At 35.1% G+C, this 68,638-nt stretch overlaps 1 protein-coding gene across 1 annotated transcript; it reads right to left on the bottom strand.

Moving 5' to 3' along the window:
- Positions 1-52,895: 52,895 nt before the first annotated feature.
- On the bottom strand, positions 52,896-65,903 carry LOC110453578 (opsin-5-like). The gene is made up of 5 exons (XM_021502557.1): positions 65,711-65,903; positions 57,369-57,551; positions 55,412-55,519; positions 54,007-54,332; positions 52,896-53,162 (listed from the first exon to the last, which is right to left on the bottom strand). The coding sequence occupies exons 1-5, from the start codon at positions 65,901-65,903 to the stop codon at positions 52,896-52,898; spliced, it is 1,077 nt and encodes a 358-aa protein (XP_021358232.1).
- Between the last annotated feature and the right edge of the window lie 2,735 nt (positions 65,904-68,638).

Raw genomic sequence — 68,638 nt, 5'->3', positions numbered from 1 at the left:
TCACATGTGTCTATACTAATCTTTTTATTACCATGTGAGACTGGGGTGATTGATATATTGGTATTTGGATACGTTATATCTGAGTACAGAATGGTACAACGGTCTAGTAACGTAATATCTAGATCATACATATTCTGTAAATAAATGGAATATGCATCAAGAATGAAAAAAAAATCATTTATTTATAATTCTTCCTACTATATATATACGGTAAGGATCAGAGTCAAAGGCACTTCTAAAATGTATTTTGGTGTTTTGGCACTGTGGTATATATTTAATTTAATTTGATTGATGGTTCGACATTCGGATCATATTACGTTAGAATGACATATATTGTCTGTGCCATACACAAATCATTGTGCCATTTAGGTTGCATATGCTAACAAAAACTGTAGATCGAGTATACTTTGACAAACAAAGAAAATACCGAGATATTCTCATTTATAATTCAGATCAGGGATCGTATGTTACGGCAGAATGTCTCACCCCAAATTCGCAACACAATTTCTCACCTATGCACGGTTTCTCACACTGGTGAGAAATCGTGTTAGGAGTAGGCATATTGCCCGTTGCCATGGGTTCCCTTTAAAATGCCACTTGTCCTGAACGACACAGTAGATTTTGACTTAATTTGGCCTGGAGCATCCTTAGGGAAAGGGACTCAATTTTGTATAAATGATTGGTGTGGGATTTCGTCACAATTTGGTATGAGCATCCATGGGCCAAGGGGACTCAATCTTGTTAAAATGGTGGGTTTGGATCCCCTGGGCGGAGAGGGGCGTGCCCCAATAGGGGGAATAGAGGTAAAATCTTTAAAACCCTGCTTCTTCTGTAGGGATAAGGGGGTTTTATCCTTATTTGGTCTGGAGCATTTTTAGGCAAAAAGGACTTGATCTTGTATAAACGGTGGGTGTGGCCCTTTGGGTGAAGAGGGGCGGGGCTCAAAAGGAAAATTGAGGTTTGAATCTTTAAAATCCTTCTCCTAATGTACCATTTGAGGGATTTTATCCGAATTTGACCTGGAGTATCCTTAGGCAAAGGGGTCTGAATTGTGTATAGATGATAGGTGTGGCCCCTATGGGTGCAGAGTTGTGGGGCTCAATGGGGGAATTTGAAGTTTAATTCTTTAAAATACTTCTCCGTCTGTACCATTGGAGGGATTGTTTGCAATAAGAATAATTTTCCATGGTTGCTTTATTATCCATGTGAGCGATACAGGCCCCCTGTGCCTCTTGTTTTATTTTATCTCAACACATTTGACTTTGACTATACAAAGATATGTAACATACATAAATTTAATGTATAAGCATGGGTGGTTGTACAGAGGGATACAAGTATCATAGTAATAGAGGTGTACTGTAGTTACATATAATTGTAGTTTGACGAGGAAAAGCCATAAAGATGGTGCCATCGCTGGGGATTCAACCCTCAACCCTTGGCCCTTGAGACAACCCAATTAATCCACTCCTTAACACGCATACACTACATACATTCATCTTGCATACAGGGGAGGCATTCCTTAAATGACCGTAGCTATTGATAGGACGTTAAACAATACTAAACCAAACCAAACCAACACTATTCCCCTCTTTTTCAAACACCAACCTAAGTTCTTTGACTCCGCGACAAGGGTTCTCCTACCTTCAACGGCGAGGGTCAACGGCACCAATTTGTAGTAGGACGAGGAAAAGTAATACAGATAGTGCCGTCGCTGGGACTCGAACCCACGACCTATGGCTCTCCAGTCCGATGCTCTATCGCTAAGCTGAAGGGAAATTCCCTACAGCTGACGCTTGTAAGGCAACCTAATAAATCCACTCTTTTACATAATACATGTAGTCACTGTCGATATTCGATGTTAAGTTTCCGAACAGATCTAAATCATGGCCTATCATTCCAGGCTTTAATAATTTCTGTTCTGATTTTTTGACAACAATAAAAGTTGTTTATTTGAATATTTTAATCGTGTTCTTCAAGATTGGGAAACAGGCCAACATCTTCCGCAAAACGGCTGCTGCAGACTGGGATCTGATTTGTCGAAATGTCCAATATCGCTATGTAAAAGTGTGCAGTGTCACTACAAACACTACTGCGATCTGTTTTGATTTTTTTTAATTTGACAATGTGTCCGTGTTAGGTCGGGTCCTGATTTGTCGACATTTGGTATGTAGATGTATTCTGTAGGGTTGCCAATTTTTAGCCGGTTAACCAAAATCTTTAATCGAAAAGTCGGACATTTACTTACCCCTTTTGGGAGCCCCAAATGTCTATTGCTTAGAACTACAATCTATCTGCATTTGTATAGATGCGACCAAAATTGAAAGGTTTTGTAAAAAACATGTTCATGGATTACATGTAAGTGTTATTTTGTACTCTAATTAGAATATTGACAACGAGATGTCGCCAACACCATACAAATCTGAACAGATTTTAAAAGGAAGCCAGAATACAAATCTGTGGTATATCAACTTTCTGAGATAGAACGCATGAGAGATGTATAGATAATCTGAAGAGTACACACTTGAATGAGCAAGTATTTCTTAAAACGTTTGTCAAGCAAACTTTGTTCTAAAGAATAATATTTCCGCATATGGTTTCTAGTACAGATAACTGTAATTGAATCTGTCTTACTGCATTCCGACATTCGTTGTCCATGACATATAATTACTGAGGTTACATGCAATTATTTCCTGTGTAAACCTTAAAGTACACGAGTAAAATATCATGCTGATTAATATATACATGTATGTTTGTGGTGTAAATACGTTTTAGATAGAACATTTTCCAAACATATAATGTATGTATTGCTGTTTATCTTTTGACTACCAAATTGACCGATTAACCAGTTACTCGATCGGTAGAAGAGTAACTGGTTACAAAAATAGGACCGGTTGCACAACCCTAGTATTATGGCATTGTGATCATTTTCTGATCCATCACTTGTGAATACTTGGCTAGCTTATGGTGTAACGGTTCCTGTTACGAGTAGATATTGTCATACTTTATAATAAAAAAGGAAAAGTGTGTACCCTTCCAAAGCAATGATTTCACATCTGCTTTAGTAAGTTTTTGTTGTGTAAAAAATCGTGTCCTTTGTTCCTTTGGCCAAAGAAAGGTGTCCTGTGTTAGATATGACTTGCATATTATTTTATATACGGCATATCTCGCGCAAAATGTTTTTTGAAAACGTCTCTATGTTTAGGATATTTAGTGGAATGAAAAGTATATGAATAATAGATAAATAGATAGATACAGGTACTGCCATCGATAGAAGTGGTAGCATATGTGTTAAATCTCTAATACGGGGTCCTCGATCTCGCCTGTTCTTGCCCATTAAGCAGGGTCAACAGGATGTCCCCTCTCAGTCAGTGTCTAGATGGATCTGTCAGGTCATCAAGTACGGTTACGACCACTCAGATGATCAGGTTCGGGCGTTGTATAAGGTAAGAGCTCATGAGATCAGGGCCTTTGCTGCGTCATGGGCCCTCCTCAATAGGTCCTCCTTACAGGAGGTCATGTCCGCGGCTTTCTGGCGCGGACAGACTACCTTCACGGATTTTTATCTCCGGTCATTGGCTTCTCATTACGATGGATTGTATTCCCTTGGACCGGTGGTGGTTGCACAGTCTGTGGCTGTTCCTCCACAGTAATTCCGTGATTTCTTATATACTACTATGCTATCACCTACTCGTTTCACATGGAGGTTTTCCATTTTGAATTACTTTCGGGGCTTTTTTGGGGGGTTTCCTTGAACCTTTTCCCCACATTGAGCATGTCTCGAGTTTGTTCCGTCAGCCTGGGATGTCTGGATTCGAATTCTCCACTACGGTAAGACGAATTCGCATACTAAACTTATGGTAATTATTACTGAAATGAAATTGAGGTTTTTGAAGTAAAATCAATATTCATGATGTAAAACTTGCCATAACTTGATGGAGTCCCACCCTGTATTCCTCCCCTTGCCTCCTCATCCCGGCTGCATTTAGGCTCCATAAAAGGAGTTTGAGATGGGAGATCACTCCGTTGCTCTGTCGTCGAGATATGGGTTAGGTCACGGTAGGGAGGTCGGGCTTTGTTTTTGGGCTACAAAGATGGGTGTAGGTATTGTGTATGTATACTACTGTAACGCTATGGTAAGTATTACATCATGATAATTGGTTTTATTTTTTAGTTTTTTTGTGTTTTTTTAAAGAAATTGCACTCGATTTTGATAATGATGATTTCCATTTCAATATTCTTCAACTGATCTGATAAATAAACGTTGGTTCAAAATCAAAAAGTGTATCATTGAATAGATGTTTCACGCAGGACATATATTGAACAAATGATAACAGGTTTAACAGCTAAGGCACTTGTCGATGTCAATACTCATAACTAGGTAAGCAAGAGATTGTCAGCGCTTCTTTAAAAACGAAAGCCGTATTCACAAGAAATCATCTCAAAAGTAGCTTTGCACATTGTCATGTCTGTTAAAAGCAGTTCAGCTTACCATATCAACTTTAAACGTACTTATCCCTGTGCTACAAAATGTAGTTAGTAATGCACGCATTTATGTAAAATAATGAAAACACTGCTGTGCCGATCTACAAAAGCATTTCAGATACCCTGGATATTTCTGTAAATTCATTCAAGTACTGGACAACCAGACATATAACACCGAGGAAGATATACCGGAGATATTACCAAGAGTGTTTAAATATAAATGCTACCTGATTCGGACTGCGTAAAGAACTCATAAATCATAAAATTTGCATTTAACCAACAGGAAGTTCTGAACGAACATACGATAGCAATATGGCGACTTAGTTGACAGGGTTTATGTTTATCAGCTCAGGTTCAATTGTTGTACTTACCACAGCTATATCCTTCGTGCCGAATCTGATCAGCTACAAGATATGTGTCAGGAATTGCAGATTTTTTACGAGTAAAACGGCTGTCTCATCATCGACACAGTTAGAGTTTTATACAACAAATGAACGAAGTGGATTCACATGCGAATTTGTAGAGCGTCCGCAACAATTGTCGAGTTTTGTAGACATAAGTGCAGCGATGAAAATACATTGTAACCGATCAACGCTACGGAATTCTGGTGATGAGGTTACTTATACAAAGTTTCCTTGATATGTTGCGATATATTGGTTTTTCTATGGTCGAAAGCCATTTATCACCCTGTACCTTGAGACAGAAAAAGGGATATCTTCAATTCCTTGGGCGATTATTTGGTTGTCTTACCAATGACTCGAGGGTTAGACGACCAAAAAAATACCTACTGGGTTGGAAACGCCTTTGTTCCGCTTTAAAGTTATGGCATGCACCTTTTTTTTTTTTTTTGCTCTCCAGTTTCTTAGTCACAACTCCATCGAGAGTGGTCTGGCAGATTTCATTCGCATGCCCATGTCTGTTATACGATTGAGTATGACACAGACATTATACCGAAGGGAGAGACGGAGAAATAGTCAACACGTTCAACGGCACACGTATGAAGCTGAATCGTTTTGGCGACTCAATTGTCATCTTGTATTTTTTCAAGAGTGTACTGTACATAAAAGTTCCCGTAGATTTACCGAGTGTCTTTTACAATTTGAAAATCAAATAATACAAGTTAGATAATCATGATGACAAACAATCACGACTTTGGGGACATTTTTTCTACAATATCGTTTATATTTCATGTAGAAAATCCCACGTTTCTATTGGGAAATATACACTATGAAAGAAGCAATTGCCGTGAAACAGGATATGACGTCGCAGAGCATTTTTACTTGAAGTCATAATTATTAGATTTATCAAAGAAATAGCGTCCAGGGTGTTACACACCAACAAAACTAGCTCCTAGAAGGTTTATCCAATGAGTCAGGAGTCAAGAAAAATATAGTGGTCGAAAGAGAAATACGGTTTACTGTTAATTTATGTGATGCAAATGAGAGAGTATGTATTCATATCTATACATATGTATTCATTTGAGCATTTGTAATATGCTCCGTTTCTTTTTCCATATATTGCATTGACACATTTAATACAAGTACATTCATGTAATCGTTTTAAGACGTCGCAATTTCTAAACATCCGCATTATGTCAACTTTGTTTATGACGTCATTAGTTTTGACGTTTTAAGTATGTGTACTCCATTTATGACGTCACAAATAAGTTAAAATTGCCTGAAGAGCCCCAAGGTGGGCCAAAGCGCTTGCCGATTATAGTCTTCGTGTTTTGTTTTATTTATATGATATACGTATAGAAGAAAAGACGAAATTACGAACATAAAACCCCATAATCGTTCATTGACAAATTATGTATTATTTTTGTGTTTATTGTACTTGTAGCGCATTTGGTCACGGCTGAATTAAACTGCATCGGGCTGCCGACAAGTGTTTGGCTAGCCAAAACCATAACACATGGTTCATCAAGTACAAACACTTTAAAAGTACAGTTTAAAGACACATGTTCAAGTTCACTAATTCAAGGTCACAAAGTTAATTAGGTGCACAACACATTTAACCCTGGGTACACCGAGTGTCAGCAGTCATAGTTCAATCATTAATTTCACAAAGTGTTTAACCCTGGGCAAAGCAGACAGATGCATGTAAGTGACAAGTGACAACAGATTTCTATAGTTGTGCGATGCGCAAACACAAAATGGCCAAACAAGCGCGTGTCCTCACTATTACAATGCCGACAGTATCTCCCAGAAGATCTCAACGTAGAACGAGCGTTGTAATTACCAGGTCTTGTATCACCAAAACTGAAAAATAAAGAAATTGATGTACAGATAATATCATATATTTATTCGCCCGAGGTTAATGTTTCAATGTCGCTGACGTTATTAGTATTGGAAAAGGATTGTAAGAACTTGTTCGAAACCTTTTTTCATATGTATTTTTACACAAATATGCGACCTTCAACATTACGCAAAACTATGGTGTAAACAAATAATTAAGTTTTGATTGTAAGGTACTGATTATAACTAAGCTTTGAAAATTGTTTGATTAATTAGGAAAGCACCAGTATTACTCGTTTAAATGTCAACATTTCATGTTTTTTTGTACATGTAGTCTCTAAAGTAAACTTTTTTATAATACCAGTAGATATGAAGCTTTGAAAATACTACACATTATATGATAAAATGCTAAGAAAGTGCGAACGTCGTAGTTAACTCTGTTTCCGAGATATTACGATTTTTCTAAAAAAACACACATTTGGCTGTACGTATATAAACAAATATATCATTTTTTAATCCAGAAGCGTAAATATTATACCTTTTACTATTCAATTGATCTCTAGAAAATATTATGAGCCCCTACATACAACACAAGGCAATCAATAAAAAATTGAGTCAAACGTAAGCGCATCTCATCTCTTATCTTACAATAGTGATATATACGATTGCTATTGACAAAAAATGCATCCGTAGAATAAGTTATACACAAAATGAGCAGCCACCCGTGCACTATATTCCCAGTAATAGAAAATGAAAACTTCTGAATAAGAATGACATAAGTTGTCTTCTCTTGTTCCTTTATTAAATATAGAGGTTGGGGATTTTATAATTTCCATAGTTTTATATTTTATGCAATCGAGTGAATTTAGAACATTTACAAATACACGTCTTGTATTTGTTATACATAATAACTGTACACACCAATTTTAAGAATCTTGCAAAAGAACCTGGACATTTTACTTATCCAGTGAATCGGCATGTATAGGTCTCACAAATACCAGTTATATATAATTGAACAATCTGATCAGATAAAAAATGTGCACCGCAAGGTTCAGCCTAATTAGCGTTGTTCCTTGCTCTCTTCCCTCGTGTGACGCAGTTGATAATACCGGTTATCAGTTATGTTTTTATCATCTGAAAATAAAAAAGGAATTGTGACAATTGTGTCCGTCAGGCAAACATATTACAAGCAAATTATTTAGTAGATAATGAATTGTTCTTTTAATTGAATTGTAATACTTGTTGTAGATAAGTTTAATGTACATATTATATCTATGAAGTATAATAGTTAATGATCAAACAATAAAATCCTTTATAAAACACATACATTTGCATAAAAAATAATAACGATAAAATAAACAAAACATAATCAACAACGGTGTTCCGGATGTAAACAATCAACAAGGCTAGACCGGGAGTCGAACCCTATAGCCAACTGATCGATGAGGGGATTGTGAGTGTAAAGGTCAAATTGACCAGTGTTACACCATCTAGATATTTCACTTCCTGCAAATAGATAATATGATGTCTGGCATTTTGTTAAAATGTTAGCTTATACCGATATAAATCGTGTCAACCCTATTCTACTGTAACGCGTTTTGTAAACGTTATTGTATTTATTTTATCTGTTTACATTATAGTGCGACCTTCGTTGGTTGGTTGTGTGGATTGACCCCAAACGTCTCTAACGTACAAAAGCTCTGGTGTGAGAAGAAAAGAAAACGTAATACAATGTACCACATCTGGATTACACCAGAAATTAAATGCCCAGGATACTTCGACACACAAACCAGCTTTTTATCTATTCTGTTGTACTTTTTATTGCTTTCCTGTTTACAGACTGATCAATGACGGTATATAATTTAATGAAATCCAACTCCACTTGAAATACAGAGCATTGTTAGCTTAGCTAGTTGTCGTGACCTCAAATCGGCTATATATTGCTGTTGTTTTTTATTCATCACTTGCTTGATTTATATTATTCTCTAAAATGTTGTTATCGTATGAGCTTTGATAATGCCAATGAGTACATGTCTATTATGAGGTGTTTTTTTTAGATAAAAAATATGCAATGTTTGCATTCGCTATCAAGGATTTTGTTTACTACTCAGCTTAATCTCATTTCAATTCAAATCTTAATCTCAATTCAAATCCTTTCGTCATGTCACAGTGATATAACAAAGCTTGCTTTGTCATGTACACGAGAATCCTTGCGTTGGTTCACCTGTATTGTGACTCAATGTTTTTAAAATATCTGTTACGCAAGGGAAAACTGTTGTAAGACACACTTGATAGGTACATGCACATACAGATACATGCAACTAGTGAAAGTTTAATATAAATGTGACTATTAATAGATTTATTAATTAAAAAGAAAATCATTACAACAACGATAGTTTATGATTAGAATAAACACAATTAATTCTGAATCTTGAACTAAATACGACATTATATTGACTAATTTATTGTTAGCGTTATTATGATAGTGTTCCTTCGTGAATTGTGAACAATGTTAATCTGCGTCACTTGTTCATACACCTGTGACCATCTGACATCATATAAGTAACAGCTATTTGTAAATACCGGGTCTCATATTTAGTCTTGTTTTGAATTGTTTTCGATAAGGCCATTTAGTGTTATATCCAAGCAAAGACAGGCAGAATAATGTATGCATGCACAATAATTAATAATGTATTTCACTTAGCACTTCATCAAAGAAAGCAATGTTTTTGTCAACTTACAACAAACACGTCCAAGAAATATGAACGTGATCTCTCATTTAAGGAAATGAAAAAGCGAGATACGTTTTATCTCATTTCTCTTCAAACTATGAATGTGTAATCTTCAAAAAAAAACATGATAGCACTATAAATGTATGATCTTACATCAAATGCACAATTGCACTATGAATATATGATCTTAGATCAAAAAGATGATAACACTATGAATGTGTGAACTTACATCAAAAACATGATAACACTATGAATGTATGAACTTACATCAAACACATGATAACACTATGAATGTATGATATTACTACAAAGACATGATAATAATATGAATGTATAATCTTACATCAAAGATATGAAAATACTATAAATATGTGAACTTACATCAAAGATATGATAGTTCTTGATCGCTGTAGCGTGTGCACCGGTTTAATTTCCAACAATGGCCACCAGAGGCGTTATAGCATGCCGCCCTGACACAATTGTCCTAAAACACGATACTCTCTGGACTGGTAGTCACTACTGCACAAGTGGAACAAATACTAGTCTTCGAACATGATACACACAGTACAAAATAGATATTATTTAGGCGTGACAAGTAAGGCACGATCTTAAAAGCTGTTAAAACTATATACAATGAAACCTTGATATAATATACATAGTCACATTTGACACCTCACTTACAGCCAACATAGTTCAAGGTCCCTTTTTTCCTCTTTTTTCTTCTTAAGAATCCTTTAAAATTATGCTTTCCTTAATTTATTGCATATCCCAATTATGATGCTAACATTTCTCCGAAAAAATGGTGGCAGTATAACTAAGTTTTACAGTATATGTATACGCCTCAGCAATGAATTATAGGGGGGATGGGATAAAATTATTTTAGGTGCGTAATGTGTAATTGACACAATCTATTAGACTATTGTTACTTAAAATATTGTCAGATAACACGTCCAGTCATTGTAAAATAAGGTAACGTCCTTTCTCCCAACAATATTATTTTAACGGTAAAAAATATATATTGGAAAACGTTTTGTGCATGCGTAATCGCTTTCAAAACCCACTGAAATCTGCCTTTTAGTCTGTGCACTGTGTCTTTTCAACTTTGAATTACAGATGCACACCTACAAATACAAATTAATAATGCTATTCCCGAATAAGGTGAGCATGGTCAATATGCCCCGGGACTACTTAACACAGGTTTAACAGCAGATAAAACTGCAAAAACCCTAAATGTTTTCGTTTGAAAACAGTTTCAAAAACGTAGCTTTCAATTATCCCAACTCAGAACATGTAACTACAATTACGGAAACAGCCCACAATAACAACAACAAGAATAGCATGTAAGGATTTCCCTATCTCGTTAACTAATAGCCCTACCTCCATCAGCCTGTTTACTCACCTTGACGTGTCAAAATGCAATTAACGCAAGTACTTTTTTTTTACATTCAGCCTTTTTTTCTTTGAAACCAAATACAGTTAAGACGCTGGACCTATTCCCAACGCGTTTCTATCGAAATGGGCTGTGTTTTGTACTTCCTGTAGTGTGCTCTCCAATGCCTTTCAGTTGACGTCCACGTTACAAACTTTTCAATATCAGTAGAACTGGTTGTTCCTCTGAATGTAATTGGAATGTTGCCGTCAGTATCAGAAACCAATTTGCACAGTATACAATTATTGACCTATTTTCAGGTGAATACGAGGATTTATTACCCGAGAAGTGGATATTTCCCGAGGCCGGAGACCGAGGGAAATATCTTCTTCAAGGGTTAATAAATCCTCGTATTTACCTGAAAACAGGTCAATAACTTTTTTATCATATGACATTTTTATAAACTTAACCATGTGTAGCACCGATCCATACTTAGCATATTTCGCCATGATTATGACACCTGCAATGAAATTCTGCCTATACAGAATATGTGTCTCTGTGCAATTAAAACGATCTAATATGAGCTGTTAATAAGATCAGAAACACGATATTGTGTAATGTGAGTAAAAGTGAGAAACTCAACAAAATTACTATTTATTTAATTTAACAATTTATATGCATTGAAAGTAAACTTTCAAGGGTAAAAATACAGTATCGTGTAACGGTAAGGCTCGAGCTGTTTCGTTGCAGCATCAAACACTTTGTTGCATTCAGTAAATTCAGCGTCATGCACTATATCCATGTTACAACCGACACTCGAAAGGTATTGGTTGATACCATGCCGGATACTAAAGAGAGAACTACGTTGATATTTCTCACCGTCTTTCCTACTCATTTCCACATAAAAAGTCCGAAGAACATTGCAGAGTTTGAGCGCCTGCATGTCAACAAAGTCCGTGTCTATTGTTTTTTCTTTCAAACATTGCAGTACAGGTTACTGGATTGTAATATCCACCTGTGAGGCGCCCGACGGGGTTTTGGACTGTTATATTCACCTCGCGTGCACGGATTCTGTAGGTTTCTGGGTAACATCGCAATCTATTTAGACCTATAAGAAGTGTTTTGGTCAATCAGCGTGTGGGAAAAATGACAGTTATATAATGTGTTTACCCCAGCAAAAAGCAACTATACACTGGAATGATTCACCGCCATAAATGACGACTTAAATCAATCATTTCTAAAAACAGCTAATCTTTAAGACATTGTATGACCAACAATAAATAAAGTGTTCTGAGAGTAAACTTGCAATGGAACTAGGCCTTACTTCGAAACTTTGACGTCCGATCTGTTCACCATTGCTTTAACTGTTTGGCCAAGTTGCTCGAATGTTGGTTGACTTTAACCAATTGTTTATGAAAAATTCAAATTATTGCCATTGCTAAACATAGGGTTCAAATCAAGATAAATACTGAAAACATCAATATGATCTGTCTAAACAAATGTAAAGCTGTATGGGAATTGATGTCAAATGTTCTTTGATTTGTTGTATTCAAATTTTAAAGTTTCCCTAACCATTAGTTACTGTAACGACCTAATCAACATCAGCAGTACCCATACCACGGCCGATATTCATGAAACCGTTCTATTGCTCAAGCATGTGCTCAAACCAACTTTCTTGTAACTCTCTTAAATCATGTGACACGATCAAAAAGCCAGGTGTAACTAATGAAAACGTTATCTGGCTGTAAGTCTCAGTAAATGTCTTCCGCATCGGTGACAGATGGTGATTTTTCTTTTTAATGTATCACCGAAACATTGAATTCGGCTTGAGCACAGAATCTGAGTTTGACCATGAGAACAGTTTCATAAATACGAGTCCTTGTCCTGCTACAGTTATTTCCAAAATGAAACATAGAAAGAAAACTGCAGGTATCCTTATAACTGATATCATTGTCATAACATATAAACAGTTGTTGCATTATACTACTTTTATCTTTCTCTGGTACGCATGCTGTATGAATACTAATAGTACTAACGTAGGAAATGATATTCAAAAGGAAAGATATACTTGTCCGAAGTTCAAAGTAAAGAGATCACAAAGCATATTTTGTTAACAACAAAAAAAAAATCGACAGTATTCGACGATAAATATTATGCTGAAATTCCTGAAAAATTAAGCAAGTTGTATAAAGGTTAGTTAGTAGTATGAACGTACATTAATCCTGAACAATACCAAAGTGATAACATATCCGTATGTCCAACTCATCAACTCTTAAACTATGGTAAGCTATGGGAAAAGGAAAAAAATACATATAAACCTCGGACAAAATACAAAAAAAAAGGTCATGTGTTTCGAAAGAAACGTTTGTTGCTACACCGACGACACTCACCGTATCAAAATCTTAGTCAAATGCAGGTAAAGTAAAATAAATCAACAAAGCAAGAACCTAAAGACCATTGTTAAACATTATCTTACTCCACATCACACAAGGAAATAACATAATATGAAAAAGCAAAGCCTTAAAAGAGCGTAGCTTGTGTTAATCTCTGATACTTAATGATTCAGAAAAAGATAAGAATAGCTTTTTTAAAGTTGTCAAGTAGGGGAATAACAACAAAACACAAGCTCGAATGAGATTTTAAGACCGACATAAAGATTAGGGGAGACTGGGTCAAATTCGGTCCATTTTCATTTAAGTCGTTCTAAGCAGTATGACATTTGTTTCTGGAAAATACGTCTGCATTGGAAGAATTATTTAACTTTTTCTGTCGGAAGATTAGAAGGCCGAATGAGCCCCGCCTTGGGGGTAAGTTCGTATAAGCAGTCGGGTAAGTTCGGCCAACGTTGGAATTAGCTTAAGTATGACGTCATGAAGCATGCAACGTCAGATGATCCTGCCAATTTCACGACTGTTCATGTATTGCATGGCCCGGGCTTGCCCGGAATCATGGACTGAACCTATCCTGGCTTAAATTGATGTCTTCGCCATTTTTTCGTGTGAATGCCAAACCAACTAAACTGCCAAGATCCTCAAAGTTGTAAATATTACCTAAAGACCAAACATAACAGGGGTGGCTGAACCTGCCATGGTCTCCCATGTGTAGAATTTGTGTATCACAGATGATTAGTAAAATATATTCACAATATCATCTTTGCATCAATGACACCATTTTATTCCAGTCAAAACTAAAGTAAATATTTTGTCTTGTGTGTAACTTAAGTGGTTGGTCGGATGGCGCAGTCTGGATAACGAGCTCGTCTTCACCAAGATTGCCGGGATTCGATCCCTATCACATGCACGACTACGTTGGGTTTTTGTACCGGATACTCCAGTTTCTTACCTCATTAATAATTAAACCCTTTGCGTTTCCGTCAGGGCACGAAAGAAATGATTTAAATTAGTCGGGGTAAAATGTTTGTTTATTGCTATAAAATAAATTCATATCAGATATTTCACATTGTAATATTTTGATGTAACTGAGATGTTCGTTATATCGTTATATATAGACCAAATTCCTGTTCCTGGATCCTGAAACATTGGGTCGAATTTCAAATCTTGTTAGTCACCGAAAGGTGTGAGAGGTAAGTATAACATTTTTTTTTTAACAATATCTGTCTGTAACTGGTCAAATATCGGCACGCGGTGTAAAAAAGAAATACGTTGCTGAAAAGGTCGTTAAAAGCTGTTTTGTTGGTCTCAAAAAATCTGTGTTAATTTCGACATGAATGCATTGGTAATTGTTTCTGTTATGAGTAGTAATAAGACTCCAAAAATGTTAATTATTTCGTTCCTATTCTCAACAAATTGTACTCAAAAGCTCATGAATTTTAAGCTGTGAAAAAATAGACGTATAAATAGACTCATTATCATAATGCCGGGTCATTTGGAACGAATCTCCCGGTAGAGATATCAACATAAGCTGATTAAGGACAAAATCTGAGCCTGTTGCAAAAACAGATTAAGAAATAAAAGGTAGTCCTGATGACTGGCAAAAAGATAACGCAACGGACATCAGATCGAGGATTTTCCGGTTATTTCCGGAAGGATGAATATTAACCGGACAATCCTGGAGCCGATGTCCGTTGCGTTATCTTTTTGAGGGTGCATTAGAACTAATTGTTTAATTTTTAATGATGAAGGCTGATTGAGTATGACGTTTTTGTGACGTCATAGAAAGATAATGTTTCATATGAATGTCGGTATAGCATTTTACTTAATGGACTTATTTTCACTTAATTTTTACTTAAATAAACGTTTATCTTCGATTTCTTATACTTTCTTAGCAAAGGATGATTAAGTTGCATCTCACTGTCGTAAGAGTACGTCACAGGAGAAAAACAACTTCGTGTTTCCAATTGAAATTTTCTCTGAATAAAAAAGTAATAAAAAACCTTGAAGATTGTTTTCAGTTTATGTAGATGTCGGTGTATGTATTGAAAATTATTTGTATTTGGTTCAAAGATACACTCCCGGTTTCCCCACTGAAACTAAGGGCAATGTGTAGCAAGGAAGCAACTCTGTTTACGCACCCATGTGTTACCATTAAAGAGTTTCGCTCTGGCGCCTTCGGCGCATGAGAGCTACTCTTTTATTAATATTTCCGAATGAGGTCATGATAGCGACCTTTTAAATTGTCAACAGTCCGAATCAAAATGCATATATGTAAAACCTGTGTTTTAAGCTAGCCCGTTAGAAGTCATTTTTTTGTCACAGAAATTGTGATACTGTACCAAATACAACTGTACTACATGTATCACTGTACCCAAAACGGGACCCTTGCGGGTGGCAAAACAGCCCAAGCAACTGTCATGTGCTATGAAGAAGCTATTCTAATTATGCAGCGTTACACTTGGTGATACTTTTATGGCAATGTACCTGCATGTAAGCTTTTCTTATTGTCATTACATGGACATTTAAAGGTAGGAACAATTACCAAAACAAAACCTTCGTGATTTACGTGCCGTGCAACGCTATTTATTTGGATATAATATTCAAAAGTATATTTTATCAAAACTAACTCTAGTTTGGAGTAGACATTTAATTATAACTCCCCTTGACTCTTAAATATTTGAAATATGTATACATTTCTGATGGTATTGATTGTTTTTCCACCAATATTAGCTAAAAAACCAAAGTGTCCCTTTCAGGGTACAGCAACACCTGTTCAAGGGACTACATGTCACTTATAGAATTTCGCGTTCTATTTCTATAACCACACGCCAGAAATACCAACCTGTAGTAGAAATGAAAAGTGGATTGCATCTATTTATGCAAAAAGAAACAAACATTTTTGGAATTGATAGTATTGTATTAAACTTGTACTTTGATATTTCTCTAAAACAAAAGGGTCCCGTTTTGGGTACAGTGACAATTTTTTTGTTTTATTTTTTCATAATTATTTATTTAATATTATTGATACATGTAATTGAAATCCATGAATATAACATTCTGAAAGGGTACAGTGACATTAGTATTCAGAGCAAGTTAATTAATACCGACTCGACTGCGATACGTAAACATCTTAGCGTATATACCAAGAGAAAACGTTCATGATCGTACGACTTTGTGATAATATCTTATGACAAGAAAAGATTGACAAAGGTGGCTTAAATAGAAGAGTTGGTAATATCCTTGATTTCACGTTCATGAAGGTATTCTTGTAACGTAAAGACCGTTGATATATATCTGAAAGTGAAAGTTATGGACTTGGTAAATAAGCCTCATGTAAAAACAAATGCAAACCGGCAGAAAAGAGGCACAGTTTGTTCCAAGAGAAATGCTAACAGTTTTCTGAAAGTCGTACCACCGAACTCAGATATTGTCAACTAAGGCTGAATCATTCTTAAAATTACCACTGCTGTGTGTTTTATCATTTGACTTTTTTTTTATATCTTACAAGATACATAATAAATGATATAACTTTATAGGACATTTTCATAATATATTATATACGTAAATCCTAAGTAGTTTATTAGATGACTAATATAAAAAAAAAATCAATAGAGAACAATATACAGGTGGTTCAATTGACGCATTTATTATTGAGCGCTATTTCATAGGCGAAAACAAAATGCTAAAATAAGACTTCCGCTAAAAATATGTAACAGTAAATCAATAATCTCAAATACTGAATTTAAAGGATACCTTATCTAATTTTTCCGAAAATTACTTTAAAAAATCAACAAATTTTATGACTTGAATTATAACTTATTTCATACATTCAATAGCTATCCCACGCACTTTTGTAAAGAAAGAAATGTTTTAAGATATTTAACACGATAGCGAATGAAATAATAGTGGTATCTGCCTATGTTAAACCAATCAAAGTCGAGAGGGTCATTATAAAGATTTACAGACACTCATCTAAAAAAAGGTTAATTGTATTGCTTCTTGGGACCAACTATGATTTCTTTGAAGATAAGGATCAGCAGAATAAATTGTTAAGTCGATATCAAATCCGAAATAATTGTGGATGCTTCCTACGGAGACGGTTCGAGTTTCCTCAGGAGAGTTCCGGAGCTTTATACTCAGACACCAATCACACAAACGACTGTGGTCAAGGTCGTTATTATATTGATGTATCTTTGACTGATAGTCTGCTCTTTTTATCACCAATATACGATGTCTGCTTTAATTACCTATACAGGTGCATCCTTTATTATAGTGTTAAAGTGTAGGCGTGAAGGGTATACTAACCTAATGGAACGTGTTGCATACCGCCATACATGTAAGGGTGTATTTCTATCCATATATATGCAAGACCACACACAAAGTTTTAAAGTCTTTGTATCGATCTCTACCTAATACGGAAGGTATGTGATAAAAGCAAGACCACACACATGTGTTTTTCTAACGAATCAGAAAGCACGAGTTTATTGCGCGGACGAATATATTCACGAGTGCGCGGAGCGCAACAAGTGAATATATACTTCCGCGCAATCAATTTGATTTGTTTTGCAATTACCGGGAACTTTTCTGCTCGCCATGACAAGGGATTCCCATAAAATGTAGTTTCGGCTAGTAGGTAAATACAACATTCCGTATTGCACATGTTCAATACAGAACGTTGTAATTCATGGTCTGAAAATTGCTTGTATTACTATAACAAAATTCAACAGGTATGTGATAAAAAGCCATATTAAAACCTAATGCTTAATGTTGGCTTAATATACAATGTACGACATTCCACATTAATATTTTGAATGTTGAGTAGCTTGACATACGATATTTGACCTTAAAAGTTCGCAGGTAGAATGTCGTATGTCGTACGTTACGCCAACTTCATTCAACTAAAATATTCGATTTAAATGAGAATGGAGATGGATTGTCGAACATAACGAGGTTGTTTACAGTATGAAAGTTGAGGGAAAGCCTTGTTTTTCTCCTTACATAGTAGAAATGTACTTTATAGGGATACTTAATATAATGTTTGGTTCATACCAAGGACAGTCGGAGGTCATGAATAGGCCAACCGTATTACGTATTAGCTGTTCGCCTGGAATCCGCCCTAATGATACCGTAATCACCATTGAGTTGATTTACAGGAACAGTCATTACCCCACTTTTGATTGGTATTGATGTATGGAAAAACTGTTAACGTAAACGCGTTCAAAGGACTAGGAGCGCCAATGGTCATTTGTTGGCCTCATCGGGAGTTTTGAAATAGTTGTTATATTCGTAATCCGAAATAAATGAAGTTCGCCAATACTGGTTTAGGATACAGGGCATCACAAAGAGAGAAATAAACCCGCATTGTCATTATCAAATGCATGCATATCGTCTGCTGTGCGCTATTTGGTCGAAAATCGGCAATTTAGAAGCAAATTTACTAAACACTCTTCCTCCGCTAGCCACAAACAAATACATATTTGACATGCTTAAACATTTCCATACCATTGTTCATTCGTAGAAAGGAATTTTTGTTTGTCACATAAAAAGGCCATTGGTTTTTACATGCGTACTGGCCAAATACATGTTATTTTGACTATTTATGCATAGCAACGCAATTGTGTTGCTATGGTAGGGCATTTACGCATGCGCATTGAAAAAAAAATGCCCCGACACGCCCAAAATCCTTAAAGTACATTCTCAATCTTAATGGATTTGCGTGTTGTTGATTTAGCGCCCCCACAATATATGCAATAAGCGATAACTTACAGATTAATCGATGAGATTAAGCGCGATGGTTAAATAACCAGTAAGATGGATAAACCGCTGTGGTATATTTATTTAGATTATATTGACATTGAACCTAGTTAGCTTTCCTAGGTTTCCTTAAGAATGGCGCACTGATCTTTGTATGGAAACTGTTTTGATTTAATTATCCTTAGGATCAAATAGAAAAAAAAAGTATTTTATTCATCATTTTCAAATTTGCATATACGTGCCTGAAACAACATACTGCTTTTGCGAAGAAAAGGTCACGTAATTTTGTTGGTCACGTTTTACATTTAGTGGCATGCATATTTCCGGTATGAACGTAAATCAGTAGTAAGCCGAATTCGTACAATGTAACAGCATAAGGTTGGTAAATTTTCATGAAAATGACTAAAATTTCACATGCATAAACGGATATCTTTTTAATCTATTCTGATATGCAGGCGTGGACCGCACGTCAGTGTTTCTGCATATTGTTTGAACTGCTGTCAGAGTATCGCTGTTTACCGTACATAAGGCACATATGGTGCACATGTCTCCCTATTACGTGAAAAGCATATCATTAACCAGCGTATTGATGTAAGATAGAAAAAACAACAGCAATTTAAAAGCATTGTTAGAGAATTGTATGCAAGCAAATAGTGACCAGAGAACCAGTAAGATTTTGAACATGATGAAATAAATCTGGATGCACAATTTGATCGCACAGACCGATTATAAATCAACCAGCAGTTAATCGATAGTCAGGAAAGTCCCCTGGCAATGGTTACAATTACCGACATCCCGTTAAGTTAACCGATTGGTATCGCCGTCCTTGGCTTTGTAACACTTCCATGAATACAAATGTGTGAAGGTCTAATAATGCACTAGCAAGAGCTTAGCATCCCTAATTGTGTTTAACTTACATGTATGATGACAGTGTAATGACATGGTCTAGCTCGTAACCGTGTAGTTGAGAATTATTTCGGCACTGTTCACAGCCGACAGATGTTTAGTTTATCGGGAGTTTTGCATATCTATACTGTTTTTGGAACACTTTTTCTTCCACAACCACTATTGGTTTCCTCATTCCCGACCCATGCTAGGAGTTGGTAAACATTGTTTGGTAACTCACTTGTAGGCCACACTCAATATATTTCACTGCTAAATCTTCGTATGATGACGTCGGATAAAAAATGCTTTTATACGCCATTTTACATTGTGACGTCATAGAACATTAAAATTGTTTTCCCGATCGGAAACAGCAAACATGCGACAGTAATTTTTTTTTTTTTTATAACCCCGATGCTAATTGGCTTCTAAAGTCGACAAACCCAATCAGCGTTGAGGTCACAAAATTTTGAGAAGATGGCTGTCTCCGTTCAGATTTCCGTCAGTCTGACCAGTTTGAAAACTGGATTCGGATTTTCGATGTTTCCTGAAGTCTACTGAAAATTATACAGCATGATATATGATAAAGTATACATGAAATAAAAGAAAAAAAAATCCAGAATATGGGTCTGTAGCGGGGTTTAAGTCTTGGTTTAATAATGATTCACGTAGCCTCTTACCTTACATGTCTGGAGTTGAAACCACAAAGGAAACTAATACAATATATACAATACAATATATACAATACAGTATACAATAGTTGAAATAGTAATAATAATTCGAGTTTCTTCTATACCGCTTTATCGCAACTTAGTTTGTAGGTCGTCTCAAAGCGGTTCACAAATTATTATCCGTGGTTATAGGGTCTTTTCAACCAGCCAATATTTTTTTCACTCCCTTTGGACATACATGCTATGTGCTTCCATTTAGGCGCTCACGGCTAGCATTCAACAAATCCAGCACTGCCCAACCACGTACTTATTTACAGCCGAGAAGACTGGAGCAAGCGGAGTTAAGTACGTGTATGTTGTTCAAAGATACAACATAGTGCCGTGACTCGACTCGAACCCGCTTCCCCCTCGTTCACGAGCCCGGCGTTTTATTACTTGCCTGCCGTGTCTCTAAACAAATGATGTGTTTTCCATTGAATAAATATATTTGTCCAATTAACTTGGATTTCACACATAAAAGCATGTGATTACACAGTCCAAGGCCACGGGACTTATTACTTTTTACTCACAAAAACAGTAAAAACAAATCTCAAGTCGTGAGAGATAGTTAATGCGATTGAAACATTTTCCTTGACCTTAATGTAAAATTAATTAGGCCATGATGTAAACATTAAAGACATAGGTGCTATTTCTGAACTTACGGAAAATCATTTTTAATCGTTTTCACCCAATGGAACCAGTAGTAGAAACGTTGTTGCATAGCTTTCGTTCTTAAGTCTGAACTTGTGTCATGCTTTTTTCAGCTCGCACATTCAGACCAAAGTGTTTAAATGCAGTATGTGTACGTACATATTAGCTTAAGATTTTTTTAATTTTTTTTTCAAATGGTTATTCATTTGTATGACACTGTTTGCTCGGCATTTAACACTAAAACATAAATCAGGGCCCGTATCCACGAAACCGTTCTCATGCTTCAGAAAATATTCTTAGGTACTGAAGCCCGATTTCTTATTCTAGTAATAAAAATTCAAATTTTGTCGATGATATTGATGAATTTTGGGGAGACCTATGGCCAAAAACCATTGTCAATGCCACATGATCTTCAAGCTCATAAGCTACCAGGAAATCGGTTTGGGCACATAATCCATATTTGAACAAGAGAACGGTATCATGAATGTGAGTCCAGTGCCAGTATTTATGAAACTGTTCTCAAACTCAAACTCCGAATCTGTGCTCAAGGTCATTTTCTGGTTCCTTTAATAAATGAATAAAAAAACCACAATTTGTCTATTTTCAATGTTAACAACTCCCTTTTTTGCCGTGTCAATTAATTCAAGAGAGAAACAAGAAAGATGGTTTTACCTGAGAATCCATACTTGAACATAACAATGGTTTCGTGAATACGGACCCATGTCACTTACCTCTAAGGCAGTGATCAGGTGCTAAAGTTTAAACACGAGTCCGTGGTCTTAGTTATACAAAATTGTTGCTATTGCACATGTCACATACTGATGTTATGAAAATCAGTTTCCGTCTCTTGGATCAGGTGTTAATTCGCCGTTGTCGACGTCAAACCATTAGTCTACGACTACTATTGAAAATATTTGAAAGGTTAACGGCATATCACGTCTTTTCTTACATAGACTCCTACTGTATATGTATCATTTACATGTATTTCTATACAAGACCTACTGTTCCCTGGCATACAACTAACTATTGGTGTCTTATTATGGATTTAATTAAAGCATAAGTTCAACAGTCTAGAGATATATTTATAGCATACATTGTATAAACACAATACACAACGTCACATCTGGGAATGTTCGTTAACACTTATACAATAGGAGGACATGCAATTTGTTTCAAAATGGTGGTAGTTCTCCTCATTTATAAAATCACTATATGTGTAAAGGTCTCATATCTATTCGTAAATATCAATTCAGTTCTCATTACACTGAAAAGTTCCCAATAAAATTATTCAAATCGCCATAAGCTTCCTTTCGTGGTAACAAGGTCATTATTGCGAATAAAATGTACGATCTGTATACAATGATAACCCCAAAAACAAATAATAAAACAACAATAAAAATGATAAAGCACGACATTTTTAGCAACTTCTTCGTGGATATTGCTGGATTAGCAAGAACTCAATCTGTTTATAATCTTGTATTGTCTTTCATGTGCTCTTACACATAAAGTGGTTCGAGGTAAACTAGAAAATAATAGAATGTATTTGGTTGATTTTCCTGTTTATGTCTGTAAGATACGTGCGCATATATTTATATATACAAAGGAAGACACTATCTCTCCTTTTTAGGTTTTTCAGGATTGTTCTTTAAATCTGATAAACATTTAGCATATGTCAAATAAACTAGTTTTTCTATTGCCTTTTCCGTACGGATTCCTGACAAACACATCACAGGATATTTCAGGCTACAACTGTTAGGTGTGACTTATATGCCAGTCAGTTCAATTACCGAAATTCATTTCTATAACTATCGGCATGACACCAAGGTTTCCGAAGTAGATAAACAGTCGGAAGCAGACTCACTCAAATTAATTGATACCTATTAAGACATGTTACGTGTTTTCGTATTTCCACTGATGTATTATAAATGAATAAAATGGCCGTACATTGAAAAACGAAAAACAAAAGTTATCTTGGGTTGAGTTTCTTCATTGTCTAACTACATCTTCAAATGAAAACTTACTTAACACAATTTAAATATAAGCAGAACACCAACCGATTGACAAATTATGACAATTTAGAGTAAATTTAACAGATAACAATTAGGAACAGCGTCACGAGAATAGAGGAAATCTGATATCAAAGGAATGGGGGATTAAAAGTAAAATAAAGACGTAAAAGCAAGCGTCATCAGGAAAGATAGACAATGGAACTCGATGCAAAAAGTGCAATCACAATTTTATTAGGGGACAATAGACCAAAAAGGAAGCACAGAACGAATCCCAACCAATGCCAAAGAAGGCGAAATCCCATTCCAATGAAAGGTACGCAGGTAAAGAAAATACTTCACATATGTACTCTTTCCGTTTCTTAAGGAATGTTAAATATATTTAGTAAAATGATGAAAGCACAAAGCATAAATGCATCACTTAGCAATTGTTGATTAGCTCGACAATGATTAACTTGAGGTATGTGGTGACATAGAATGAGGGAGGCACAACTGCATTGATGTACGTAGTGATTAAGACCACACAGCTGTATATATGTTGGTAAGGGAGCGCAACTTGATAAATAATATCATAGTGGTGATTAGGGAGACAGAACATGATATCTGAAAATAAGGTAGACATGCTTTGATATGTGCTGATACAGGAAACACAACTTGTCGTGCTATAGATGTGGTGACTTAAGAAACATTTGACTTATAGTAGAACGTAGTAAGACACGAAGTTGGCTACGAACACATTCTATTAAACGCCTTAGCTTAATATGTGGCGATGTGTGAACGCAACTTGCTCTGTTTTGATTAAAGAAGCACAATATAATATGTAAAGATACGGGAAATATAACTTGCTATGTGCAGGTGATTAAGGAGACTCATCTCGATATGTCATGATTAAGGAGACTCATCTTGATATGTCGTGATTAGGGAGACACACCTTGTTGTGTGGTAATTAGTGAGACACAACTTGATATGTGGTAATTAGTGGGACACAACTTGATATGTTATGATTAATTAGACATATCTTGATATGTGGTCATCAGGAGACTCAACTTGATATGTGGTGATTAGTTCCACACAACTTGCTATGTTGTGATTAAGTAGACATATCTTGATATGTGGTGATTAGGGAGAACAACATGATATAATGTGACTAGGTAGATTCAATTTAATATGTGGTGATTAAGGAGACACAACTTGATATATGGTGATTAGGGAGACACAACTTAAATGTTGTGATTAGGGAGACAAAACTTATATGTGGTGATTAATGAGACACAACTTGATACTTTCTGACTAGGGAGACTCAACTTTATATTTGGTGATTAGGGTGACACAACTATATATATGGTGATTAGGGATACAAAACTTGATATGTGGTGATTAAGGAGACACAACTTGATACTTTCTGACTAGGGAGACTCAACTTTATATGTGGTGATTAAGGAGACACAACTTGATATGTGGTGATTAGGGAGACACGTCTTGATATGTGGTGATTAGGAAGACATAACTTGATATGTTGTAATTAGGGAGACGCTACTTGATATGTGGTGATTAGGGAGACATATATTGATATGTAGTGATTAGGGAGACACAGCTAAATATGTGGTGATTAGGAAGACAGAACTTGATAAGTGGTGACTGTTGAGACACAACTCGAGATGTTATGATTATGGAGACACAACATGATGTGTTGGTTTATGAGTGAGACACATCGTTATATTTTCGAAAAGGAAAAAGGTTTATATCTGTTGCCTAGGAACATATAACTTGATACGTTCATTTGGGTTTCATTTAAGGTTCATGCTCTGGGATTGGTTAGGAAGCATAACTTCATGGGTTCGTTGACTGGTTTTATGTATTTTCTTTTGATATCGCACCTTTTCATTTCCTTAAGAGTTCTTTCATATTGGAATTGGAATGTAGTTGACAAAAAATGTATATTTAATATCGTACGGTGACCTATGGAAACCGGTGCTTTGAGAGGGTTTCTGCCACGTGGTGGAATATCTTACAATCTGCTATTAGAAAGTCAAATACCCTGGCCAAATTCGAGAAAGACATAAATATTCACCTCTTCACTTCTGCATTTTAGGCACTTTGCAAAGACGTCATGTAAATACCACCCTTTGTTATTCATTTATGTACCCATTATGATGATAACGACATTCTTACTGTATAAAGGTGATTGTAACCCCCCCCCCCCCCCCCCCCNATTATCATTCACTTTTGCTGAACGTCAATCTTCTAATTAAGTTCTGATAAGTTCGTATACTATTGTCTCTCCTCGCATTCAACCCTATGACATGATAGCATCAATTGTGTTTTGTTTTCGTTAGAATGTTGTTACCTGAGGTATGCACTGCCTGCATGCCCTGAACGTTGCTCTTCATAAGCATTTGACACATATTCCGTTGAACGTTGGTGTAAGGTATCTTCGGCATACTTTACCGGGTACATCCACACAAACACTGTAGATTTGGGATTTGGTAAGCCTATCAGATAACGGACTCTTGCCGTGGCATGGTTTGGTAGCCCACGGTTAGAGTAATGATTTAGCATTCCATAACTTAACACTTTGAAACGGCTCAACGAACACCTGTCTTTATCTTCACAAATAGCATAATTCTTTGACTTGTGGTCGAGTCCGTCTTTATTCATTTTTTTCTTGTCTTTCGTTTATTTCAAGCATTTCTAGACTAATGTGTATTAGCAAAGTGTAATCCTCACACAGTGATTAATAGAAACGTCCCTTTCCTTGAGGGTGTGGCCAACATTTCATAAAGGAGTTAATTAAAGGGTATTTCAATTTATATTCTTGGTGCACTCGGTGCAATTATCAAGTCTTGTCTGTTTCATTCATAAAATTGACCAGATTTAGATTTCTGTGTGTATGTATACACGTTTTGAGATTTTGCAATAAAACAATGAAATACGATTAAATATGATATTCAAAAGTTGTTTTTGTATTATATCATAATATTTTTTTAATGAAATATCAGCTTACGCTTCATCCCTGATTAATTGCTTTTTAATAAATGACTTTATTTTTTACATAACATCAGCACGAAAGTTGCACAGGGTTCAGTATCAGCGACAAACTATATAGAATTTCACTGGTTCATGTTACTGAAAAACACGTGTTAATTGAAATGCAATCCTTAAAAAAAACGATAAACGTAAATATTAGATAGTGTTTGATCCAGTACATGCATTGATAAGATAGTAAAAGTCTACATCTGATAAAGAATTATCTTGCATTGGAGTAGCAATTCTGAAAATGATTAATTAAAAAACGGTTTTCATAGAAGTAATACGATCTAAGTATGTCAATAGCATGTTCAATGATGATTAAACACCTCATTTAGATCTTGGAACTGGATTTTGAAATTGTTTTTAGATTCGAACGTGATTGTTTCCGGGCTTGATTTCATGACCAATCGCCAATTTGCTGATGGTCATGTTTCAATTAAATGTTATTGACGTGAAATGGTTTCGCCATTATAATTAAAAAGAAATAGGAAAGAGAAAACATATCAACAGCGCTCGAACGTCGTAGGCGTTTAATAATTGATTTTTTGTAACATTAATACATAACCTTCTTTACGAATCATTCTGGGCCAAATAGCAAGAAAATGTTAAACGCGGTTAGAGTGCAAGCGGAGAAACAGAAATCAAATATGTAAATAAGGCTAGGTAAATATCTGAAGTAAATATAAAGGGTTAAACCATTTTAATATTACAAAAGCGAAACATCCCAGAATATGCAAGAGGCTCATCATAACGTATTGCTAGTTAAAAGTTAGTTTATGAGCCATAAAACGGTCACGTGATTGAGTTCATTTTAGATAAACCTTTGCAGACAGAAAATCGCTTCCCTGGAGACTACACGTTGTAGGCGGATTTCCTGCTGACCTCCAGTATTCTGTTCCTGATAGCCAAACATTGTTTTTCTCTCGTCCGTCGAAGATAGAATTCTTAAAGTATTCACTGAAGAACATTCGCTTAAATGGAAAGCATGCATATGTTTCTAATCATTCCGGATCTAGCCTATATTCAAAAAGTCAACAACCATTCTGGTAAATGTCTTTAAAGGATAGCTAAATTTTAAATATTCTCTTTTCCATACAGCCATTTCTTCGTACTCCTCTTCCACCTCGGGATGGTCGTCTTCCTTTGGATTGTTTACCTTATCAATAATCGTTTTATTATTTATAAAGTCACGTGCGGGGTATTATCGTTAGAGTAAGATTACTGTCTGTAATTTCAAATACTGTCGCAAGTGGTTTGCTAAACGAAGGCTGTGTACTATGCCGGTCTTGATTTCCCCGAGTAGTGAATAATTTCAATTTGTGAAACAACTTATTTCGAAAAGATACCTAAACAGATCCATGTTCATCTGTTCCTGGCATAAAGTATCCGCGAGAAAGCCCTTGCGAGCATTGATAAGTATAACGCGATAACGCACATGTTTGTTTTACTGATGATTATAATATGATACTTGCTTTATCCTGTGAATATCCTTAGTTCGAGTACGCCCTTACACAGCAGTATATAGATGTTATGTAATCCATATTTATTATCATTGTTTTTCAATTTAAACAAAAATAAATTGTTACAGTGTTTTAATAAAATATGTCCAATATATACAATATATTAACAGCCGCCTTTGTACAAAATACACTTAATATCGGTGCGATGACATTGAAACTCTCAACAGATTTCGATTGGACATTCATTCATCAATGCCACTGTCATAGAAAACGCGGTATGGTGACGTACCAGGACAGAAGGCTGCAGGAATGTGGGCAAAGCTGTTAAAAATCATAAAGTTAAAGGCTCTAAATATGTTTTAGGTTAATAAAATATGGATAGCGTCACTATTTTTTTTCCGGATCAGCAAGCATAACGCTGTATTTGATCATGTTGTTGCTGCTGTGTTTGGATGTTGTGTGTCCCAAAATATCGTACTGTGACATACTGGGAGAGTTTCGGCCACGTGATGGACTAGCTTACCATATGTTATCAGAAAGTCAAATACCCTGGCCAAATTCAAGAAGGACATCAACACTCATCTCTTCACATCTGCATTTTTGGCTCTTTACAAAGACGTCATGTGAATAACAGCCTTTATTTATTCATTTATGTGCACATTGTATTGATAACCGACTTGCTTACTGTATATATCATATTATTATCAATTTGTTGTAAAGCGCTGTAGAGTAATTTTACAAATTATATAGGGCGCTATATAAAAGTTGTATATTATAATTATTATTATTATGTAATTATAAATTAGAATAGACTACTGCTGTACGTCAATCTTCTTATTAAGTTCCGATAAGCTCGTATACTACTGTCTCATCATCGCAATCAACCCTGTGACATGATAGTTTCGTTGGATGATCGAACAGACGCTATTTTCTGCTTTTTGATAAATCTTAAATGATGTTTTGTTTTCGTTTCCAATTCCTTTTCCCCGTTTAATATTTTTTTAGTGACGTTAATAATATACCTGGGTTCAAAATATTGCCCCGAATGTGTATCTTTTTATCGTTTGCTTCACATGCAGACTATGTTTGTATGTAAAATAGTTTAAGTTTTTACGGACCTAACTGTTGTCAGCCTGTATGTCTGCTCATAATTCATGAACATCTGGTAGAGTTGACAAAGAAACGAAACTTTGCATCCTTTCAAATCAGTCCTTCCAAATTATTTGACAAAAGTTCATACCAATGTTCATGTATTATATACTGTGATAAGTATAGAATACAATCTCGTATTTTCGTCATAGGTATTTCGTGAATGATAATTATCACGTAACTAAGACATGGTTATCTTTTAAGGATGTACTCTTCTGAGGTTTCAGTCACGTTCAAGTCTCGTTTTGATCTGGTGTAACGGGTTTTTGTAATATTTAACAAATTATCATCGGTATAATAGCAAACACACATCTGAAAAACATGTAAAAAAACTAGATGTCTGTTGTGTGTAGAACATTTTTTACAAGAATTTTTAAAAAATGACCAATTTGGCGGCCATTTTGAAAAAGTGTATTTATGTGAATTTCTTGCGCTTCACAAAGGGCCAAAATTCACCTTTTTTGACACTAGATTGATCACTTAAATTGTCATTGTGTCACCATTTTTAATTGTAGCAGGTTCAATTTTGCTGTACAACTTTATAATGTTCAATATGATTAAAATAATATGCAAAAAAGTGGAAAGTTATATATTATTGATATTTTTTTTTACATATTAGGGTAACTGAAGCACTTTTGATTTTTGACCCCGAAAAAGGTGAAAAATAACACAAATAATAATGGGACAAAAAAAGAAGCACACCGACCCCCCATTTTTGTGGCTGTTTTAGAAAGAGAAACACATTTTCTTTTGATTCATTGAATACTAAAAAAAGTTTATTACAGGATTTTTTTATATCAAGCGTTTAATCGGCAAAAAATGGTGAAAAATGTGCATTTTTTCATTAAAAAATAAGGGGTAGGGGTAACTAAAATCGCATTTCTGAGTAAAATGAATAAGTTTAAGACATTTTACTTCCAAAGTTTCAAAGAAAATAATATTTTTATCAATTCTACAAACATTCGTACATATCTGATAACACACTTGGAAGAAATTGTATGAATTTGTTCTGCAAATGGTCAAAACCCGAAAATTCACCTAAAATCACATATTGTGTTAAATTGGTATCTTTGACCGATCATAGCATAAAAACGAACGCACCGACATATATTTTTTTTTTGCATTTTCTACTATGCCATTAACTCCTTTTTCCAAAAAACAATATGAGAACAAAAGTTTAATACGGGAATTTTTTGACTTCTCAGAGGTGTACATCCTTAATAACGACACGGTTAATTCGTAATTCTGACATAGTCACATGTATTTCGTTATAACGATATATTTAGTGCGTAATTAAGACATAGTTATCTTGTAATTATATTGTTAGACACCTGTAATTACGATATAGATTTCTCTCTATTAGTTACAATCTTCGTATTTCGTAATTATGGCATACATAGATATGTTGTTACTCTGACACAGTTTTCTCGTAGATTTAACAGTTTTCTTGACGATAATTACAAGTAATTGTACTCAATATCAATTATGCATTGAATACAAGTTATTATGATTTACCAACTATGTCATGGTATTATCAACCACCCGCATGCCTAGGAGGGAAATCACATTGTTATGGAGCTGCTCGTTACATTGTACTCCTTACGTCATCGTTGCCATAGTAACGCATGCATTTCCTTTATCAGTTTTAGAAAAGAAAAAATAATATGTACGAGGGAGTCCTATACATGTATGTTTCGGAAATACGTTCAGTATTTTTTCACATTTTTACGGTTAGATTTTCGACAAACTGTTCCAAAATTAGTTTCGGCTCAATTTCTACCTATATTTTCTTAAGGATCCCTGTCCCACAACAAGACAAACTTCAGAGTTGTTGACTGTGGGTTTGTGCATATGCAGTTACATGTACTTCCCCTTAAATACTTATCGTTTTAACAGTAGCGCAGTTCGGCAAGGACACTTCGTTGACCACGTAGCTCAGTTGGTAAAAGAAAGAGTTTCACAATCTGAGGTCAATGGTTCGAAACCTAGTCTAGCCCCTCAGAAGTTGTGCACACTAAACATTGCTGTTAACTATATTTGATGTGTTTTACATTCATTGACTTTTTCATAGAAGTTCTACAAGGTATAGTTTCAGAAATGAGGTACATGTCTCAAGGCTAAAGTCGCTACGGACAATCCAATATCCAATGCAATGTAACAGTTGTTAGCAGTGGTACGTGAATCCGTAAATAACCAGACCAGCAGTGTTGATTATTAGAATCTTCCCCTTACACTAGTATGTGACAGACATTAACAATTCGAGGAATTATATTTTTGATTGTTTAATCCGAGGCTAAACTGATAAAGACTATCATCCCCAGGGTAGGCGATGTCTCTGTTACAGCCTCAAAATAGAATATTTTAATTTTTCTCATAGTTTTATTCCCACCTTGTACTTTTGACATTCTGGTCTGCTTAAAAAGGCATGTATATTCACTCGTTACGACGTCAGATTCCATAAAAAAATCATAATAATAGCTTCAATTAACTAGATTAATGAAAAAATATATTTGATAAAAAACTGATTACTTTCATGCAAATATTTGTTTTAAGTCTACACTTTAAAAGTTCGCCGAATACGACTTCCTCGGTTGAAATTACTTTGCGGTTGCCGTTCGTTCATGCACGGCCGGATTCGTACACCACACGCTGGTCCTTTCGAGAGGTTTGAAGTGTGTACATGGCTTTCAATTTTTTCTGCCTCTTGTGTTGCCTTATTTAAAAAACCTCCCGATCTAAGAGTACATGCAATGTAATTGGCAAAGAAATGCTGTTGTGTGTTTTTGATTAGGCAAAGCCCCATGCAGAAAGTTGGTCTCGACTCGATTGCGTATAGGCATACGGTAAGTGGTAGCACATTTGCGTATTGAGTTTTAAAGTATGATTGAATTTCTTTGTTTCTGGAAATTCTCATTATGGATATTTGTCACCAGCAACGTGGACTGCTTGACTGTAATGGTGGCCGACTAGGGACACTTATGTTTGTTTGCCTGGTCGCCTCGTCGAAGTAAAAAAGCACGGTTTTACTTTCTTAAACAGCATTTTGTCGCCACAACAATGCAAGCAGTGCCGTTGTATTCATGCAAATGGCACTGTCGCTGCTCCATAGCGACAACATTATCCTTAACGACTGTATTTTACATCTGAAACGGGACTTGCCGCTGCGACAACGACAAAGAGCGCCGTTGAGGAGTGGTTCATTGCTTTTAATAGTCAGACAACCATTCTCAGCTTCCGGAAAGTTAGCGTTTTTGATGCGTTACCAACAAAACCCTGTATAAACCAGTGTGCTGTTGGGCTTAGTTTGGCAATACCACGAGGACAAGGTTGAAAGTTGGTCATCGTTTACTTTTTCTAATGTTGATCTCGAGTCGTTTGTTTTTATTTCTCTCTCGTTGTATGTCATGTGCTAGTAAGATTATTGGCTAATTGCATTGCCACAAAACAGTGCTACGTCTCCCAATAAAGTAATTATTTGGAAACTACGAAATAAGAGCCCCACAAAAATATCTGATAACACAGTATGTAGCTGATTTATTAATCATTTCCGACTTGTTTGTCGCAAACAGATTAATAAAACAAAAACAAAACAAAAATATGTCTTTTATATAAATAAATGTAGCATTGACATCCCACTACTGTTTCTTTAGAACTTAGGCAATCATGTCAAGTTATAATTATTTAATAGTTTGTTTGTTTTTACTATTCAGAGATTAAGTATGGTAAATACATCTGGTTCATTAAAATGAATATCACGTTAGTGCTACATGAATTTGTACTGAGAGGATGAAGGTTTCACGCTCGTAGACATGGGTGGAGGGAGGATGGAAATCATTCAACGGTATAGAAAGGGGGTGGGGGTGGCAGTAGAGCTTGTAGTAGAACTATGTCAAGGAACGGTAGATAATTCGTCATCGGGAAATTCCTTTACAAATTCATGTATAGCTGGGGCCTGTTCGTTTATATGTAACAACCGGTTAGAATGTAATCTTTAAATGTAACATTTTTGGGTATAAAACCTGGCGGACCTGCAAATGTCTATGCAGGCCTTGCAAGCTTTGTCAAGGCTCACCTGGAAACAGCATCAGATTACTAGGTCCGACTTTATTTAATAAACGAACAACTGTTGTCAAACCGGTTCAACCGTGTAAACGAAAACGGCCGAGCACTGACAACTCTACCGGAACCCGTCGTTTGGAATGTTCACATCCTAGACGTTCGTATCGGCGATAGACTAATTGTGTAAATAACCCGGCATGTACACGATGTAGCTACTGATTCTATTTAACAATGCCATCTTTTAAGAACATTGCCAGATATTGCTTAAAACAGTAACAGATGGATTGTTGAAAAAAATACCGTTAATAGTATTGAGGCATATTTTTACCATCAAGTTGCCCACTTACGACTTAATGATGTAGATGTTATCTCCGAATTATGTCGACATAATATGAATATATATAATATAAATCGTAAGTCGGCAACTCAATGGCAGAAATATTCCAGCATAGAACATATCTAACAGAATGTTAACAGAAAAAATAGCTAACGCTTACTTCGTGTGAATGACGCAATATCATACATAAAAAACAATCAATTCATTATAAGTAAGTAATTGAAGCAATAAATATTAATGTATCTTCAACAAATTATCAGTTATTGAATACAGTACATCAGCTATATCATACAGTATAAATGGTTCCCGCCGCTACATTTTTGTCCCCAAGAGGGCCATATTTCACGCTGACGCCTGTATTCGCTGCTGAATAGTGAATTTACAGGTGAAGTACTGCTCACTGCTGTGTACCACGGTCCGTGTACTACAATGTTCTGGAAGTGGAGGACACAGCTTTCCCCGATATCCAGGTCTACAACGTTAACTGATGTGGAGGGTCGCCATAACAAGATGCGATCGGGCAAACCGTCACTGGCTGATGTTTTACATGTGTAACGCACACTTCATTCAAACTGACTATAAAAACATGATCAGGTATGAAATAGGCTTCAATACTCGCCTCAATCAGTCAAGGATTTATGTAAACATACAATAATGCCAAATGAAAACTGCAGTACTAGCCCGAGATTCCTAACACCAGACTTGGACATTTTGACATATTGATGACTGACATTTTTACATGTTGATGTCTGGTACCTGGTGTCAGGGTCAACGGAAACTCGGGCTAGTGCTACAGTACGTATACCTACCCTGGATATTGTGCTTACCCTACAGTTGTTCTTGACATTCAATGATATGCACTGTTAAAAGTAAGAAATCCTGCTCTATATGAACATGAAAAATGCTTACCTATCTACTATATTTTTTTCTGAGGATGATGGGGGAAATACTACTACAACAGTGTTAGAGATTTACACGGCGAGATACTTATGACTGGCGTCGCATAACAGTCAGCAAAAACATATCAGAAGGGGATCAGTGGTCATGTTGTAGTGTTATAGCTTAGATATCATGATGCTGATTTGCTAATTGTCACAACCATTATGCCATATTTACATTTCATATTATAAATAACAAAAACAATATCTGATTTATAACAAAAAATTAATAAATGAAAACAGGTTTGATTACATAAGTTATGGCAATGATCAACAGAAGTAGTGTGGCCCATGTTAGTCACACAACTGTTATACATATCTAAAAACAGCAGAATCCTGTAGTGTTTTATCTGCCACAGCGGGATATGGATCTTTAATTATTTTTGTTATGTGAATTATTTGTTACATTTGTTCGTTTTGCTTTGTGTTTTTTCTTTCTTTTCTTTTCAGAGACATTGATAAAATGACAGCCAATTTAAATTTAAATTTGGTTAAAACCTTCTTTTCATAATTTTGTCCATGCTGAATGGCTTTTGTGTTAAAGAGTCCAAGATGAAACATGACTCTCACAAAGTTTCCCCATGTTTCAACGACAAGTGGCATGTGTGACTTCCACAAACCTAGATGCAGTAATCCTCCACTGTCTCTCCTCCACCCATGTTTTACTTTTCGCTTGAAATTTGGTTTGGGTCTCCAACTCCCGAGCCCCTTGTTCAGTAATCTGTAAAAGTATTTATATGAAAGAATTTTACAAAAAGAAAGTCTGAAGTTGAATTGCAGTTAATCTGGGCCATTTAAAACAAAGAATATTTATAAGAGATTGATAGAAATTAAGGGCTCCAACTGTCTGCTTGCCAACCTATGACTGCATTTAAGCTTAATATTTTCCATTTTATTCCATGTTAAGAGCTTTCAAGGGTCAGCTGGGCATTGCGAGACCATGTGCTTGGTCATGGTGTGATCATCATGACATTACTACAACTGTTGGCCGACTTGTGTTGGTTGTTCTATTCATTAAAAATGTATATAGGAAACTTTAACATCTATGAATTGTAACAAAATATTGAACATAGGAATACAATGTACAAATAATTGAGCTAGCTGCATTACATTAAGCGTTACAGGACTATGACTCATTAGAATGCTGTGTAATGCTTTAATGAAATAAAACCCACTTCCAATATGATCAAGGACTCTCAATTGTATTTAAATCTTTCGATTATAAATACCTGTCAATCTGTACAAGACGTACTCCTCTATCTGCAGCCAAGTCGATTCGGGAAGGATAATCTTGTGATCTGGTATCAATTGCTGAAGTCCAGCAACTGGCCAAACACACCAATGGCATCGGGCAGGTGAACAGCAGATTGTCTGAAGTTCCTATTTCTTTCATAGGCCTTTAATCTAAAAATAATAAAAACAAAAATATGCAGTCTATAATTAGTGAGTTCAAAAACAAAAATCAGTCTGTAATAATTCTATTACACTACATATATTTAATTTCATTCCTTAATTTCTGTTATATGAAACAAACAAAATAATTAAAAAATGTCATTTCTACAGAGACCGTCCAAACAGATATATTCTGTAATTTGTTCTCGGGGCCCCTGTGCTCCTATACATCTTTTTGATACTGACATCTTTTGATGAGAACATTATAGTTCACCTACACACTTATCATGCATACTGCTATTCAGAGGGATGCTTCTACTCCTGACTGGTTTTCTTAACCGTAAGGTGTTGCACATTACGCCGTTTTTACCTTATATGTAAAACACTTTTATCTTATGGCAAAACCCCTCAAAGTTAATATAATCACATTTTGTTGTTAATCCCTAACACAATCATAATCGTCAATTCCGAGATGGAGGACATCAAAACTGAAAAGAGAACATGATCGGATAGTTGTATTTTATTGACGTAATATGTTCTATATACATGTTTGTGTATGTGTGTATGTGAATGTGTGAGTGTGCACACACTATGGGTGTTGTACTTCAATGCAATGTGTTTTAAGTTACAACCTATATATTAACATCATTCAACATAAAATTAAGTTATCTTCAAATATAATAACTATAGTCAGTATACTGACGGGTGAAACTGACAGAAAGGCAACAATAAATGCAGCTTTTATTCAGTATGAAATATAATATGTTTACCTCTCAACTAAATCACTTGTTCTGTCATATGTAGTAACACTCCGTTTCCTCAATTCAGTCTTCAGTTTTTGTACCGACCAGTTCTGAAAACACTCGTCCGCCATCTTTGCATCGGTAGTAACCCATAGTACACGCGCGCCCCCTGGTGAGTAGTGTCGCGACAGAAACCATTATTCAAAAGGCTTTACTCTCCAAATACACGACATAAATCATTACGGCGACAAATAACCTAATTTTAACGGGGGGTTTCTACTGACCATGTCCATGATAATGTGTCCCGCTGTGGTGTTTTTATTTTTTGCGCTGTTTGAAACAAATTGCTTGGTCAGCTTGCCCGATCCTTGTATCGATCGATGCATTAAGAATCTCGTGTTAATGGAGAAATAAGGCGCAGTAGTCGGTATCGTTATGTATCACACGGTAATCTTTGGATGGATGTGACATGTGGTCTAACATTATAAAATGAGTATACACTTTACAATTAAAAATGGACGAGTAAACAAATAAATTGGAAGGTTTTCTCAAATAACAAGACCCTTGCGCTTCAATGTTGGCAACAAACGTGAATAAGTTGATATAACTTGTTTAGCAATTTACAAAAAATATATATACTGAACAAAAAAAGAAACGCACAATTAAATTATGCAATCAATAGCCTATGCTATTTTGGGAAATTTGTACAAAATGAAGGGACAAGTCTACTCTTTACAATACTGTAGAGGAAAAGTCTGTGTGACGTCACTCGTGTCCTCAGTAATTACTCAAACTGGGATACCCGCAAAAACAAAATGACACTTCAGTACCTGGTGTGGGCACCTTTTGCGCGAATCCCTGCACGGATTCTCCTATGCATTGAATTCATGAGAACATGTATTCGCATTAAGGGAATGTTGTTCCATTCTTGTGTTAATACTGCAATCATCTGGGCGCGGTTAGTTGGGGATGTTGACGTTTCCTAATACGCCTGTCCAGCTCATCCCACAGATGATCAATGGGAGACATGTCGGGGCTATATGGGGGCTATTCCAGAGGCTGAACGTTGTTTGCCGTGAGAAAATTACGACAGACTCTGGCAACATGCGGTCGAGCATTGTCTTGACGAAAAACTAGGTTATGACGTCTGAGAAGTGGAAGGACATGTGGTTGGAGGATCTGGTCTCTGTATCGAACGGCATTGAGGTTTTGATCCAGGACCACTAAGGGGAATTTTATTCCATAGGATATGCCTCCCAAAACCATTACAGAAGCCCCACCGAATCTATCGCGTTCAACCACTCATAAGTCGGCGAAACGCTCACCGCGTCTGCGCTATACCCCTTTTCTTCCGTCGTGGCGTTACAGACAGAATCTAGACTCGTCGGTGAACATCACACGCCTCCATCGACGCATCCCAAACCTATTCGGGCCATGGCTGCGCATCCAGTCAAGACGAACTTGCCGCCTCCGTGGTGTCAGAGGTGGCCCGACATAAGGTCGGCGCGCAATGATTATCTCGGCACGCAAGCGGTTCCTGGCATTTTGAGGACTAATGGGTCTGCCATGAGTACCTAAGGTATGCGACGCAGTCTCTACATCAGTCTTGAATCTTATGCGCAAGTGCGACAATCGAATCGCCCTGTCTTGTCGTGCGGTCGTTACACGCGGACGATCGCTCCTGGGACGATCGGAAACTAACCCAGTAGCACGGAAACGTGTACAGAGACGGTTAATTGTACACGGGCCAACACCAAACTGCTTTGCGACAGCAGTTTTGCTATGACCATCCATCAGCATCGCAATTGCTCTCTCTGAATTTGCGTTAAGCGTGGCATCTCAGTCAATAGCGAACTCAAAATGCCAATGTGGACAATTAATTTTGCTGAACTTAGAGTATCCGTTGGGATTATTTGTTTGTAAAACTCCGGCTTGGCTTGATCACGCCGCGTGATTTGGACTAAAGAAGCTCACAAAGTCACACAATGACATCGTCACGCTTGGCTGATTTTAGGGTAGATTGTGAGAAGGGAGATCGTTCTTGATGTAAAACCTGACCAAATATTCCATTATTTCCTGACAGCTAAGGTGTACTGCAGGGAGGGGACTTTGTGCGTTTCTTTTTTTGTGGATGCATGTATCAAAATGTGTGACGCGTTAATAAAATAATAATTAAAATTATCATTATAATTATTTATCATTCATCCATGTTTGTGGATGCTAATAGGTAGTTAAAGCTACCATTGCATCATTTTATGGTGCAGGGCGATCAAATGATGAATAAATCATTTAACTATTGCAGGACCAATAGTTACATTTGATGATTATTAAGATGAAGCCGCCTCCCCTTGAAGAAATTATAAGATTTACCAAAGTCATATGCTTAACCAAAACTAATCTAAATATAGAAACCAATCTTAGACATGCACACATTTGAAACAAGTTTAATCAATTGTGAACTGATATACAAATGTAACTTGCATTAGTGTTCCAACATTCCAAATTACCAAACAAAGATCAGTCATCTGTTTGTAATCTTTACAATCAGACAAAAACGTGATGATACTCTGAATGAGGATATGGAATTGGAATATTACAGACATCAGCAGATGAAATTTTGGACACGAGAAGAAAAACCGAAGGATAAAGAAAGAGCGACAAAAGGACAAACTAGTTCACGTTTCAACTTTTGATTTGTAGGCTGTGCTGTCAACCTTGCTCTTTAGTTGGTGAGTTGTACATATACAACAAAAGAAAAATAAGTTACCGTTATCAGGCTACTCTCTCGCAATTCAAACTGGAACATGCATCTTATGTGGCGAAATCCAAGGTGTACGTGGATCAAATGAAATTGGAAGTTGAACACTGAAACACATCATCACAGTTTCAGCGCAAACTATGAGCATAAAGGAAATTTCTTACTATTCTGACACATGTGTTGGCCAAAATCGAAATCGATGTATGCCATAAATAGATGTGAGCATGTAGAACAAATTCACCAGAATTCAAACGACTGTTCAACATGCCATGAAAAGCACACAAATCTACGTTCCTAGCCAGTGGAAACCCGTATTTCCATGGCAAGAAGGAATAATTCATGACATTGTGTTTCCAATGAAGTTAAATGATTTATTTGACCTTAACGCTTTAAAAGCTGAAAGGTGTGGAAACACGAAGGTAGATGCCCAGCGCTAGCGCGTGAACTGGATGCATATTGAGTGGCTTCAAGTAAAGATTGAAGCACCAGACACATTGTTTGTTAATGACACATATGACCCAGAACAGTTTCTTGAAATCCGGGTCAAAAGGGGACGAGTATCAAGAACACTAGATGACAGCAAGCGGAAGCCATGCTTCAAAGGCAAATGTCCAGTTACAATAGTAAAAAATAATGACCAGCTGTCATTGTATCTCTTTGAAACAATTCCAGAGGATTTCCAACATTATTACAATGCTTCATTAACCGACAAAACCACAAAGAACTGGTTGCTGAGAATTAGAAGGAAGAATGCCGTGATATATAATTGTGTATACATTACTTTAGCTTTTAGAGAACTAAAGGGGAAACTATCAAAATTGTATTGATTGATTTAAAAGGGACTACCTAAATATTCTTTTGTAAAATACATTCCAATTTTGAAGAACATGTATAGTTGTCCTATGGTTGTTCCGGAAAAAGATTATTTAACAACTCATGGAAAATATTTGATATACACACTAGATAATATAAAATCATATGTGTTTCAACATGATGATAATAATTTAAAATGATTAAATGTTAATAAATATATTTATTATATATTAAATAGACTCTATTTTTGTATTAATCAACTTCTTATATTTTGCTTAGATTACAAAGCAACAATGTGCTTTTTTCAATAAATCCCCGCATGCAACAAGGTGACTTTTTGAAAATCATGATTGAACGTTTGTTTTGCCGTTTTATCAAAACAAACCAAACCGACAATATCTAAATTCCAGTGTTTAATTGTAGTCTTTAAATATTACTTATTAGGTGTTTGAAATGTGTATGACTATACCATCCTTCCGGGGGATTGTTGAATTTCAATGCGAACGTTTATCTTGTACATGTATACTTTCAAAGACTCTAAAACTAAATATTTAATCTGCATGGACAGGGGTCGCAATGACCGTTTCAAGATCTGTTTATCTAAACTTCGTCTTTCTGCACATAATTTAGCTATTGAGACTGGTAGATACAATAACATAACGAGAGAACAAAGACACTGTATGAGCTGCATTTCAGATATTGAAGACGAATATCATTTTATTTTAATATGTAACAATTTTCATATTCTGAGAGTAAAATACATAAAACCATATTACTGGCGAAATCCTNTCATCAGTTTATCTTTATCACAAGTTTACCTATACCCACAATTTACCTATGTCACCGGTTCATCTTTATCACCAGTTGATCTTTGTTACCTTTTTACCTTTTATCACCAGTTTACGTATACCACCGGTTTACCTATTTTACTGGTTTACCTATTCCACCGGTTTACCTATATTACTGGTTTACCTATATCACCAATTTACCTATATCGTCAGTCTACCTATTTCATCGATTTACCCTTTAACTCTTTTATCTATATTCATAATTACTATATCCATGGTTTACAGTTTCCTTATATCACTTGTTTACCGATATAAACAGTCCATATATTATAAAAAGTTCTTTTTACACAACCAAACGACACATAAAAAACTTTATTGGTTGTGTAAAAGGAACTTTTCATAATCCATACAGACCAATATGAAGAAAATGTTTAGAAATAAACAGTCTATATATATTCCCAGTTTACCTTTTTTCCAGTTTTCAAAATATACCTGTAACTTCAGTTTGATATATATCCCTTTTTTCCATTTTACAACTGACCTTCTGGCAAATGATCTTTTTTTGTATTTAATTAAAACAGAATTTATGTTTATTTTACCGCTGGTAAACAATTAGAGTAATGCAAATGGAAGTCGAGAGCAGTCTTGCAAACAAACCGAAAATGTGTGAAATATCCATTACAAAACAAACAAAAAATAACTAAACAAAAACATGCCAAAGACACTGTCACAACATGAGATCGATATTGAGATTGCTGAGGTAACCAAGGTTACATCAAAACACAAACAATAATAAAATTAACACAGTATATAATGAGAGTATGGTACAGATGGATTTTGATTTTGTTTTTATAAAGGGCGAGTAGTTACTTGTGGTGATATTATGTCATAATTTCCTGTGAAATGTTTTCCTTTCCAGTACCCTGTTCTTCATCGAAATCGTAAGCATGTATATATGCAGAGTGAGTACCATTCATGCCATCCTGAAGACCTATAAAACAAAAATTGAAGGTCGGAAGGACTTGACGGTCGGCTAATATAACCTTGAAGTGAAACCAAATATTTTGATATCCGGAAAATGCCAGGTTGGTGTTTGATTATTATGTATTACATTGTGTTGGCATTGAATAATAGTAATGTCACTGGTGCATGCAGTTTACACGAAGTATTGGATACTGGAAACCTCTTCAAAAACTAACCTTTTCATCTTTGCTGTGCGTGACACCAACCAGAAAACATGCAGAACAAGCAGCATAGTTTTGTAGAAATATTGTTAGCTTAATGGTTAACCTTTTGATATATGCTGAAATAATGGTATTTTGTTATCTATTTCATGATGATATTTTTTATTATTATTATTAATACCATAACTGAACATTCGCACAAGATGAAGATTTCAAAAAGAAAGTATTATAATAACTGCTGCCGTTTAATGTATTTTTTATCCTAAGCAGGGCCCATCAAAATATTCTTAGGCATAAGAATTTTCAAAAGTTTCAAAGCAAATTATTATGCAATTGATGACGGAACTGGTTTGGATTGTACGTGTGATTCTAAAAAGAGCATCTAAATATTCCTATACTGACATTGGATTTTCTTTATGAAATGATAGCGTTTTTATTACTTGTTTTTGTCAAAAAATATCGTAGAACACTTTTCACATGGGACTATATGGTTGGAAACTCATCCTATCAAATCCAGAAATTAGACTTGACATTAAGTGCATAGCTACCGAATGAAGCCCGACAAAAAATGTCAATCCAAAAAGTTTTCATTCAAAGTCAACAGTGATCATTCCCTTTGGGAAAAATGTTTTCAAAGGGTAAGCCTTTTTTATGTGTCCACTTTATGTCGGCTGTAGGCATTACCTATTAACTGTTGTGTTTTGAAAAACAAAAATCACCCTTAGACTTCGAAATTTGAAAAGCCACTGCTAAGTTTACAAAACGTGTATCCTGCCAACTGTTATTTTAAAGCTTCAGTCGTTAATTGAGTTAGGATGGTGCGTCCGACGATTTTAATTAGCATCAATTTGCAAAACAAGACAACTTAATTTGCGTCATACTTCCGATTTTTCTGTCAAAGTATATCACCAAAAAAGAATTTAAAAAAAAAAAAAACGAAAAAAAATAGATAGACCAATTATAGTGTGTAGTCTCCCCAATGTAATTACCTAAGTTGACAGCTAATAATTGGGTGCAATTGTAAAACAATTTAAAACACATTCCCAACAAACAGGCTAACAGATCGTATACGGTTCATACTGATGACTGTACCGGCGGGTTAACGGGGTTAACCATAGGAAGTGAAGAGCCCAATTATATGTTATGTCACAGTCTTCAGTATATGACAAAGTAGTGTCTGCAAACAATATATAAGTGTGTAGCTACTCACTACACATGGAGAGCAAGGAGTTGGCCATTTCAGCAAGGCTAAAGCACACATTTAGTTCTATCTAGCTAAGGAACCAGGACTTGGAGTTATGTTTCTTTTGTTTTATATAGTTGAAATGGGGGATAGCCGCGCGCAGTTTTGAATAGGCTACTCAACTTAATTCTTTTATTTTCTGCTATTATTTTAGAAGATTTGTCCACAAACTGTTAGTTATGTATTGTATCGGCGTGTGTAACAACATTAACGCTGTACTAGAGCAACACTTTATTCTACTGTTGCTTCCTCTGCCTTTGAACCGAAATGCTGCGAGTTCCAATAATTGGGTGAATAGAAAGTATCGTTTTGGTTGGTCTATCCTAAAATGATATCGTGTAAGTGACAAATATCTAAAAAAAAAACAAAAAAACTACAAGCGAAAAATATATATAAAAAAAAACGTAAAAAAAAACAAAAAAAAAACCTTTCATAATGATGAATAATGATTCAATAAATATTAATTATATTAAACGTTACTGCGCATGTTGTATATCATACATATATTACCTGTTGACCACCGGTGATTAAGCTTCCCAAACATCTCCAATGTTTTTATGGTTTCTTCTTTTTTTCGTCTTCTTCGTTGTCCCATCGATTTTTTTCAGAAACTAAAGGTCGGATCCAATATTATATCAAACCTCACACGAGTATGGTCCAAAATGACCTCTGATTTGTCAAAATTTTGATTTTTGATCTCGATATATATCAAATTTGGTATTTACTATATTATGCTATTACGAACAGCAAAGTGACTTCCGAGTGCATTAATTACGATTGCGGGTGTAGTTTGGGGACTTTTGTAACAGTCAAAGTTATAATTACATGCAGAACTGTCTCATTGTTTGTTTTGTTTTTCGAAAGTATACCTTATTCAACAATTTCGCCTTTACTAACAGAGATGACTGTTCTCATTTTTTGGAACACAAGGGAAACAGAAACGAAAACAAACATTTTCTTCACTAGGAGATAAATTCACTTTACAACATCGTAAGTATACTATATGTGAATTTTATAGTGACACCTGTTACCTTATATCCCACACAGGGAGCTCCGAGTTCGTACAACGATAATTTAATATGTCTCTCTGGAATATAAGTCAATATTACTTCATGTGATGTATGTCTCTAGTGGCGGTGTGGCGGTGTACTATAACGAGGGACACTTGTCACAGATACCACATGTGTGATACATGCCACATCGTCGGTTGTATTCATTCAATGTTAGCGATGCAAATCCGGAAAACCAGTCAAGTTTTTGTTCCTACTATTTATTTTGATCATGTTATGTCGATCAGCTGTAACTGATATGAATTAAATTAACTAAACCAAGCTATAAGCTATATATAGCTAAAGGAACCAGATAATTTGATATTGACCGAAACGATGTCGAGGTCATTATCCCTTTTAGGTCCATAAAACACATATTTATCGAAATTAAAGTCCTTAATTTTTATATGAAATATAGAAATTACTATGCATTTAATACTAAAATAGAAAGAGCGTAACAAAATCTTAATGAGTAACGGAATGCATTCGGCAGAGAGCCTTGTGAAGTTGAAGAAACATTATACGGTGAATATTAACCTGATGTTTCTAAAAATAGCAATTCCGAGTCAATATCACAAGCTACCAAAACCAGTATCATCTGATATATTTGACATAACAGACTTTACGTCAATGGTATACAACAAGAGAATACCGAAGTGTCAACACACCCGAAATCAATAAATCTAGCAAAAACAAGGTCAAAGGAAATACTTACATGGAGACCCTTGCACGACTACATAAGAAGCAAGACCAGGCGTTCCAGAAGCGAAGCGTGTTCTGATTCATCGGCAGCACCCGCAAGGTAAATTGATTTCATTTCAAAGTAATGTCACATCTTCATAACGAGAACTGGAGTACAGTTGTTGGATCGCACAACGCACCGAAATTGGCGTGCTCGCATATTGCACATACATCGTTCGAACACCGTCCGCACATCGTCCACACAACTGTGCAATTTAACAGTCGATTACCCCGTTGTGTGATTCAACGCGGACATTTGGTTTGATTTGGTTCAGTATTGTTTAAACTCCGCTATGGTTATTTAAGGATGGCCTTCCCTGTGTGCAAGAGACTTGCGTGTAGTGTATGCGTGTGTTTTGGGAGACTGCGATATGTTCTTGTTTGTCTCCTTGTGATAGCGCGGAACTGATGCCGACTTTATAGTGCTACCTCACTGAAACATTCTGCCGAAGTCACCCAACAGGACACCCCACCCGGTCACAACTGACAACTGGCGAACCAGTCGTCCCACTCTTAAATTGCTGAGCGTTAAGCAGGACTAGAAACTACCATTTTTACTGACTCTGGTATGTCTCGGCCAGGGGACAGAACCCAAAGCCTTCCTCACAGGGGCGAACGCTCAACTAAAGGCCAAAAATGAGGCATTGTCAAAGGAGACATTAGGAAGAAGAAAGTTGTTTAAAAGAGAAAAGATAAGATCCCAAATTTAGTCGCATCTTACGATCATGCAATGGGGGCACCAGATACAATTCTTACGCCCTACTCGCAGGTACTAAAACGCGATATGTTCATATAGGTTGATCGATGTTACGGAATGAAAAAATCAGAAAGGCTCGAGTGAAATAAGGTACATCATATGTATTTAATATCTGTTAAGTACATATATATTTTGCACTTTTTTTCTAATTTTTCAATTGATGTTACGTATTATTATTGTAAGTCTAGTTCATTTCAATTCATTGCGGAACTCTTCAGGCAAATAGTGTCTTATTGTTGCGTCAGAATTTAAAAGGAACACATGATAAGAACATAAAAAAATGATGACGTCACAAAATTCACATAGTTCAGTACCAAACCAATATGCTATTATAAATATATTCGACAAAAAAATAACAAATAAATTAGTGAAAATATAAATAAAAATAAATAGAATAAAAATGTTCCACTCAGGAAGTTCCACATAAAAGAAATCCTGATCCTTTACAGAAACGAGTGACTTAATATTTCATCATATCCCATTTGAAACTACACCTGACAGTCAATGTATATGTATAATTATTGTATATCGCACCATCAAGGTAACATTGTATAAAGAGAACTGATTTTGTAATCATCACTTGTATTAGTTGAAACCTCAATGACTTTTTTTGTCAACAGGTGCAGTGTCTCAATACATGGGAAGACGCATTTCCAACAGCGGGGGTGCCGCTATATTTGATGCTATATCTGTTCAGAATGTGTGAAGCTTGGGAGGTAAAAGCAAACCCATGTTTGGTGTATGATTGTTAACGTATTTTATGGTATTGTTCTGGGGTTTCACATGGTATTTTATTTCGTCGCATATTTAAAAAAAAACATAGAATAAATATAATACTCAACAGAAGACAGGTGGCGAACGTTTATATGTCCCCTTGTCAAGCTTTGTTGGTAAGATACTGACGTTTATTGGATGTTTGTATTCACGAGGAATTTGTTGCCTCACTTAAAGTGCTACTCGTTAGTGTATGAAGTATATATTTTAAAACCATAAGTTGTCATTTGCGGTTTTCCCAGGAAGAAAATCACAAAGGTTTGCTTACAAAACCATAGATAGGCAACGCCGAGATTGTCAAGAGGGGACAGAAAGGAGATGAAAGATTGCTAAAAACTGGTCAGTCGAAACGACGCCAAGCTGTGCAAGCTTCTACATGGAAAGCCATAGTTATAAAAAATATACAAGTTATCCGAAGCGGTAGAGCATGATCAGAACAACATTCTCGCTAACATCATCAAACGTCATACGTCACTTCATCTTAATTCAGTAATGTATCATTTGTGGAAAACTATTACATGTATAATTGCGAAAAGTCTAACTCCTGAATACGATATATCATGTATATTGTATATGGAGTAAGTTGGTGTTAACGGAACTAAGTGCAGTTACACAATTACTCATGACGATGATACACTTTAGAACACAAATTCATGCATATGGCGATACTGATCAATTTAAGAGAAACATGTGAACCTGATATTTTATTACAAAAAAGGTATAAATAATTTAATACAAACTTTAGCTGCATTGTATAGCACTTGATTAAATACAAAAAACATCAATGAAGCTGAACATCAACACAAACACTGATACAATTTTAACGTAGCATATAGCAAATTGTATTAGTGTTTGATAAATGTAGCATACTCTATTGCAGAGCCACCACAGAAGTGTTCTGCTTCAACCTTGATAAAACAGCATGCCTCTATAATTAGTATCTCTATTGAGATTAACCTATTGACGATATATACGTTATGTTTCAAGTTAAGGTGGAAACTACCTTCCCTTTTGTTGTCTTTAACATACCAACAAATGTATTCACCACGTTGATCGTGTGTATCCTTCGAAACTTAAATTTTTAGATTGACATATTGCATTATGATGTATTTTACCTTATATTTTTGACCCAATGTTTGGTGATTATAGCATCCTCTAAGGGGCTTGCTGAACTTTACCACTTTTAATGTTGTAATTCGAATAAATGTATTAACATTTAAACTGATAATAACCATCGTCCGTAAAATGAAGGAGTTTAAAAACAGGAATATCCCCGCAGTGTTAAGACACTCACACAAAAGCACAAGTTGCATCCCCTTCACTACCCTCAATCCTTTCACACTGGGAACTCCCCGTCCTCACATATCCCCGAACTTACGATTTGTTTAAAGTAACTTTCATAAAAACATACATGTAGTTCCTACTTTTAGTGGGTTTTTTTAAAAAGAAAAAAAAGAAAAAGAAAAAAAGGAGGCTACATCGCGATTCGAAGTCTTGTCTTCAGATAGTTATGCTGCAGCTTTAACCGACTGAGCTACATTGTCAATTGAAACATCCTGACAAAACTGTGCTACAGTTATATCCAAAACGAAATAGAAGGTTTCTATGTATATGAAAAAACACCGGTGCAGTGGGAAAGGTATCTGGGGGGAAAATTCGACATTACAACAAAAGAATAAAAAAGGGGGAAGTGATCTGTTTTAGCATGTTATGTTAAAGACTTGGTAGTTAATGCAGAATTGATTTCGATTTGTTTTATTATGTTTTTACGTTGATAAGTTTTAAATAACATAGGTGATTCTGTCAAATGTTTTTCTATTATCAACTTATTTAATGGTCGACATCTCAATTGTATAGCTTTGGTCGTCAACGTTACTCAGAATAGTATAGACTGGTTTGTACAACTTCTTTGTCGCTCTAATCCGGCCCATTTTTATTGATTCCGTATAAAGTCAACCTTCTCCATGCCCTGATACACTAGGCTTCATAAGATCATTGCTAGCTGACTTAATTGATGAAAATGTCATATGAACTCAATATCTAGGGCCAGTTTCCACTGATATATGTATATATGTATTACACAGATATAGGCAAAACAGGCTAAATATTTTGGAAATGCCTTAAGGATTTTCCGAAAAACGCTGAAACTATGGAGCAGCATACATACAAGAAGGAAATCGGAGAAACAATACAATAAATAGGTATAGCAGACCATGTTAACGACATACACAATCATATCATAGACGGGAACAACTTAAAACACCTAGAAACCTTCATTACCCATCATTCTGACTGCATGTGGTATGAGAGTGAACGCAATGTCGCGGTATTATCATGACATCTGCTTTTACTGACTGAGCACAGTGTGGCTTCGTGAGTTAATTTCAGCGCTGTCGAGTCGGGACACCGGCCATTTGCACTATTTGCCTGACAAAGGAAACAAACGTTTTCGAAAAGGTCATATATTGCGTTTGTTCAGTTACTGTTGTATCAACAACAAAATAATGATACATTTTTCATACCAAACTAATGAATCTTTCTGTCTTTTCCTGCCCTTTTGCTGAACTGCTAATGTAGGTCTACGGGTTCGTCGGAGTTAGTATTCCACGATAAAACCCGTTACGCCTTTAAATTATTTCTTGCATTGACTATTGATTCTCCACTATCTTTTTAATTGACTGACAAGTTACTTTAAATGCAGTTGTTGTTAATCTGCGTGCAGGTAAACTTACTGTTCTAAACATTCATCTCCTTGCTTACATATCTTCATTTTTTTGCAAACGGTGTTCAAATTATATATGTATGTATTTCCCTCCAGTTTTCTCCAAGGATTTCATGTATTTAACTCAGGCACAATATACGATTTCCAGGCTTTATGTTTTCAACCGTGAATATTTCGTCACATAGTCATGGATGGATTTCTCCATTGTTTTTTGATAAAACTATGTTCGTTCCAAAAGGTACAATGGATTTGTAGGTAACTATTCGGGACATCTTTCTTTCATGTCCGTATCCATACCCCTACGTCTTTTTAATTCAGACAGTGAGTGTTCGGACGGCCTTACATTATTGATTTGATTTCTACTGATTCGAGCATATATGCTTTTATGTGTTCTTCTTTCATAATATACTATTTCCTTTTGCAGATAATGTGATGTAAAAATAACCCCACTAAGTACTGTCTTTTTTTTGTTATAATTCACATATTTTTATTGTTTTGGATATATATCTGTCATAACTCGTGTTGCTCACAGCTGTCTTTCTATATTATCTGACAGAGAGAAGTTTCCTAAACATGAATTGACTGTTTGGTATCGCTGTACGGTGGTTATTTAATTAAGCCCTTTTTTGAACCCTTCGAGCGTTAAAATTCATGTCGTAAAATATAATTTGTTACGAAGCTGTTTAACTTCTCTTAAGAAGCCGTTTTGTTTCAAATTACCACTGACAGTACATCAGATCCAGATCACCTTAATTTCCCTTAAATCAGAAATGCTGCCAGCATTGTGTATATGCTTAACCGAAACATATATAACATGTTACCAGCGAGTATCTTTATTAGTTGGCTTTTTGTTATTAAATATCGTTTTAAGGCATACAAGCAGAATTAATTTTCAACTTCATTCAAATGCGTTGAAGCATATTTATTGTAAAGATTGTTTTCTAAACCGTTACATGCTGATTTGTCACAACTGCACTTGACGTCAACATGGATAGAAAACAAAAAGACATTGGTCGAGTACAAACATTTTATTTTGCCGCAACATTTCAACAAACAACTTATTAATCATCCCATGAGATACGAGATCTTCACTTGCATTGACAAAGTCGAACAACGCGGCATATTTTATCACAAAGGCATTTAAAATAGCAATACACATTTCGTTGTAACGGGATACAATATTTAATAAACATACTTAAACAATGAAGAATAAATGAGAATATAAAAATGATATTGAGCAAATTGATAAATCATGGAAATTGAAAACTACATTAGCGATATATTTTATAAACTTGAATTGCATTTCTATCATCTTCTTTCTTCTTATTGTGGACGAGTTATATAAAAGCAAATATTCTATCAACATCAGTTGAAGACATCTTCTTTGCAACGCCACCGATACAAATTCAGCTTGAATTTCAAAGGACATAGTATTTTTATCAAAATAGTCTTTGTTTAATGCACAAGGTATTTTACCATACCAGTTAAAATTACAAAAGTGTATGAATAGGTGGATCGTGTATACATACCTCTCGCTAAACCTCATGTAGATATTCAATTCGAAATTAACTTAATTGGGTTAGATAAATATGATATCCAATTATCTCGCGTTGTGCGCTGAGTTACCTCTATATCTTCGATTTGCAGTTTTAGAGATAGAGAATGTACAACATAATTCGTTGTTTCTATTTATAGATGGTGAATGACGGATGGATAATGTGAGGCAAATCAAAAGATTCAACAGGGACTGCTTGGAAAATGATATCACAGGCATGATTGTCCCATATTCATTTTTAATCGTCTTGATTACCTGGAACCATTGTGGAATGTATTGATCACAGTCGTATTCGTTCCATCGTTGTATGCAATGTAAATACACTGACGGTCATGATACTTCTAGTTAAATTGTGAATAAAAGTTTTGTCTATGTTGATTAATATCAAAACATGCTACTAAAGGTAAGTATGACCGCCTTGGGTGTAATGTTACCATGAAGAACAACACATAGCGAAAACTTTTCTACTTCATCCTGTCCCTGGGGTCTGATGACACAGAAAAAAATCCTTTATAAGGCATGTAAATAGGAAATAAATTAAGGCATTGACAAGCTGCCTGATTCAGTAGAACTGATGCAATTTAATAAGATGGCCAAAGCAACCAGGGATCAATGTTGTAATTGTATTACTAAAAACCATGTGTGCTTTGCACGCAAAGGGTTATACCATCGTTTGAAAAGAACCCGTAAACTCACCATGTTTAACATGTGTTAACAGAATTCTATAAACAAAAAATGACATATGTTTTTATTCAACTGTTATTTTTCAAGGAGCATTGCTTTATGTTTATAACACTTATCTCGACAAAGACATGGACTTCGTTAAAACCTGCTGTATTGCGACGTCATAGTTGCAAAATGGCCATGTGTTTGTTCTATATTTAACCCTGCTCTCTGATAGATTGTTTTTCCGCGTAAGTAAAAAAAAATACATGCTAAGGTAGAAAAATATCAACTTCTTTCTTGTAACCGAATAAAATCTACTGACCCTTTTTACACTTTTCCTCAAAGCTTCATCTGTTTATGTCCGTAATTGGATTACAGTAAGACTTCGATATAATGACACTCGCTTCATTTACCATCTCGCTTACCGCTAATATATTTTATGATCCTTTTTCTCTTTTAAACACGTGTTCCACAATGTATTGCCATACCCCTTTATAACGCCAGAAGTTATCTGGACAAATGGTGACAATATAACGAGGTTTTACTGTATAGTATTCACAAAACTGGCAATCAACAGAAGTCACAAACAAATTGATATTAACACATACCAGTCAGATAATGTTCAACAACATACAGTAAATCGCAACATAAAATTCGTTGTAATCATTATTAGATATCTAAAGTCTCTTGATTTCTTATTTTATTAAATGCAAAAAAAGCGCAGTTGTCATTGCCTGATGTTTGTTCTTTTATATACTACTTCAAGTCATTGATATCACACTGTGTTTTACAGCTTTACCATTCTTTCAAGAATTAAAGAGACTTTAAATGAATGTAGATATATGATATATATGCAAGAACAGCACCATATATGAAAATAGACACACGATTAAAAAAGTTTTCATTCCGTCTCTCCTGTTACGATTTGTAACCATTCTTTAAACAAACAGAAACAAAAAAATAGTTCGTTGTAAACTTTACATCTGATACATGTCTATGAAACATATCGTATTATCATAACATCAAATATCAACAAATAATCATAATAGTTGTCGATTACGTTCATATCTCTGTCAGGAAAGTCAATACTTTAAAAAAAAAAAAGGTCAAAGATTGAACGGTTACTTTGAATCATCAACACAATATTCACAACCATACGGTTTTCTAAACGAGTTCAACAACGGTAGTTCCGACGCGACTTACAGACACTTGTAGAGAAATAACTGAAAATATTGTATAGTGCAATAACTACACTGCAACGTTTCTAAGAGTTTCATTGAAATATTTACCTCGACAAATTATCTTGGTGATGTATGTTTTGCTGCCCTTTGTATATCATGCAACGAGGTAAATATCGACATGTTTTAGTGTTTTGTTTTTCTCCATTCAAAAACATATGTTAAAATATTACCTTATATTAACAAGATCATAAAGAAGTCGTCATTATTTTCATGACATATGATATATATCAGACGATGTGTTATGTAAATATAAATCGCGATATTGGCCCAACATTGTTGTCTATCCCGAAGTACTGCTTTTGTCTCCTATCAAATTCAGAATACCATGAAAAGGCATAGATAAATAACGTTTAATAAAAGGTCTGAATTTTCGATTAAGCACAAAATATATGGTAGGATTGATGATGGTTGATAGCTTTGCGATGAGTATAGAGGATAGTGTGAGTCTGATAGGTATCTCCTCTTTGTTTCCGTATGCAGTCCACAGGCTAAACACCGCGTATGGAGTCCACGTTCCCACGAACGCCACACACATTGTAAACGTCAACTGGAATAGGAAAATGACAACAAACAGGTTAGTTATGTTAAGCAATGAACAGAGTTTTTTCGATACATATTGCTTGATTTAACATTCAAATATCATAACATTTCCAAAATTAAACATCAATTTACGTTAAAGCATGGATATAAATGAGACATTGGCAAGATGTTCTGTCTAGTAATAAAACTACGCTTGAGATACTTTCATAGTCTTATTAAAATACAATCATCTAAGAGAAATTGTCCTACATAATGTATGGTCATTGCTAGTTATTTTTATTATTCAATATGCTAAGAGACAATGCCTCTCTCTAGCTGTCTATGCACATGCTATTAAGTAGAATCTTAACACAAAGTGAGCATGTGGCAGAGCAATTGCAATCCGAGGGGAAAAATCAGCTTAACCCAGACCTTGCTTCAAGCCGAAGGTTAGACACTCAAGAATTCTGCCCCGACGATTGCAAAGTTCCATCGCGGGGAATGATTTGTTTTCTTCCATTATATCTATGATATGTTCAAAAACACTTGCTATCAGCATTTGTGACCCAATTTTATACTGATTTGCACAAAATCACAATGTCGATCGCTTTTTGTGACGTCATATGTGATAGTGGCGTCATCGTATTGCTTCTTTTTATGTGTTATCTATCATAGCCTGAGGGGTAACTAGTAAGTTGTTATGCAACAATATGTACGTAAGGTTAATACAGTTATTTAACGTAAAAATAAAGCGTAGCAAACGAAAAGACATGTATCAATTACTATAAAGAGGGAACATACTTATTATATCATTTAATTTAATAGTTAAAACAAAATATGTATTTTGCGAAATAGAAGAAGAAAAAACGTACCTTTATCAAACTTCTTTCCAGTTTTCTATTTGCATGCTTTCTATTAGGTCGATGAGGAGTCCATTTATTAAGATTGTCTGTACTTCTTTTTAAAAATAGTAAGACACGTCCATAGCAAAACGTCATAATAACGACGGGTAGTATTATACACATAATAAGCATGACAGTCACAAAAGAGCGACTTCCGGACCAGTTTAATGTACATGATGTGCCATGAGGTTCAACTCCATAATTACCCCATCCTAGAAACGGTGGAATGGACCAGATGCACGCATAAACGTAGGTGAAGAACACCAGTACTGATGTATGCTTTGTTAAATGTACACCTGAAACAAAAGATAATATAGATTAACTTACGTTTTACAATTATACAACAGTAGTAAAGACGTTGATGGCTCATAAGGGTTTTAGGTGGTGTTTTAAACTTATTCTTTAAAAGAAGAAAATACGTGACAAGTCCTTGTTGCTATTTTCTGACACAGATTTCAGTGTTGATAATTATAGAAATTCCACCTATTCAAGTAGTTTGAATTCTGCAATCTACCACTAAAACGGAAAACTAGAGATGAACCATTCGACACAACTTCGACCGAGTCTACTTCCAAATATTAAGGTGCTTGTATGTCGAATAAAACAAACAAACAAAACACGTCAGTAAGATAAATGTATTGATGCATTTTTTTTATATATATCCAGTTGATACAAAGTTTCATTTTTCTATTATTCCATTGTTTCGATTCCATTGGGTCCCTTTGTGTTTATGGTGGAAAACTGTCAAAGACTGCTAATTTTTGCTGAAAAATGGGATATCTGAGGGACATTTTTAACATTCCTGTGTTGATGAATATTTTGATATTGAAGGAGGTTTTACCCGCCTTACGGTCCAGCCATGACCACTAGACATACATGTCTGTATTCAAGTATAGGTTCGATAAATCATTGACTTGGTCAGGTCATTGTTGGGAAGGGGGTCTATACAATTTCAAATCCTACCGAAAAACGGGAGAGGCAATGATTGTCGCTCATAAAGGATGGACGCTAATTACGGGAAAAAAAGTATGTCATATGACCAAAAATCAGTTAGAAAATTCCTCTATGAGAATGAGATACTATCAACTATTTCAATCAATAATATCTATATAATGATAAGTAATAATTGTGTGAGCGAAAATTATTAATTTAGAGGGATCGTTGAAATTAATATTATGATCACTATAAAAAATGACAAATCAATATCAAATTTCAATTAATTATTTTTTTGTAATTTTGGAAATTAACACTCAAATATAATTTCTCTTGATTCAAATATGGTTATCACAAAAATAAGTATAGTAAACATTAAGTGTTTTTAATTTGGTTCAAAAAATGTAAACTTGATCAATCATTCAATACTCAATACACTTACTTTTTTGCATTTCACAAACGCTCATATAGCGTACGAAACTCATCATAGCTAACGTTGATATGCTGACTGTTCCACAGAAGAAACCAAGAAACCCGTATACGTAACAACCTGGAAAAAAAGTAACGAATTATGCATATCGTATCGTAGACTGGGGATATATCATTTACAGGTCGTGGTGAAAAAAGTATAGCCAATATATGTGAACCCTCATGGTCCTCTAACGCGAACGGTAGAGTCGTATCGTTTAGACTAACCTAATGACGGAGCCTGATACAATACCTTGTAGGTTGTCGATTACTATATTATTAACTTGTTTTTATCGACTGTCAGTGTATAATGGCAATAGAAGGGTACAATACAACAAATCGTTAATCTATATGTATATTTCATCACATTTACAATTTATTGTTATGTGTTTGTTCCATCAGATCAATGCCGCAATCCGCTCAAAGAGGTAATAAGATTTGGTTTGGTTTAATTACGTTTAACGTTATATTAACAGTTCAGGTAATGTACAGACGTGCCTCCATCTGTGTAGTGTATGCGTGCTTGCGTGTATGTATGCAGGAGACATGGTATGTTAGTGTGCTTTCCCCCTTGTGATAGCGCGGATCTGATGTAGACTTTATAGTAGATATCTCACTGAAATACCAGGCCGAAGGCACCCAGTAGAGCATTCCGCCCGGTCACATTATACTGAAAACGGGTGAACCAGTTTTTGTCATTCACCTAAATGCTGAACGTTAAGCAAGGAATAACAACCACTATCTTCAATGACTTTGGTATGTCTTAGTCTGGGGAAAGAACCTATTGCCTTCCTCACCTGGGCGAACGCCCTACATGAAAGCCAAAAGTGATGTGTTGACAAGAAAGGCGCTAGGAAACAAAATGTAGCTAGAAGTATTAAGAAATATAAAGATCCCAAATATTGCAATAGGCGCAGCAGAATTATTTTGGTCGCTTTTGTGTCCCAAAATAGAGGACACTAAAGCAATGGGTTAACACATTAGTCGCCTCCTACGATACATGCAATGGGTAACAACAGTTGTATTTTTGTCCCGGTCCCCTTCCTGCAGCTGTGAGGAGAACATGGAATAATGCACCCCAACGGTCACATTAATTTGAAAATGACTAAGGAATTAACTAGTTCCACAAATAACAATTACGACCTTTGGTTTCTATAAGAGATACAGCGACATTTAACAGAACATGCGATACAAGGCTTAATATATCTTACCTATATCACACCATGGTTATAATTTTTCGAGCGATATCTGAGCTATAATATGCCATAGGCGATAAGCTTCTTCCAACATCTGAGCTATGATGTATCCTACGAGATAATGACTGATAATATCTGAGCTATAAGCATTACACGACAAGGATATAACGCAAAGCTATTAACTCTAAACAAAGCAAATCATTTCTATGCTTGAAGGTTCAATAACCATGTACGCCAAAATGGGCGTTAGCTTGCCTAATCCGTCCGGCATGAAACGTGAACCAGACGCCAAGATACTTAAAGAGGCATTAAACTTAGTATGTGGATTTTGTAAAGCATTATCCTTTCAAATGACTACGTATTTCAAAATGTTACCAATATTTAATCGTGACATTCACGTAATTTCACATTCAGTACTTATTTCCAAACTACGCATACATACTATTTAATTTAATTTCTTTCATTCAAAATGTTATGATAGTGGTCATACAATTTGAAAATGTTACATGTCTAGGAATCGCAATAAGAAAGTAGCAAAGTCAAATGCAAGAGTTATGGATCCAACATCTATTAGTTTGATGCAATTCATTTTTCCGTATGTTTCTTTTTTTAAGATATGATGTATAGTTTGTTTTTTTAATTTTGATATTGATGCAAATATGTCAATTAATATATTGTGTTCTGTTGTTTGTTTTGACGTTCATGATACAGTAAATATGATTAGTGATTTCGTACCATATACTCCAAACTGCCACTCGTGCTGTAAAGATGACGTCACTACCAGTGGGAAACCAAACAGGGGGAGAAACAGATCAGTGATAGCGAGGTTCACAATGTAATAGTCAATTGACTTCAAAGTTCGCCGTTTCTTGAAGCAAACAAATAACACCATCGCATTCAGGAAAATGGAGGTTGCACCTGCAATAAAAAAGCATACCTTTAAATTTATCCTGATGAGGATGTATAAAATGTAATTACAACAAATTTGCATAATATGCAGCAACGTCTGAAAGGCACCCATGGTATTAAAAAAGCTGTGCTTACTTACGTTGACTGCACCCCTATATAATGTCATGAAAAAATAGAAAGAGAGCTAATTGACATGTTTACATTCAAATGAACAACCTTCACCTATCGTCAGGATGATGTTTGTTCTTTTGAGATAAAAGAAGAACGAAACGTTTGTTATCAAAGTCGATCGTTTATGACGTTCCGTTTCCATAAGTTGTCATGACATAGCACAGGTTACAGAGACGTAGGTCATGCGTTATACTGATAATGTTATTAAATGAACTATGCCAGGCATTTCAAATCTCTATGGCAAGAGATCATTGATAAGGTACAAATGTACCTAGTTTACTGAGCACTTGATGACAAAATGTGTGCCTGTTTACTAGCGCTTTCCGGTGTCAAAAGGAGCAGAGACATGTCACGGCACACTTCTAATGTGTCGTAAATGATAACGATAATAACGATCTTCCTATAATCACAAAGATCGATAATCTCATTTTTCTAATATTAACATTTCATGTACTTTAATCGTGATTTTTTGCTATACCGATTTTGGAATAATACACAAAATCAGAAGAAAAATCCTACGCAATTTTTTTTCGTATGACAGTATCTAAGTGAAGTGTTAATGGAAAGGATTGATCATACATGATTAAACTCATCATCTTTATCATATGACCTTTGCTGCTGCAAGGGGTTAAAGTTCAACACTAACAAAACCTTCAAACAAACACGCGATTGTTTTGTGTTAACGCTGCATTTATGCTTTGTATTTTGGGAATTGAGTAAACTTAATTGAAATGTCGATCCTGATAATATATATGTCTCTTCGGTGTCGTATTCTTAGATATTTAATAAGAATGTGTATATAATTGTTATGTGCTTATTTTTCTATTTGGTTAGAGAATAAAAGTATTGCTTTCAAAATCTTTGGGTACGAAAAATAGCTAATGAATACTGAAGTGTCACCAAAACCCAATTCATACTCAAAATCGATAACAAGGGCAAACTCGGAACAAAGGGTAAAGTTTTATGCAGATCGTTGACAAAGTTCAAAGATGATAAGACCAGGCGTTCCGCAAGGATAAGCGTGTAAGGCGGCATCAATAACACCCGTCATATACATCTTAGCCGAATCTAAGTACGCTTGCAATAACACGGGTAGTGACAATTAAACCACAAGGCACTCACAAGAGCATTATAAGAAACACCGACCTTCTAATAACACAGAAAAAGGGAATATCTGGATAAAATGTCTCCTCAGAAATGCTCATTTTGATGTAACATATGCAGGTCCTTTATCATTGTGTTGATACATAATACTTTTATCTAGAAAAATTGGCGAAATTGGCGTTAAAAACATGCATGTAAATTTAAAAAAGGAAAAGAAAACGAGAGACCAAAACTTCACTAAGAAATACTGTGAAAAAATATTTATTTATTTTTCGTGTAATTTTTTTCTATCTTATGGAAAGCTTTGTTTCGCGGCTTCCATGTATAATTATCAAGTGATCGTGGCTCATTATGAAACTGTAAGGATTGATTCATGTGTTATTAATTTCATGGGGGAATTTTTCGCGTAAAAAAAGAATATTGCGAATATCGTAAACATTGCTGTAATAATACCAACTTTTAAAGTAATGTGCTTGATAAATTCAAAGTATTGTAATTCTATTGAAATTTTAAGATCATTTTAAGTACACTACATAATGATACACTGGAAGAATTGTCGCAATACCAATCCTAAAAGGAACAAAAATAGAACCAACCCCCATTAAATGTAATTCTGTCTCGTCCATTCCTATTACGACATGCAAATGAAATTCGCATTTAAAGCGTATTCATGGACAGTAATGCCCATTGATGTTAGGAAAAATACGTGGGCCTTAGAATCATTTGCCATCTCATCAGATTACATGTCTAAGTTAAACATAATTAAACATTAACGTTAAAAATGGCAATTTTGCATATTTTCTGAAGATTCATAAAAAATGTAATTATGTCATCAATTAGTGAGTTATCCTACAAACTGCTGCTACGTATAGTAAAATCACTTGTAAAGAAAGCAAAGGAAAGAAAAAAGGGAAAATATGATAGCTACATGTACTATATTCAAATTTCTAAATTGTTCTGGTATTTTTAAGCAACATGTTCATCATATCATAGAATAAACAAGGAGACAAATGAAACAGTATCCAGATATATATATTAAGGTATCTGATATTGTCCTGTTTTTCTTTTTCTTCGTACCTGAACTTCTGTTCCAGCATAGTTGTTTGCTATCCTGTAATCGTATGTCTTATATGAATTTGGACTGCATTTGAAATTAATGTCGCCCACTCTGTCAGATGCAAACATTTATAGCTAACCTTTTCCAAAGTTTGCAGTCGGATGGAAAGTTTCTATGACATTTAGTTTGTTCATGGATACGCACATTTATAAACGAACTAACATCACTCAAAATTAGTTTTACATATAATGTTAATACAAGAATGCCTCACGTCCTCAGTGTTAGCACAAATCAATACAAAGAGCTCCTCACAATAATCATAGTAATATCAGGGTATTAAAATACATATTATAAAATATAAAATAAAGAAGCACCAACAGGAAGACGTATGAAAACGAGTTGACCTGTAAGGTCAACCGTTGTAGAGAAAATAAACCACCGGTATAAAAGTACCGGGTACAATACAATACACTAACGGTGTAAGGGAAATAAACGAACACTTTGGTGATTAAAAACGTATGGTATTTGAGGTAATGCAATACGATATAGTTGTGTTTTGCAACATTATCAAGATTCTGTGCCAAATATAATGACTCTAGGCCTTATGATTCTTCAGAAGAGGTGGTTTCGTTGTATAGCTATGACAATGGTTAAGAACATCATATCTAATAAGAATGAAAAATATCGAGTGATAATTGTTTTTAACACGTGTTATCTTCACGTCAGATGAGACTAAACACCTGCCATGCATATGCTATTTTGAGTAAATTTTATCAATAGCTGTCCATTGCTTAATTACCTCCGTGCCCCTAAACCATACTTTGGTTTGATACTCAATGCCAACATTACACTTGTTGACACACTTGCTTGTTGTGTGCTGTCTACTGAATGGTCTCAGACTGCATGTCGGCGTTTGCAATCAAGACATGTTCAAAATAGTTTATGTTTCTAGTACTGTTCTGTTTCTTGAATCGAACAACAATATTTTTTACAAATTTGTCCAGCTTTCCTCTAGAAATCTTTGATGGAATATTTCATTCAAACAGCATTTTTTAAATCAATACACTAGTGATCGAAATTATCACAATGCAGAAAATACTGTCTTTGTATGGCTTTCTGCATCCTAAAACATAGTTTGTTTTCCTGTTTCTAGTGATTGTTTAATTGATATCTTACATCAGAAGACAAGCATACAAAAACCTCCATCTTTTGTTACTCGAATAGTATTTTGTACCTAAGAATTATTTTTGTTCTAGTTTGTTTGTTTGTTTGACTTCGAACTTCTAGGAATCGTATAAAACTCAATCGAAAGTACAATGTACATATTTACAACGCTTCAGGACCAGCGGAAAAATTGGCGAAATATATGACGAGTACTAGAAACGGTCTTTACATTTTTATTCCCTACTGAAATAAGTGTCAGCATTTGTATGGGATTTCGGAGTCTGGAGTTAAACAAATCTAGCATATTTATAACTGTATCGCATCAACGGTACAGTATAATCTGCCACGATGATGCAAGAATCCATTTTGCCATTTCGAATTTGTCAGGGTGTGATGGCATTTTGGTATAATTGTACTTTCTGATATTAGGATTTCCTTTTCAATTTGCTACAAAACTTTACTTTAAAAATCAATAACCAGGAAGTGTGTTGTTTATAAAAACAAAATCCATAACAAAATACAAATAATCACGCACCCGATTAATAGTGACAGTATTCTACATTTTAGACATTAATCCATTATCTAGAAAAGAAATTTCTCATAACCTTCAATATTTTCTCTGCCAATTTTCATTAATATTCCGGTCGTATCGGAAAAAAAAAGGTAATTTGCTGAAAGAGTGCAGAATGTAATTTATAATCTAGATACATAATGGATTGAAATACAGGCGTTTACCTCGCAGCCACTATAACAGGGGAAACTGCTGTTTACGGATTGTCATAGAGAATCTTATTTATACAATCGTCAAAAACATCAACATTGTACCAGTGCTTACATATAATACAGGGAATACACATCACTCTTGTGGCATAACACACATGACGTGTAATCTGTTCGCGCTGTTTTATGGTTACACTAAAGTGTTAAACACATTCCGAAACATGTTAATATATATACAAGATGTAAAAATATATATGTAACCGGAAAAGGTTTTACCGTGATATATCGTGCTCGTAATCATAATACCGTTATCATGCTCAAACCAAAAATTCTGTGGGACCCGTATTCATGAAAACGTCAACCTACATTCTGTGCTCAAGCCCAATTTCGTGTGCCCGTGATAGATTAATAATAAAATCATAGTTTGTCAATGTTAGCTAAGACCTACTGTCAAATACAGTCAATGCTACACTTTACTTTTTGACCATGACACGTGATTAAAGAGAGTGCTAAGAACGTCAACTTGAGCATATACTTCATGCTTAAACATGAGAACTGTTTCATGAAAACTGACCTACAAAGTTAGCATCAAATTATATTTAACGACATATGAACCATAAAAAGACACGCCTTCGATATGCCAAAGACGTTGCTTTTTACCTCGTCATGTTCAGTTTTGATAGAATGTTTGATATCGTAATAGCTACAGTTATCATGTCTGCCTCTTATCTCAAATATCTCCGAATTGTTACATAAGAACAAAATTGAAAATAGATATTTGATAATAAAACGACAAAAGGAAGTAAGAGAAAATCAAAGCAAAATGGAAGACATGAGCATGCGAAAATATATTTGTAACGTTTACAAAGTTTGATTGGCATAGTTCCAATTTTGTCATATTTCTACAAATTTTTCATTTGTTTGGCCAATGGTACCACTTATCAGTCCTAATTGGGCGAAACGGCCATATGGTTTGGTAATTATTTAGTTTGTATGACTTTCTGCATAGTCTTGATAAATTGTTTAATAAGCGGTCTTTTACTTCTTACTTACATCGAATTTTTTTATGTCACAGGATGATTAACGCGACTTTGGAACAATCAGTTTCTACGGTTGACCCTGTGGCTGAAGCTTATTCTGGACTTGTATACATAAAATTAGCTTAAAGTAACACGTAAAAAGAGCATTAATTATAATCATCATCAGTTTAATTATGTAAAGAGAGGCAAAAAGTGATAACACTCGTAAAGCATGTTTTCTTAACAGAGGTAACAATGAACCAAACTGGCATAAAAAAAATATATCATGTCAAAATAAATTGGAAGTGTTCATGTTATGTACATGTATGTAAAAAACAATAGCAAAAATAGTGGATGTAACAGAAAAAATCGTCGTGATTGAACTTTCTTTAAAAAAGACGGGTTTTTTATGAATTTATCTAAGGTATACATATATATTCTAAACCTTTCATTTACCTTTCTATATCAATTTATTTATTTGAAGTAGGAGTAACATTACTTCGAATGATCTATACATCTAAGTCTTCACTTTATCGATATGTGCATGTAAGATTCCATATTGGCAAACAGTCGAATAATCCTATTTAAACCGTCTACCATTACATCACCACGGACACAGTTTATTTCGCGTTCTAAGACATTTCTCGAGGGTAAACATTTTTAATGAAAATAAGAAAAACTAACATTACACAGTCTTATGCAGCATATAGTGTGGTTTAATTGGCATCTAGGCGACACGGAAACTGGTTTGTTATTTTATTGCTTAGATATCTACATACACAAAACTGCGTTGGTCGTGGTATTCAGATTCCGGATTATTGATCAAAGCTCCAGAGATACACTTCTAGTACACGCTTTCTTTAACAAATTATCGTCGATAAATTGAGCACTGAAATTCACTCGAAATTTGTCTGTGGTAAGACGCTATGCTGTTAATATAGACCTACTTATGATGTATCATGATATTGTTCACAAACCTTTATCGACTTTAATAACCTCAAGGTTTGCTACATTGATTTTGCCGATTCTGCTTTAACGGTTTTTCATAACTGGTTGTAACCTTTACAGAACTGGACCTAGCAGATATGTCAACAATTATCATTCATCTAATCACTATCCAAGCGACATCTTTAAATGGATTGATAGTTAAAAAACTCTCTTCCTGCTTTCCCTCTCCTCCTCTGTTACCTTAAAATGCAAAGTATCCACCTATATTTTATATTTCCTTGCATGTTAAGGCGATAGATTTTAACTTGTATTCATTGTTTCTCTATATTTATATTATGGGCGGACTGGTCGTACGCATGTAATATTCAGAGAAAGTGTTTTTCTCCTGCCCACACAACTCCAACTACCCAGGTGGAGTAGAAAATGGTCTGGGATTGCTGTTGCGGTATCTGTGCTGTGGCATTCAAGAAGTTCGGTTATACTACAAACTGAACACAATACATCCCCACCACACACGCAGGCTTTTACACATATGGAGATATTAGCCAGGTGGTAAATGACTAGTAGTAAGCGCCTGATATGGCAGCTCCTGCGGATTCCTCAAAATTCTATTGATTCATGTATGTGTTAGTTGTATTCATTTGAAGTTTCGCATTTGTATCACATTGAAAGACATTTGTATCACATCGAAAGATATGTGTATCTCATTGTATATCTATGTAGTGTAAAACGCGTTAGAGTGGCTTATGCTTGCTAGATAGGACGCTATATCAAATGTTGTACATTCTATGTATTCCTTCGATTGCATTAATGTCACAAGACTGGTGTTTATTTATATGCAAATACTAAGCAATCGGCCACGGTTCAATATCCATTGTCGCCGTAGAATAGGATTTTCAGAGAAAGTTTTCCTACTAACAAAACTCGACATCGTCCAGGAGCATTGTGTTATGAATTTTGTATTATCCGCTATTGAAATTAACCAGATTTATTCGATTTTCAGACCGAACGAGCGTATTTTGAATCAGTGTTCCTGTACCATCTGTGCTAATTTTATAATACCTTCAAATGAGACGACTGGACTGATTAGTATAATGCTCGTTAGAAGACTCTTTTGGAATATCAACAATTTCTCTGTACGCTCATATGCAGTTTAATATTATCATCATATTCATATTCAAAACGAGGAGAAAAACATGATAGGTTTAAGTATAGGTAGTTACTTGTGTTATCAATTAAGAGACCTTGTCCAAAAACCTATTCTATGATTAAAGATAAACCAAAGCGGTCTAGTATGAAACTTTGTTTTAAACTAAAAAACATTTTTAAGTAAGGTATCGTATGTTTTACAATGTTTTTGAGATCAATACATCAATATGACCATGTGTAGCATAAAATTATTTTTTATTAATTTAGATGTGCATACTCATTTATAGGTTTTACAAACTTCCTATATGGTGCATCTAATTTACATTTAAATTTAAGAAGTTAGGTATTTTTCATGTATAGAGATGACATGTAGATTATATTACTAGGTAAGTAAGTCTACTTCTATCGCAAAAACAAATTAGTTTCGTTACATTTCCGATTAAGAAATGATTACAAATAAACAAATATATTTAGCTTATTAAAGATAACAATCTTTAAATGACCTATTGATGGCTGGAGCCTTATTTCACAAACTGATTGATTGATTGATTGATTGATAGGTTTTTCATCCGCTTCACTACCGAGTAGTTCGGTTATCCAGCAGAAGAATTTCACAAACTGCACAGTGCACGATTAAATAACCTAAAAGCCTCAAAGTATGTAGTATCGTGTAAGCGTTCTCGTTAACACAACAACATTGCTTTGCACAATTTCTACAAAACCAATTTCAAACCATCTTAAGTCTAACCTAAGAATAAATCGCAGATCATTAATAACAAATGTAAAAGATAAGAAATGTTTTGTTTTGTTTTCATCGAAATGAAAAAGATACGTACCTACAACTCCAAGATAAAGGGCAACAAGGGTATCCTCCACTGGGGATAGCTTCGAATAAAATATACTTAAATCCATGACATCTTTTTTGTGTATATGTGCCACGTCAATTGATGTATTTAAGGCAAGTTTTGAATCGTTCACATAGTAATCCTCGTATAGTGGTATCCCTGTACAAAGGCATGGTATATCCATCGTTTGCATAGCTATTCACTGAGCGCACCTCCCGTCCGACGATGTTTGCTAGAATGATGCCATTGTCACGAAGATCTGTCGTACCATACAATGTAATTCCAGTACCTGTGCGGCCGGCCGTTCAGGGCGGAAGGTGCAAATTGACGAGCGATGTGGGTGACTGTCGGTGGACTGTTCACTGTAACACGCTTATACAAAGATTAATATGCATATGCTATATTTAACAATAAAGCGTATTAGGGAAAAGTATCATGCTTACAGGTATTTAATTATTGTAGCTTAAATTCGTGTTCACTGATCGTTAAGCCTTTCCCATCTGATCTTACAATAATCCATTGGCGTGTGATAGGAGGAGGCTACTGCTGTGTGGTCATTATCAGACGCTACACGTGCCAGTTTGGAGCATGGCACAAACTTGATCTTTTCAGATATAGCAAGAAGGTACTGTAAAATATGGCAGGAAACCATCCAAGGACAACATTGTAATCTACTTATCATTGTTACTAGGACATGATAAATACATGTTAATAAACAGATCAATAAACCGTTAAATGACATATCATGAAACCATCAAAAAGTTACCATGTAATCTAAAAATCACTTTAACCACTAGATGACAACGAGGAAACCATCAAACGATAACCATGTAATTTACAGATTCCTTAAACCATTAGATGACACGACATGACACTATCAAACAGTAACCATGTAATCTAAAATTACCTTTAACCATTAGATGACAAAAAGGGAACCATCGAATGTTCATCATGTAATCTTCACATTTTTTGTAACATAGCACGTCACCATGAAACGGTCACCATGAAATCTAAAAATAACTGTAACTATTAAATTACAAAGAGGAAACCATTAAACAATACCCATGTAATATAAACATAACTGTAATCATTAAATGACAATGAGAAAACAATTAAACGATGCCCAAGCAATCTAGATATAACTGTAATTATTCGATAACAAAGAAGAAACAATAAAATGGTTACAATGTAATCGAAAAATTATTAACCATTAAATTACAAAGAGGAAACCATTAAACGATACCCATGTAATATAAACATAACTGTAATCATTAAATGACAAAGAGGAAACAATTAAACGATGCCCAAGCAATCTAGACATACCTGTAATCATTCGATGACAAAAGGAAGCTATCAAACGGTCACCATGTAGTCAATAATTGACGAAACCTTGAACCTTGAGTTTTCCAATCTATAGCGGCACTTAAGTCTTGAGATGAAAATAGTAACAGAATTGAATACGAAATCGAAAAAAAACAAAACAAAGGCGAACTACTACCTTTTAGTTGTTACTTCTCCGCTATCTGTGGAAATCTTGTTTTTGTTTCCTGCTCTATTTGATGTTGTGCATCTATTTTTATTATTAATTAATATAATGTTATACGAATTGTCCCTGTTTCTAGCATATCAAATATTAATATATCTGTATATGAGAACGGTCAGTTAGATATTTTTCTCGCACCCAAAGACATCCTTTCGAATACAGATATGATCAGCATATTATGTAGTAGTCCATGGCATACTTTTTTCTATACCTGTGTTAAGCCTTATGCGATGTATTACAGTGACCACTGCCGTATCCAAGAAATCAGCATTTTGTTACCACTGCCTGGCACACGTCTACAAACTATAGGTCGAGCAATTTCTAACTCGCTAGGCGATAGCGTTTCTTCTTATCAAATCAGATCGGCACACTATCACTATAATATGGATGGGTTGTCGGAGGTGTTTCCCTTCCGATGAGATACAAATATCTTTCGATGTGATACAAATGTCTTCCAATGCGATACAAATGTGATACTTCAAACTTGTCCTTGAGTAGCCCCCTCATCTGTTGACATTTTTTTGTTAGACATTAACAAATTAACGAATTAACAAATTGAATATATTAGCATATTTGATAATCGTTGTATCAAACGATTAATATGTATATCTTCAAGTATTTAAAATTATATGCAAAACACCTCCGTTCAAACCTATTCCGTCTTTGCGTATTGCAGAGTTATCTTTTCTTGGGAGCAGGTATTGATTGTTACGTCATTGGTTTGTGTGAGAAAATTACGTCGTTTTCTCAAAAATTGATGACGTTACTCTCTTAAACAAGTGACGCAACAAGCAATACCTGTTATCAAGAGAAGATAACTCTGCAATATGCAAAGACGGAATTCACCATGCGCATTACCGCAATTTTGAAAATATGCTTGCAGGGAACTGTGACCTTTATACAATATGTTAATGGTTAACAGATGAATGACATTCCTAGCAGTGACGTTCAAAACAACATCGGGGGGTGTTTGGTTAATCACACAATGCAAACAAACTATCTTAGCATGTGGAGAAATTTGCGTCATAGTTCAAAAGTGATGTCATGCTATGATTTGTTCCCGATTCTTTACATGTATAATGGAAAGCTCGAACAATTTATGTTTAGAATAAAAAATCCTTATTTTATATAATCTGTTATTGGTTTATATCATTTCTTTTATAATTATGTGGTATGTTTATATTTTGGTTGTACAACGAATCTGTATAAATATACCGAAAGTTGTTATTAGTTAGCCCATTCAAAATTCAAATGGCTCCATTTAACAATTTGCCTAACATCCATTTAATAATTTCCGGACATGTATGTTCTTTCTTCATATTGGTCGGGGGAGGGGGAATTTCGTTTTTGACTTAAGTAATAAATGAAGTATGTTA

The sequence above is a fragment of the Mizuhopecten yessoensis genome, unplaced genomic scaffold (genome assembly GCF_002113885.1).
Source record: "Mizuhopecten yessoensis strain PY_sf001 unplaced genomic scaffold, ASM211388v2 scaffold7461, whole genome shotgun sequence".
Classification (NCBI taxonomy): domain Eukaryota; kingdom Metazoa; phylum Mollusca; class Bivalvia; order Pectinida; family Pectinidae; genus Mizuhopecten; species Mizuhopecten yessoensis.
The sequence above is the reverse complement of the archived record's forward strand: the minus strand, read 5'-3'. Positions and strand labels throughout refer to the sequence as shown.

Bases quoted from the DNA above. Each gene is read 5' to 3' on its own strand.
- LOC110453578 (XM_021502557.1), bottom strand. From the start codon at position 65,903: ATGGATATACCATGCCTTTGTACAGGGATACCACTATACGAGGATTAC. The intron at 57,552-65,710 runs GTACGTATCTTT...TTTTTATTGCAG, and splicing joins CCTTTATCTTGGAGTTGTAG to GTGCAACCTCCATTTTCCTG. The intron at 55,520-57,368 runs GTACGAAATCAC...CTTTTTTTCCAG, and splicing joins GTGGCAGTTTGGAGTATATG to GTTGTTACGTATACGGGTTT.